This window comes from Chiloscyllium plagiosum, unplaced genomic scaffold (genome assembly GCF_037043375.1).
Source record: "Chiloscyllium plagiosum isolate Xiang-an unplaced genomic scaffold, Cpla_swu_hap1 HiC_scaffold_33, whole genome shotgun sequence".
Lineage (NCBI taxonomy): Eukaryota > Metazoa > Chordata > Chondrichthyes > Orectolobiformes > Hemiscylliidae > Chiloscyllium > Chiloscyllium plagiosum.
The window spans coordinates 49,375,084-49,447,172 of record NW_028270171.1 but is presented as its reverse complement, the minus strand read 5'-3'; positions in this window follow the sequence as shown (position 1 = coordinate 49,447,172).

Here is a 72,089-nt window from a genome sequence, read left to right as displayed (position 1 = left end):
TCACACTCACTACATCACTGTCACCCTGACCCCCTCACACTCACTCCATCACTGTCACCCTGACCCCCTCACACTCAATGCATCACTGTCACCCAGACACCCTCACACTCACTCCATCACTGTCACCCTGACCCCCTCACACTCACAAATCACTGTCACACTGACCCCCTCACTCACTCCCTCACGGTCACACTGATCCTTTCACACCCACTCCGTCACAGTCACCCGGACCCCCTTACATGTACACTGTCAACATTACCCTCATCCCCTCACACTCACTCCATCACCGTGATCCTGATCCCCTCACACTCACTCTATCCCCGTCACCTCACACCCCTCACACTCACTCAACCACCATCACCCTGACCCCCTCACACTCTCTCGGTCACTGTCACCCTGACCCCCTCACACTCCCTCCAATACAGTCGCCCTGACACGCTGAGCATCACGCCATCACGTCACACTGATCCCCTCAGACTCACTCAATTTCCGTCGCACTGACCCCATGACACTCACTCCATCACTGTCATCCTTACCCCCTTACACTCATTCCATCACCGTCACCCCGAACCCCCCACACTCACTCCATCACCGTCACATTCATCTTCTCACACTCCCTCCGTGACTGTCACCCTGAGCCCCTCACACTGACTCCATCACAGGTCACCCTGACCCCTTACATTCACTCCAACACTGTCACCCTGACCTCCTCACACTCACTACATCACCGTCACGCTTGCTCACTCACACTCATTCCATCACCGTCACGCTGATCCTCTCACACCCCCTCAGTCACTGTCACCCTGACCCCCTCAGACTCACTCCATCACCGTCACCTTGTCCCCTCACACTCACTCCATCACCGTCACACTGGGCCCTCACACTCACTCCATTTCTGTTACCCTGACTCCCTCTCACTCACTCAATCACCATCACACTGGCCCCTCACACTCACTCCATTTCCGTTACCCTGACCCCCCTCACTCACTCCATCATCGTCACACTGGCCCTTCACACTCACTCCATTTCCGTTACCCTGACTCCCTCACACTCACTCCATCACAGTCATCCTGAACCCGTCAAACTCACTCTGTCACTTTCACCCTGACCCTCTCACGCTCACACCATCACCATCACACAGACCGCCCCACACCACTCCCACCGTCACACTCACCCCCACACACTCGACCATCCTCACACACACTGCCCCACAAAATCCCCACTATCACGCTCACCCCCACACACTCCACCACCATCACACACACTGCCCAACACCACCCCCACTGTCCCGCTCACCCCCCACGCACTCCACCTCCATCACACACACTGCACCACACCACCCCCACCATCACGCTCACCCCCACACAGTTCACCAACCTCACACACATTGCCCCACACCACCGTCACCATCACGCTCACGCCCACACACTCCACAACTATCACAAACACTGCCCCACATCATCCCCACCATCACACTCACCACCACATACACAACCACGCTCGCACGCACTGCCCCACACCACCCCACCATCACGCTCATCCCCACACACTCCACCACCCTCCAACACACTGCCCCACATCACCCCCACCGCCACGCTCACCCCTTCACATTCCACCACCATCACACACACTGCCCCATACCACTCCAACCGTCACCCCCAACCCCACCCCCACACACTACACCTCCATCACACACACTGCCCCACATCACCCCCATCGCCACGCTCACCCCCACACACTCCACTACCATCACACACACTGCCCCACACCACCGTCACCGTCATGCTCAACCCCACACACTCCACCATCATCACAAACACTGCCCGACACCACCCCCAACATCACACTCATCCCCACACACTCCACCACCCTCAAACACACTGCACCACTCCACCTCCACCTTCACGCTCAACCCCACAAACTGCACCACCATCACACACACTGCCCCATACCACCCACACCATCACGCTCATCCCCACACACTCCATCACCATCACACTTACTGCCCAACACCACCCTCACCGTCACACTCATCCCCACACACTCCACCACCCTCACACACACTGCCCAATACCATCCCCACAGTAACGCGCACACCCTCACACTCCACTAACATCACATAGACTGGTCCACACTAACCCCACCGTCATGCCCACCCCCACACAATCCACAACCATCACACAGACTGCCTCACACCACTCTCACCATCAAACTCACCCCACACATTCCACCACCATCACACAGACTGCCCCACACCAGCCCACACCGTCACGCTCACCCCCATACAATCCAACACCATCATACAGACTGCCCCACATCACGCTCACCGTCACACTCACCGCCCACACAATCCTCCACCATCACAGACACTGCCCCACACCACCCCCACCATCACGCTCACCTCCACACACTCCACCATCCATGCACACACTGCCCCACACCACCCCCACCATCACGCTCACCTTCCACACACTCCACCACCCTCACACACACTGCCCCTCACCATCCCCAAAGTCACACTCACACCCACTCTCATGATCACGCTCACACCACACACTCCCCCACCCTCACACACAGTGCCCCACTCTACCCTCACCGTCACACCCACCCCCACACACTCCATCACCATCACACACACTGCCCCACATCACCCCTACCGTCACGCTCACCACCACACACTCCACCACCCTCACACACACTCCCCCACACCACCCCAACTGTGACGCTCACACCCACACACTCCACCATCCTCACACACACTCCCCACACTACCCTCACCATCACGCTCACACACATACACTCCACCACCATCACACACACTGCCCCACATCACCCCTACCGTCACGCTCGCCACCACACACTCCACCACACTCACAGACACTCCCCCACACCACCCCAACTGTGACGCTCACACCCACACACTCCACCATCCTCACACACACTCCCCACACTACCCTCACCATCACGCTCACACCCATACACTCCACCACCCTCACACACACTGCCCCACAAAATCCCCACTATAACGCTCACCCCCACACACTCCACCACCATCACACACGCTGCCCAACACCACCCCCACTGTCCCGCTCACCCCCACGCACTCCACCTCCATCACACACACTGCACCACACCACCCCCACCATCACGCTCACCCCCACACAGTCCACCAACCTCACACATTTTGCTCCACACCACCGTCACCATCACGCTCACCGCCACACACTCCACCATTATCTCAAACACTGCCCCACACCATCCCCACCATCACACTCACCACCACATACTCCATCACGCTCAAACGCACTGCCCCACACCACCCCCACCGTCACGCTCATCCCCACACACTCCACCACCCTCACACACACTGCCCCACACCACACACTCCACCACCATCACACACACTGCCCCATACAACTCCCACCGTCACCCCCACCCCCACACATTCCACCACCTTCACACACACTGCCCCACACCACCCCCACCGCCATGCTCACCCCACACACTCCACCACCATCACACACACTGCCCCATACCACTCCCACCGTCACGCTCATCCCCACACACTCCACCACCCTCACACACACTGCCCCACTCCACACACTCCACCACCATCACACACACTGCCCCATACCACTCCCACCGTCACCCCCACCCCCACACACTCCACCAACCTCACACACACTGCCCCAGACCACCCCCCACCGCCACGCTCACCCCACACACTCCACTACACCCCCACACACAGCCCCACATCACCCTCAACGTCACACTCAGCCCCACACACTCCGACACCCGCACACACTGCCCCACACAACCAACACACTGTCACACTCACCCCCACCCACTCCACCATCATCACACACACTGCCCGAGACCACCCCCACCGTCACGCTCACACACAAACCTTCCACCACCATCACACACACTACCCCACACCACACTCACCGTCGCGCTCACCCACAAACACTCCACCACCATCATACAAACTGCCTCACACCACCCTCACTGTCACACTCACCTCCACACACTCCAGCACCCATGCACACACTGCCTCACACCACTCCCACCGTCACGCTCACCCCCCACACACTCCACCACACTCACACACACTGCCCCACACCACTCTCAGGATCACGCTCACCCCCACACACTCCTCCACCCTCACACACAGTGCCCCACATTACCCTCACCGTCATGCTCACACCCACACACTCCACCACCATCACACACACTGCCCCACACGACCCTCACCGTCACACCCACCCCCACGCACTCCACCACCATCACACACACTGCCCCAGACCATCCCTACTGTCACGCTCACACCCACACACTCCACCACCCTCACACACACTCCCCGACACTACCCTCCCCATCACGCTCACACCCACACACTCCACCACTATCACACACACTGCCCCACACCACCCACACCGTCACGCTCACCCCCACACACTCCACCACCATCACACACACTCCACCACAACACCCCCATCGTCACGCTCACCCCCACACACTCTACCACCCTCACATCTGGAGTATTGTGTGCAGTTTTGGTCGCCATACTTTAGGAAGGATGTGGAGGCACTGGAACGGCTGCAGAGGAGGTTTACCAGGATGTTGGCTGTTATGGTAGGAAGATCGTATGAGGAAAGGCTGAGGCTTTTGGGGCTGTTTTCATTGGAGAAAAGAAAGTTTATGGGTGACTTGATAGAGGTGTACAAGATGATTAGGGGTTTAGAGCATGACCATGAGAACCTTTTTCCACGAAAGCAGTCAGCTATTACGTGGGGGCATAGCTTTAAATTAAAAAGTGGTATGTATAGGACAGATGTTAGGGGTAGATTCTTTACTCAGCAACCCTGCCAGTAGCAGTGGTGGACTCTCCCTCGTTACGGGCATTTAAGGGGCATTGGATAGGCATATGGAGGATATTGGACTCGTGTAGGTTAGGTGGGCTTGGATCGGCGCAACATCCAGGGCCAAAGGGCTTGTACTGCGCTGTATTTTTCTATGTTCTATGTTCTATGTTCACACACACACTGCCCCACACCATCCCCACCATCATGCTCACCCGCACACACTCCACTGCCATCACACACACTGTCCTACACCACTCTCACTGTCACGATCACCCCCACACACTCCACCACCCTCATACACACTGCCCCATACCACCCTCACCGTCACGCTCACTCCCACAGACTCCACCACCATCACACACACTACCCCACACCATCCCCCACCGTCACGTTCACCCCCACATTCTCCACCACCCTCACAGACACTGCCCCACACCATCCCCACCGTCACGCTCACCTGCACACACTCCACCACCATTACACACACTGCCCCACACCACCCCCACCATCACGCTCACCCCCACACACTCAACCACCATCACCTACATTGCCCCACACCACCCCCACCATCACGCTCACCCACATACACTCCACCACCATCACACACACTGCCCCCCACCACTCCTACCATCACACCCATACACACTTCACCACCATTACACACAATGCCCCACACCACCCTCACTGACACGCTCACCCGCACACACTCCACCATTCTCCCACACTCTCCCCTACCGTCATGTGACTCTCCCGCATAGTCGCCCACAATCAAACTCACTCCACCACACAATGCCCTGCTGTCATGCTCACTCACCCTGCACAAAGCCTCACCATAGGACTCACTCAAACACACTTTCCCCCCACTGTATCGTTCACTCCCCCACACACAGCCCCACCCTGACTCTCAGACCCCGTGCACTCTCCTACCATCCCACACATTCACCCACACACTTCCCCACCATCATGCTCACTCTCTCGCACACTTCCATTGTCCCGTTCACTCCCCTGTACACGCCCCCACTGTCACTCTCTCTCCCATACATTTCCCTACCATCAGGCTCACTCCCTCGCACACTCCACTACCATCACGCTCACTCTCCCGCGCACTCCCATTGTCCCGTTCACTCCCCTGCACACGCCCCCACTGTCACTCTCACTTCCCCACACTCTCCCACTTCGTCACTCTCTCTCCCCGTACACTTCCCTACCATCAGGCTCACTACCCTGCGCACTCCCCCACCATCGCACACACTTACCCACACTCTCCCCCACCATCACGTTCTCTCCCTCGCACACACCCCCAGCATCACGATCACACGCCCACGCAGTCTCCCAACATCACAGCCCTCACACACCTTAAACTCAGCTCCTGCCTGTGAACACCGGCCCAGTTGATTCCCTCTAAATGGCCTTTGAAACCCATCCCCATTCTATTCCCTGAGGAACAGACAGTGGGTCCCACACAATATGTTCTGTTTGTGATATCCTTTTGTACCTGTCTCAGCCACAGCCTACGGTGCCACTCTACCTGTTACACCCGAGTAACGGCTGCTGTTCTCACACTATGTCCCCGAGCAATGGCGTTTGGCCCAAGCTCCATACAGTTGCCCGGGCAATGGCCTGACATGTCGTCCCAATCTCTGTTCCCTAACATCGGTCTGAAGATCGACAACCCTCTTCTGTTCCCCCAGCACCGAAGGATTCGAGGATAACAGTGACATTGGGAGGTTATGATCGCAAGATGGAGAGAGAATGAATGAGATTGGGGAATGCAAGGACAGTGGAATTGAGTGTGTAAATGGGAAAAGGGGAGAGGAACAGTGCCGCAATATGAGAGTTATCGGGATATACGGAGGGAGAGGGACAAAGGGAGCAAGGTGCATTCTGCTGAGAGCCACGTTGGAGTGAGAGACCCAGAGGTGAAAGTTCGGATAGAGGGAGTTAAACCCAGCTCTTGAGCTCAGGGCGCGGTGCCCTCCCCGCCCCTGAGTACCAGGACTTGGTGCTGAGTCTGTCTCTCTCCAGCTCAGCTTCTCCAACACAAAAGACACACAACAACATCGGTCACTCTGCTGCTTGGCACGCTTTAATGAACATTTTTATTGTCTACAAATGGAAGTGATGGATACAGTTAGTGGGATGGTGCCTTTTCTCACTGGCCCCTGAGTTGTGAGAAACATTTAAATGTTTCCCTGTAACCCCCCTGTGGGATAAGGATGGACAAAGCAGCGCTACACTCAGCCCGTTACCATAGCGACAGGCTGCTCCATCGCTGAAACACTGAACTGAAATGAGAAATTCCCGGATTGATTGATTAATGAGGGAATATGATTGATGGATGCATTTGGGTGAAGGGATATTTCACCACATTCTTCAGCTGCTGCCTGAACTTAGTCTGGGTCACGGCATAAATCGCGGTGTTGGTGCAGCAACTGAGGAGCTGCAGCATGAAGCCCAATTCCATCACAAACCAATCGAGATACACAGACCGATACCCAATATACCAAATCCGGGTCCATATAGAATACAGCATTAACGTTGACCATAACAGGATGAAATTGGCCGAGATCACAAACAGGAAAATGATGGATTTTTTTCGGCTTCTCATTTCAGTGTCAGACTGAGCGTCCCCATTGGTGTGAGCGCGGAGTCTCCTGCGGGCTCTGCTGGTCACTAAAATGTGTCTGACGGTGAGAACATTGAGCAGCATAATCAGGAGAAATGGGACACACGGGTTTAGAATGTGGTGGAGGAGCTCGATTGTGCCCCAGACCCTGGAGGTTCGAACAGAGCCTGGTACATCACAAAACCAGGGGCGTTTCACCAGCCAATACCGAGCCGTGAGCATAAAATACCAGGAAATGTTCTTTAAACAGCTCAGCACAGTCACTGCTCCCAGAACCACAGCCGCCGTTTTCTCACTGCAATATTTACTTTTCAGCTTCTGGCAACAAATGGCCACAAACCGATCAAAGGTGAAAGTGACAGTGAACCAGACAGAGCAGTCAGTGGCTGCATAAAGCAGGACGGCGTGGATATTGCACACGTGGACGGAGTCCTTCAGGAAAAAAAACTGCCTCCGAAAAACAATTGGAATGTGCCTCAGTATCAGGTCGAGGATAATGACCAGGAGATCCGCCGCTGCCATGGCCCCCAGGTAACATAGAACATAGAACATAGAACATAGAAGAATACAGCGCAGTACAGGCCCTTGGGCCCTCGATGTTGCGCCGATCCAAGCCCACCTAAACTACACTAACCCACTATCCTCCATATACCTATCCAATGCCCTCTTAAATGCCCATAAAGAGGGAGAGTCCACCACTGTTACTGGCAGGGCATTCCATGAACTAACGACTCGCTGAGTGAAGAACCTACCCCTAACATCAGTCCTATATCTACCCCCCCTTAATTTAAAGCTATGCCCCCTTGTAATACCCGACTCAATACGCGGGAAAAGGTTCATACTGTCGACCCTATCTAACCCCCTAATCATCTTGTACACCTCAATCAAGTCACCCCTAAACCTTCTTTTCTCTAGTGAAAACAGCCCCAAGTGCCTCAGTCTTTCCTCATACGATTTTCCTTCCATACCAGGCAACATCCTGGTAAACCTCCTCTGCACCCGTTCCAATGCCTCCACATCCTTCCTATAGTATGGCGACCAAAACTGCACACAATATTCCAGATGCGGCCGTACCAGAGTCTTATACAACTGCATCATGACCTCAGGACTCCGGAACTCAATTCCTCTACCAATAAAAGCCAGTACGCCATATGCCTTCCTCACCGCACTATTTACCTGGGTGGCAACTTTCAGAGATCTGTGTACATGGACACCAAGATCCCTCTGCTCATCCACACTACCAAGTATCCGACCATTAGCCCAGTACCCCATCTTTTTGTTATTCTTCCCAAAGTGAATCACCTCGCACTTAGCTACATTGAATTCCATCTGCCACCTTTCTGCCCAGCTCTGCAGCTTCTCTATATCCTGCTGTAACCTGCCACATGCTTCCTCACTGTCAACAACTCCTCCGACTTTCGTGTCATCCGCAAACTTGCTCACCCAACCTTCTAACCCCTCTTCCAGGTCATTTATAAAAATGACAAACAGCAATGGTCCCAAAACAGATCCTTGCGGAACACCGCTAGTGACGGCACTCCATGAAGAAACTTTGCCATCAACTACTACCCTCTGTCTTCTTCCATCCAGCCAATTCCTAATCCAAACCTCCAACTCACCCTCAATGCCATATCTCCGTATTTTCTGCAGTAGCCTACCATGGGGAACCTTATCAAACGCCTTACTAAAATCCATATATACCACATCTACCGCTTTCCCCTCATCAACCTCCTTCGTCACCTTTTCAAAGAATTCAATAAGGTTTGTGAGGCACGACTTGCCCTTCACAAAACCATGCTGACTATCCTTGATCACATTATTCCTATCCAGATGTGCATAAATCCTATCCCTTACAATTCTCTCTAAGACTTTGCCCACAACAGAAGTGAGACTCACCGGCCTATAGTTACTAGGGCTATCCCTACTCCCCTTTTTGAACAAGGGAACCACATTTGCTATCCTCCAGTCTTCTGGGACTACTCCTGTAGACAAAGAGGACATAAAAATCAAGGCCAATGGCTCTGCAATCTCCTCCCTTGCTTCCCAGAGAATCCTAGGATAAATGCCATCAGGCCCAGGGGACTTATCTATTTTCACCTTTTCCAGGATTTCCAACACCTCTTCTCTACATACCTCAAAGCCATCCATTCTACTTATTTGTGCCTCAGTATTCTCATCGACAACAATGCCCTGTTCCTGAGTGAATACTGAAGAAAAGTATTCATTCAGTGTCTCCCCAATCTCTTCCGCCTCCACACGCAACTTCCCCCTACTATCCTTGACTGGACCTATTCCTACCCTAGTCATTCTTTTATTCCTAACATACCTATAGAAAGCCTTAGGGTTTTCCCTAATCCTATCTACTAAGGACCTTTCATGTCCCCTCCTTGCTGCTTTTAGCTCTCTCTTCAGGTCCTTCCTGGCTACCCTATAACTCTCAATCGCCCCAATTGAACCTTCACGTCTCATCTTGAGATAGGCCGCCCTCTTCCATTTAACAAGGGATTCCAATTCCTTATTAAACCACGGCTCCCTCGCACGACCCTTTCCTACCTGCCTGACAGGTACATAATTATCAAGGACACTCAATAGTTGCCCCTTGAACAAGTTCCACATATCATTTACACTCTTGCCTTGGAGTCTACTTTTCCAAGCCACACATCCTAAGTCATGCCTCACCGCATCATAATTTCCCTTACCCCAGCTATAATTCTTGCCCTGTAGTACACACTTATCCCTCTCCATCACGAGTGTAAAAATCACCGAATTATGGTCACTATCCCCAAAGTGCTCACCTACCTCTAATTCTAACACCTGGCCTGGTTCGTTACCCAGAACCAAATCCAGTATGGCCTCACCTCTTGTTGGCCTGTCTACATATTGTGTCAGGAAACTCTCCTGCACACATTGAACAAACACTGACCCATCTAACGAACTTGAGCTATAGCTTTCCCAATCAATATCAGGAAAGTTAAAGTCCCCCATAACAACCACCCTATTACTGTCACTCATCTCCTGAATCACCTTCCCAATCCTTTCTTCAATGATTCTAGGACTATTCGGAGGCCTGTAAAAGACTCCTAACAGGGTGACCTCACCTTTCCTATTCCTAACCTCAGCCCAAACTACCTCAGATGGCAAGTCCTCATCCATCGTCCTTTCCACCGCTGTAATACTATCTTTGACAAGCAATGCCACACCTCCCCCTCTTTTACCCCCACCTCTAAACCTACTAAAACATTTAAATCCCGGAACCTGCAACAGCCAATCCTGTCCCTGTTCTAGCCATGTCTCCGTAATAGCCACAACATCGAAGTCCCAGGTACCAACCAACGCTGCAAGTTCACCTACCTTATTTCGTATACTTCTTGCATTGAAGTATACACACTTCAAGCCACTTCCCTGTTTACAGGCACCCTCCTTGGAAATTGATGCCATGTTCCTCACCTCCCTACACTCCAGGCCCTGCACCCTGAAGCTACAATCTGGGTTCCCATGCCCCTGCCGAGTTAGTTTAAACCCCCCCCAAGAGCACTAGCAAACCTCCCCCCAAGGATACTGGTTCCCCTCAGGTTCAGGTGTAGACCATCCTGTTTATAGAGGTCCCACCGTCCCCAGAAAGAACCCCAGTTATCCAAAAACTGGAACCCCTCCCTCCTGCACCATCCCTGAAGCCACGCATTTAATTGTTCTCTCTCCCTATTCCTCGAATCTCTATCACGTGGCACGGGTAACAAACCAGAGACAACAACTCTGTTTGTTCTAACTCCAAGCTTCCAACCTAGCTCCCTGAAAGCCTGTCTAACATCCTCAGCACTCCTCCTACCTATGTCGTTGGTGCCAATGTGGACCACGACTTCGGGTTGCTCCCCCTCCCCCTCCAGGGCCCGGAAAACACGATCAGAGACATCACGTACCCTTGCACCTGGGAGGCAACATACCAAACGTGAGTCTCTCTCGTTCCCACAAAACCGCCTATCTGTGCCACGAACTATCGAGTCCCCAATTACGACTGCTCTGCTCTTCTTCACCCTTCCCTTCTGAGTAACGGGGACAGGCTCCGTGCCAGAGACCTGAGCCCCGTTACTTACCCCTGGTAAGTCATCCCCCCCACAAGTATCCAAAACGGTATACTTGTTCTTGAGGGGAATGGCCGCAGGAGGTCCCTGCACTGGCTGCTTCCTCCCAGTCCCCCTCACTGTAACCCATCTATCTGCCATCTTTGGAGTTACTACTTCCCTATAACTCTGATCTATGACCCCCTCTGCCTCCCGAATGATCCGAAGTTCATCCAACTCCAGCTCCAGTTCCCTAACACGGTCTTGGAGGAGCTGGAGATGGGTGCACTTCCTGCAAGTGTAATCGGCAGGGACGTCGATGGCATCCCTCACCTCATACATGTTGCAGGAGGAACATTGCACTGCCTTCACTGCCATCCCTCTAAAGCTAACTGTTTAAACAAAAACTGTCTAAATAATACAAGCAAAATTCAGCACTTACCTGCTTGCCACAACAGATGTTATTATTAGGTTAGAGGAGGAGGGCGGGTGGGAGGCACTACCCGTGTAGTGCCTCGGGTTCCTCTCCTTCACGCTTTTAAAGGGGGAAAAAACTAACCCAGCTAAGCTTACACTAACTGCTTCCGGGTCTCGGCTGCCCCTCTGCTTGCCGTCACTTCCTCTGCTGCTCCCGCTCTTTCTGTGAAGGAGAGAGAAAACAAAACACCGATGCCCGCTACAGGTAAGTAATTTTGAAAAAAACTCTTACCTTAGCTGTAGTCTCCCGGGTTCACCTCAACTCGGCCGCTGCTCCCACTCAAATGACCGTTGGTGGTGAAACAGTGAGTATTTATACTCACAGTTCTCCTTCCCGGCTGCCCCTCTGCTTGCCGTCACTTCCTCTGCTGCTCCCGCTCTTTCTGTGAAGGAGAGAGAAAACAAAACACCGATGCCCGCTACAGGTAAGTAATTTTGAAAAAAAACTCTTACCTTAGCTGTAGTCTCCCGGGTTCACCTCAACTCGGCCGCTGCTCCCACTCAAATGACCGTTGGTGGTGAAACAGTGAGTATTTATACTCACAGTTCTCCTTCCCGGCTGCCCCTCTGCTTGCCGTCACTTCCTCTGCTGCTCCCGCTCTTTCTGTGAAGGAGAGAGAAAACAAAACACCGATGCCCGCTACAGGTAAGTAATTTTGAAAAAAACTCTTACCTTAGCTGTAGTCTCCCGGGTTCACCTCAACTCGGCCGCTGCTCCCACTCAAATGACCGTTGGTGGTGAAACAGTGAGTATTTATACTCACAGTTCTCCTTCCCGGCTGCCCCTCTGCTTGCCGTCACTTCCTCTGCTGCTCCCGCTCTTTCTGTGAAGGAGAGAGAAAACAAAACACCGATGCCCGCTACAGGTAAGTAATTTTGAAAAAAACTCTTACCTTAGCTGTAGTCTCCCGGGTTCACCTCAACTCGGCCGCTGCTCCCACTCAAATGGATTGTCTCCATGTAACGTCTGACACATGGAGACAATCCACAATCTTTATAAAGCAGGACGTAGATGGTCACTACGTTAACTGTGAGGAAGGAAAACAAACCCATTATCCATCAGCCTGGAGGCGAAGGGCCCCGTTTGATTGGGGACCCAGTGAGATTTTCAAATGTGTCCCTGTATTCAGGGATTTAATAAAATAATTGGAGCTGGAATAACAAATGGAAAGGTCGGAATTACTGAGAAAAATGTGTCATAAACCACAAGAAACCCTCCCTCCCCAAACACACAGAGACACATCCATAAGGACAGATGGTTTCTAGAACATTCCCACACACTCGATCACTCTAGAGCAGACACAGGTCACTCCTTCCCAGTTCCTAATACGGAGGGTGGAAACGTTGCTGTCCTGAAGGAATCTCTCCCAGTTTCCTGAAGACAAACGGAGTTTGGGAATTCCTGTACTTTGCTCTAACTTGTGGTCGATCCTGTGTCGTGAAGAAATGTAAATGCAGGGAAAATGTATTCACCCCTTTAACTGCCTGAGGAGCCTTCGGAACAGAGTCTCCTTCTCCCTGCAACGGGATCTCTTCCCTCGGGATCTTATCGTTTGTTCAATTCACTGACGTCCGTCCGTTCGCAGGCAATGTCAGCGACAGAACGTTCCGGGGAATGGCAGTTATAGAACATTGGGGATAGAATGGACCGGGGAATATCGATTATAGAATGTTGGGGAGAGAACGTTCCGGGGAATGTCAGTTATAGAATGTCAGGGACAGATCATTCCGGGAAATGTCAGTTATCGAATGTTGGGGACAGAACGTTCCGGGGAATGTCAGTTATAGAATGTTGGGGACAGAACGTTCCGGGGAATGGCAGTTATAGAATGTCAGGGACAGATCATTCCGGGAAATGTCAGTTATAGAATGTTGGGGACAGAACGTTCCGGGGAATGTCAGTTATAGAATGTCGGGGACAGAACGTTCCGGGGAATGGCAGTTATAGAAAGTCAGAGACAGAATGTTCCGGAGAATGGCAGTTATAGAATGTTGGGGGTAGAATGTTCCAGGGAATGGCAGTTATAGAAAGTCAGAGACAGAACATTCCGGCGAATGTTAGTTATAGAATGTCGGGGTCAGAACGTTCCAGGGACACCAACCCAGTGCATTGATCTGTAAACCAGGAGCAGTTATCCTCCCTGCATGCAGGACTGTGTACTCCATCCCAGTGCATTGCTCAGTAACACTGTGTAAGATCCCTGCCCAGCGTGGGGAAACTTGCAGCCCATGCTGGAAGTGTCAGGATGTGCAGTTCCCACCCATTTACAGCTCCATATCTCCATTGTGCTGGAACATCACTGCCAGAGAGAGATAGCGCGGGAATCTGTTTAAATACCACCACATGGGAGGGGTTGGGAATATAGACATATAGAGGGGGAGACTGAGAGACCGTGTCATGAAAGGATGTGTTCCCAGGTTTCAGAATGATGAAACGTAGATACTTCGAATACATCCTGTTACATGAGCCTGTCTTCCCAGGAAAGATGGGAAAAAGGAATATCGATGTGAAGTCAGATGATCATTTGTTCTGCATCATTGTAACTGGAATTAGTTTCAACAGAATCTACGTCTCATTGGGCAGATTCCAACAATAATTTATCTTTGTTTGATTTTCCTTGAGTGTGACAGAGCAATTGTCCTCACGAGGTTGAGCTAGTTTCCTGGTGCTATCGTATCGGAATCACCTTATTAACTACACACCCCACCCCATGGTGTCCCCCTCATTCAATACCAGCCCGATTCTCCCACCCATCTTGATTGGAGTAGCTCACCATCGCCCGAGTGTCCCTGGATATTCCCTGATCCCTGTTGCCATCTTTAAAAGGCCAATGGGCACATGTTTGAGCTTTCTCCGTTAGAAGCTGCCCTGCACAGTTTACCCCTAGCATGGCAGATAAGGGGCAATTAAACCACAATTTGCCGACAGGCGCACGGAGGTCCTGGTGGATGGGCTAGTACAGAGCGGGACCATTCTCTTCCCAGAGGGGGAGACACCACCAGAACCCCCGAGCTTGGTCTGAGCTCACAAGCCAGATCAGTGCAGTATCTGTGGTCTGAAGAAATATCCAGCAAAACAGGACAAACATCAATAATCTTCCCCGTGCTGTCAGGATAAGGTTCACTGTATTCTCTCTGCTCCCTCACACTCACTGTATATCTGATTTTCCACCGACCCCCGAACAAGGCTCATGGTCCACCACTCTCACTGCCGCATGCAGCACCTTCTCTCTCTGTCTCTGTCTCTCTCTCTCTCTCTCCCTCTCTCTCTCTCTCTCTCCCTCTCTCTCCCCCTCCTCCCTCCACTTCACCTCCACACTAATAAAACTGCACGGATACAACACTGTGGACTGACCCCCTCCGGACCCCTCACCATGACCCCCTCCCCACCTACACTAACACTAACAGCAGGACCACCACTCCCACCCACACTCACTCCCTCCCCTTCTCCCATTCCAGGAGAAACAGCCTGGAATATGACAGAAATGGCCAAGCCTGGTGGTGGAGTGCCCGATATTCATTCCCTCACCCCCTGCCCCCGCCATGCCTGGAGGACCCTGGTACGAGCCGGAGAGGACAGGGACACGTCGTGTGGAGATTCAGAAACATCCACGTCCCACCGACCGAGTAAGGAGCAATGTTCAGTGAAGGGCAATTCTCACTTTAAACCCACTGGCAGCTCCGTTTCCCCCCGGCACAACTTAGTAGCCCTGGCCCTGATGCCATCTCCATTTTGTGTCGAGCTGGTACAAATGGAATCCCCACGGTCTCGGTGGACAGGAGTGTGGACTCACAACACATCGTCACCACCACCGATACTCCCTCCTACACATCCCCCTGCAAACAGCTCAGATACTGAAACTAATATGTGATAGTTACTGCTCTCCCCACTTGTCCTGACAGTTTCAACAATCTGTGCTCATATTCAACCAGAGCCCTCTGTTCCTGCAGCCCCTTTATAATGGCACAGCCTGTTTTAAACTGTCTTTCATTGTCTTTCCTACCAAAGTGCATCACATCACACAGCTGTGAAGTGATCCCCATCTGCCATAAACCTGAACACTACACCCAAGTGTTATTGTCCTGTCAGAGTTCCACACTGTCCCCCACAGACTTTACAATTCTTTCAGGTTCGGTGCCATCTACAAACATTGAGATTGTCATAGCGTCACAGTCCCCATGAAACAACTGAAATCCTGCCCCGCTTACACAATTGTGAGCAAGTGAAATACTGCTATATTCCCACGGACAGAGTCGAATAATGACATGCTGTCAATGGAGCAACAAACATCCTGACACATACGAGATGGAGTAGATGAAATATTGACAAACCAATATTGTGATCCAACACAGTGTTACTGAGCAATACCTGGGGTGGGGTACACAGTTCTACATTCTGGGAGGGAAACTGCTCCTGGTTCAGAGATCAATGCACTGGGGTGGGGTACACAGTCCTGCATGCAGGAAGGGTAACTGCTCCTGGTTTACAGATCAATGCACTGGGGTGGTGTACACAGTCCCACACGTTGGAAGGGTAACTGCTCCTGGTTTGCAGATCAATGCACTGGGGTGGTGTATACTGTCCAACATGCTGGGAGGGTAACTGCTCCTGGTTTACAGTTCAATGCACAGGGGTGCTGTACACAGTCCTACATAATGGGAGGGTAACTGATCCTGGTTTACAGATCCAATGCACTGGGGTGGTGTAAGCAAACCTACATGTGGGAGGGCAACTGCTACTGGTCTGTAAATAAATGCCCTGCTGGGGTCTGCACAGCTCCCCGTGCTGGACAGATATCTAGTCCGGCTTGAAAGATCAATGCACTACTGTTTTCTGCATAGCTCCCCGTGCTGGACAGATATCTCGTCTTGGTTTACAGATCAATGCCCTGAACCAATCTGTGCGTTTGAAGTTCGGTGCTCTGATATGAGCTGTGCAGTGTTTCAATCTGAACAGATTGCTGGGTTGTCTTGCCCAGTGCAAAGATGAATCTGCACACAGTGTTCCACTCTTGCCAGATTGCTGGATTGTATTGACCAGTGCAATGGATAAATCTGGACAGATTGCTGGGTTGTACTGAGCAGTACACTGGCCTGGTCTGCACAGTGTTCCACGGTGAACAGATATCTCCTCTGGGCTTATGGTGTCTGGGCTGGTTCAGTGAGGTGGATTGAGAATGTGGTATATCTAACCATTTCAGCTGATCTGGCAATGCCTTTAGTTCCCATTCCTGTGATTGGACCCTCTGTCTCTCACTCCATTAATGTTACAATGTGCCCATGCCCAGTCCATCACGTTGGTGGCCTGAGAAGGGGGGAAAGGTGATGGAGGAGTTCCCCGGAACGTTCTGCCCACAACATTCTGTAAGTGACATTCCCCGGAACGTTCTGTCCCTGACATTGTTTGTGAACGGCCGGACGTCCGTGAATTGAACATACGATAAGATCCCAAGGGAAGTGATCCTGTTCCAGGGAGAAGGAGACACTGTTCCGAAGGCCCCTCAGGCAGTTAAAGGGGTGAATACGTTTTCACTGCGTTTACCTTTCTTTCAGACACAGGATCGACCACAATTTAGACTAAAATACAGGAATTCAAAAACTCCGTTTTTCTTCAGGAAACTGTGAGAGAATCCTTCAGGACAGCAACATTTCCACCCTCCGTATTAGGAACTGGGAAGGAGTGACCTGTGTCTGCTCTCGAGTGATCGAGTGCGTGGGAATGTTCTAGAATCCATCTGTCCTTATGGATGTGTCTCTGTGTGTTTGGAGATGGGAGGGTTTCTTGTGGTTTATGTCACATTTTTGTCATGAATTCAGACCTTCCCATTTGTTATTCCAGCTCCAATTATTTTAATAAATCCCTGAATACAGGGACACATTCAAAGTTTGTGAGAAGATTTGTAGTTCGGGTGCTCGTTGTTGTGGTTCTGTTCGCCGAGCTGGGAATTTGTGTTGCAGACGTTTCGTCCCCTGTCTAGGTGACATCCGAGAAGCTCTTCACAGGAGGCTCCCAAACAGAGGATGTCACCTAGACAGGGGATGAAACGTCTGCAACACATATTCCCAGCTCGGCGAACAGAAAAACAACACAGGGGAACAGTTGAAAATCTCACTGGGTCCCCGATCAAACGGGTCCCTTTGCCTCCAGGCTGATGGATAATGGGTTTATTTTCCTTCCTCACAGTTAACGTAGTGACCATCTACGTCCTGCTTTATAAAGATTGTGGATTGTCTCCATGTGTCAGACGTTACCTGGGGGCCATGGCAGCGGCGGATCTCCTGGTCATTATCCTAGACCTGATACTGAGACACATTCCCATTGTTTATCGGGAACAGTTTTATTTCCTGAGGGACTCCGTCCCCGTGTGTAATATCCACGCCGTCCTGCTTTATGCAGCCACTGACTGCTCTGTCTGGTTCACCGTCACTTTCACTTTTGATCGGTTTGTGGCTATTTGTTGCCAGAAGCTGAAAAGTAAAAATTGCAGTGAGAAAACGGCGTCTGTGGTTCTGGGAGCAGTGACTGTGCTGAGCTGTTTAAAGAACATTTTCTGGTATTTTATGTTCATGGCTCGGTATTCGCTGTGGAACTACCCCTGGTTTTGTGAGGTAACAGACGCTGGTCTATTCTCCAGTGTCTGGGTCACAATCGAGTTCCTCCATCACATTCAAACCCCGTGTGTCCCATTTTTCCTGATTCTGCAGCTCAATATTCTCAGCGTCAGACACATTTTAGTGACCAGCAGAGCCCGCAGGAGACTCCGCGCTCAAACCAATGGGGACGCTCAGTCTGACACAGAAATGAGAAACCGAAAAAACTCCATCATTTTACTGTGTGTGATCTCGGCCAATTTCATCCTGTTGTGGTCAACGTTCATGCTGTATTCTATATGGAGCCGGACGTGGGATATTGGGTATAAGTCTGTGTTTCTCCATGACTTTGTGTGGGAATTGGGCTTTATGCTGCAGCTCCTCAGTTGTTGTACAAATACTGCGATTTACGCTGTGACCCAGAATTAGTTCAGGCAGCAGCTGAAGAATGTGCTGAAATATCCCTTCAACCAAATCCATCCATCAATCAAATTCCCTCATTAATGAATATATCTGGGATTTTCTCATTTCAGTTCAGTGTTTCAGCGATGGAGCAGCCTGTTTGTCCATCCTTATCCCGCAGGGTGGTTACAGGGAAACATTTCAATTTTTCTCACAACTCAGGGCTGGTGAGAAAAGGTACCATCCCACTGACTATATCCATCACTTCCATTTGTAAACACTAAAAAATGTTGATTAAAGCGTGCCGAGCAGCAGAGTGAACGATGTTGTTGTGTGTCTTTGTGTTGGAGATGCTGAGCTGGAGAGAGACAGACTCAGCCCCAAGTCCTGGTCCTCAGGGAAGGGGAGAGCATCGCGCCCTGAGCTCAAGAGCTGGGTTTAACTCCCTCTGTCCCCCCTCTCTAATCTGACCTCTCCATTTCCTCTCCCCAATCTTTCTCCTCATTTCACTCCCTCTCTCTACACGCTCACTCTTTCTCACCACCTCTCCCTTTCACTCTCCCTCGTCCCCTCTCTCTCTCTCTCACACACACACCCAACCCTGGTTTCTCCACCTGCCTCTACTTTTTCCTCTCCCCCTCCTGCTCACGCTCACTCTCCTGCCGTTGCTGTCTCCCTCCCACAATTCAGTCTCTACCCCATTTTCCCTTTCTCCAACATCTCACCCCAAACCCTCCCCCCCAACATGCAGCCTCACCACCAACCCCCCAGTCTCTGGGTCAGAGGGAGAGGGAAGGATCAGGGAGACAGAGTGTGTCAGAGAGAGAGGGAGGGAGGCACAGGAGGGAGAGAGATTCAGTCAGAGATAAATCCTCAGATTTACTCCTTCACTATCAATAGCACCCCCCTCACAAAAACTATGTCACTATCAGCCTGGCCCCATCACACTTAATGCGTCACTATCAGCCTGATCCCTCAGAGTTACTGCATCACTATCAACCGGGCCCCCACAAACTTACTGCGTCACTATCAGCCTGAACCCCACATCGTCACTATCAACCTGACCCATTACAATTACTGTGTTACTATCAGCCGGACCCTTTGGCACTTACTGCATCACGACCAGCCTCTTCTCCTCACACTGACTGCGTCACTCACACCCGGACACCCTCACATGTCCTGCGTCGCTGTCACCCTAACCCCCTTACTCTTACTGCTGCACTATCACCCTGACCCCTTCACACTTATTGAATCAATATCATCCTTCCCCATCAAAATTACTACGTCACTCTCACCCTTACACACACACTGACTGCGTCACTAACATACTAACATCCCTACACTTACTACGTCACTATCACTCTGATCCCCTCACAATTACTGCATCACTGTCACACTGAACCCCTCACATTTACTGCATCACTAACACCCTGACCCCCTCACACTTACTGCATCAATACCATCCTGACCCCCTCACACTTACTGCGTCACTATCACGCTGACCCCCTCACACTTACTGCGTCACTGTCATCCTGACCCCCTCACACTTACTGCATCCTTGTCACACTGACCCGCTCACACTTACTGCATCACTATCACCCTGACCCCCTCACACTTACAGCCTCACTACGAGCTGGACACACTCACTCCTACTGCGTCACTATCAGACTGAGCCCCTCACACTTTCTGCATCACTACCAGACTCTCCTCCTCACACTTACTGTGTCACTATCACCCTGGCACAATCGCACGTACTGCATCACTATCACCCTGACCCCATCACACTTACTGCGTCACTGCCACCTTGATCCCCGACAGTTGCTGCGTTACTATCACCCTGACCCCTCACACTGACTGCGTCACTGACACCCTAAAACCTTCACACTGACTGCGTCACTGCAACACTGACACCTCACACTTACAGTTTCACGATCACCCTGACCCCGTCACGCTGACTGCGTCACTATCACCCTGACCCCCTCACATTTACAGCATCAATAGCACCCTGATCCCTTCACACTGTCTGCGTCACTGTCACCCTGAGCCTCTCACACTTACTGTGTCACTGTCACCCTGAACCCCTCAGAATGACTACGTCACTATCACCCTGACCCCCTCACACTTGCTGCGTCACAATCACCCTGAACCCCTCACAGTTATTGTGTCACTGTCACCCTGACCTCCTCACACTTACTGCGTCACTCTCACCCTGACCACCTCACACCTACAGCGTCACTACCAGCCTCTCCCCTCACAATATCTGCATCAGTGTCATCCTGAAACCCAACTCACTTGCTGTGTCACTACCAGTCTCTCCCTCTCACACTTACTGCGTCATTGACACTCTGAGCCCTCACATTTAGTCTGTCACTATCACCCTGACCCCCTCACAATTACTGCATCACTGTCACACTGTACCCCTCACATTTACTGCGTCACTATCACTTTGACCCCCTCACACTTACTGCATCAATACCATCCTGACCCCCTCACACTTACTGCGTCACTATCACACTGACCCCCTCACACTTACTGCGTCACTGTCACCCTGACCCCCTCACACTTACAGCCTCACTACGAGCTGGACACACTCACACCTACTGCGTCACTATCACCCTGGCACAATCGCACTTACTGCATCACTATCAACCTGACCCCATCACACTGACTGCGTCACTTCCACCTTGATCCCCCCATAGTTACTGCGTTACTATCACCCTGACCCCTCACACTGACTGCGTCACTGACACTCTAAGACCTTCACACTGGCTGCATTACTGCAACACTGACACCTCACACTTACAGTTTCACGATCACCCTGACCCCCTCACGCTGACTGCGTCACCATCACCCTGACCCCCTCACATTTACAACATCAATAGCACCCTGATCCCTTCACACTGTCTGCGTCACTGTCACCCTGAGCCTCTCACACTTACTGTGTCACTGTCACCCTGAACCCCTCAGAATGACTACGTCATTATCACCCTGACCCCCTCACACTTGCTGCGTCACAATCACCCTGAACCCCTCACACTTATTGTGTCACTATCACCCTGACCTCCTCACACATACTGCGTCACTCTCACCCTGACCACCTCACACCTACAGCGTCACTACCAGCCTCTCCCCCTCACAATAAGTGCATCAGTGTCACCCTGAAACCCAACTCACTTACCGTGTCACTACCAGTCTCTCCCTCTCACACTTACTGCGTCATTGACACTCTGAGCCCTCACATTTAGTCTGTCACTATCACCCTGACCCCCTCACACTCACTGCTTCACTCTCACCCTGACCCTTCACATTTAGTCTGTCACTATCACCCTGACCCTCTCACACTTACTACTTCACTGACAGCCTGACTCCCTCATACTTACTGCGTCAGTGTCACCCTGACCCCCTCACACTTATTGGGCCACTATAGACTGACCCCTCACACTTACTGCATCATTGTCACGCTGACCCTCTCACACTTACTGCGGCACTATCGACTGACCCCTCAGACAGACTGCGTCACTGTCAGTCTGATCAAGCTAACACCATCATAGCATCACAGTTATTGTGTCACGACCAGCCTTTCCCCTCACACTTACTGCATCACTGTCAGTCTTAGCCTTCACACTTACTGCGTCACTGTCACCCCGACCCCCATCACATTGACTGCGTCACTGTCACCCTGACACCTCACACTTACTGCATCATTGTCACCCTGACCCCCTCACACTGACTGCATCACTATCACCCTACCGCCCCCACACTGACTGCGTGACAATCACCCTGACCCCCTCACACTTACTGTGTCACAGTCAACCTGACCCCCTCACACTTACGGTATCATGATCAAACTGACACCATCACAGCATGACAGTTATTGTGTCACTACCAGCCTTTCCTCCTCACACTTACGGCATCACTGTCAGTCTTACCCATCACACTTACTGTGCCACTGTCACCCTGCCCCCCTCAGAATTACTGTGTCAGTGTCAGTCTGACCCCTCACACTTTCTGCATCACTGTCACCCTGACCCCCTCACGCTGGCTGCATCACTATCACCCTAACACCACCACAATTATTGCGTCACTATCACCCGAACACCCTGACACTTATCGTGTCACTATCAGCCTGGCCCCCTCACACTTACTGCATCAATGTCACCCTGAAACTTTCACACTTACTGCGACACTATAGACTGATCCCCTCACACTTACTGCATTACGATCAACCGAAGACCATCACAGTTACTGTGTCACTACCAGCCTCTCTCCCTCGCACTAACTGCATCACTGTCAGTCTGACCCCTCACACTAAGTGCATCACTGTCATCCTGACCCCCTCAGACTTACTGCGTCACTGTCAGTCTGACCCTTCACAGTCACTGCATCACTATCACCCAGACTCCTTCACACTTACTGCGTCACCATCATCCTGACCCCCTCACACTAACTGCGTCACTGTCACCCTGTGCCCCTTACTGATTGCGACACTGTCACCCTAACACCCCCACATTGACTGTGTCACTATCAGCCTGACCCCCTCACACTTGCTGCGTCACTGCCAGCCTCTCTCTCTCACACTTACTGCGTCACTGTCACCCTGACACCTCACACATACTGCATCACTATCACACTGACGCCGTAACTGTCACCTTGACCCCTCACACTTACTGCGTCACTATCACCCTGACCCCCTCACATTTACTGCGTCACTATCACCCTGACCCCGACATTTACTGTGTCACTGTCAACCTGACCCCCCTCACACTTACTGCGTCACTGTCACCCTGACTCTGTCACACTTACTGTGACACTATCACCCTGACCCCATCACATTACTGCGACACTATCACCCTCACCCCCTCACACTTACTGCCTCATTGCCAGCCTCTCTCTCTCTCACTTACTATGTCACTGTCACCCTGACACCCTCACTCTTACTGCATCACTATCACCCTGACCCCCTCACTCTTGCTGCATCACTATAGACTGACAACTTACACTTATTGCATCACTATCAGACTGACTCCTTACACTTACTGCATCACGTTCAACCTTACCCTCTCACACTAACTGCGTCACTATCATCCTGACCCCCTCACACTTACTGTGTCACTGTCACCATGACCCCCACACGCTCACTGTGTCACTATCACTCTGACACCTCACACTGACTGTTTCACTATCACCCTGCACCTTCATACTTACTCTGTCACTATCATCCTGACCCCTCAGTCTTGCTGCATCACTATTAGCCTGACCGCTTTACACTTACTGCGTCACCATCACCCTGACCCTCACACTTACTCTGTCATTATCACCCTAAACCCCTCACACTCTCACACTGACTGTGTCACTGTCACCCTGACCCCCTCACACTGACTGCGTCACTATTACCCTTACCCCCACATGCTTACTGTGTCACTTCACCCTTACTCACACACGTTTACTGTGTCACTGTCACCCTGACTCCCTCACACTGACTGTGTCACTATCAGCCTGACCCCCTCACACAGACTGTGTCACTGTCACCCTGACCCCATCAGACTGACTGAATCACTATCACCCTGACCCCCTCACACTTACTGGGTCACTGTCACCCTGAGCCCCTCACACTCACGCCATCACCTTCACCCTGACTCCCGCACACTCACTCCATCACCCTCACACTGACCCCCTCACACACACTCTATCACCATCAACCAAACCAACTCACACTAACTCCATCACCGTCACCCTGACCCCCTCACACTCACTCCATCACCATCACCCTGACCACCTCACACTCACTCCATCACCGTCAACCTGACCCCCTCACACTCACTCTATCACCGTCACCCTGACCCACTCACACTAACTCCGTCACAGTCATCATGACACCCTCACACTCACTCCGTCAACCTGTCTCCTCACACTCACTCCATCACCGTCACACTGACCCACTCACACTCACTCCATCACCGTCAACCTGACCCCCTCACACTCACTTCAGTACCATCACGCTTACCCGCTCACACTCACTCCATCATTGTCAATCGGACCCTCTCACACTCACTCCACCACCGTCACCCTGACCCCCTCACACTCACTCCATCACTGTCACCCTGACCCACTCACACTCACTCCATCACCATCACCCTGACCCCCTCACCCTGACTGTGTCACTGTCACCGTGACCCCCTCAGACTGACTTGTCACTATCACCTTTAACCCCGCAGGCTTACTGTGTCACTGTCACCCTGGCACCTCACACTTACTGCGTCACTGTCAGCCTGATTCCCTCACTCTCACTCCATCACGGTCACACTGACTCCCTCCCACTCACTCCATCGCCATCACACTGATCCTCTCACACTCACTCCATCACCGTCACTCTGACCCACTCAGACTCACTCCATCATCATCACCCTGACCTCCTCATAGTCACTCCATTACCAAAACGCTAATCCCTCACACTCAATCCATCGCTGTCAACCTGACCTTCTCACACTCACTCTGTCACCATCACACTGATCCAATCACACTCACTCAATCACCATCACACTGACCCCCTCACACTCACTCCATCACGGTCACCCTGACGCCCTCACACTCACTCCATCACTGTCAACCTGAGCCTCTCACACTCACTCTGTCACTGTCACCTGAACCCCTCACACAGACTGTGTCACTGTCACCCTGACCCCCTCAGACTGACTTGTTACTATCACCATTACCCCCACATGCTTACTGTGTCACTGTCATCCTGACACCTCATACTTACTGGGTCACTGTCAGCCTTATTCACTCACACTCACTCCATCACGGTCACACTGAACCTCTCACACGCACTCCATCACCGTCACCCTGACAATCTCACACTCACTTCATCACCGTCACCCTGGCCACAGAACACATAGTCCATCACCATCACCTAGAACCCCCCCTCACACTCACTCCATCACCGGCACACTGCACCCCTCACACTCACTCCATCAACGTCACCCTGACCCCCTCACACTCACTCCATCACCGTCACCCTGGCCACAGAACACATAGTCCATCACCATCACCTAGACCCCCCTCACACTCACTCCATCACCGTCACACTGAAACCCTCACACTCACTCCATCACCATCACCCTGACCCCCTCACACTCACGCCATCACCGTCAGCCTGACCCCCTCACACTCACGCCATCATCGTCACCCTGACCCACTCACACTCACTCCATCACTGTCACACTGATCCACTCACACTCACTCCATCACCGTCACCATGGCACCCTCACTCTCACTCCGTCGCCCTGTCCACTCACACTCACCCCATCACCGTCACACTGACCCCCTCACATTCACTCTACCACTGTCTTCCTGACACACTCACACTCACTCCATCACCATCCCCTACCCCATCACACTCTCGCCATCATCGTCACACTGATCCCCTCACACTCACTCCATCACCGTCACCCTGATCCCCTCACACTCACTCTATCACCGTCACCCTGACCCCTCACACTCACTCCTTCACTCTCACACTGATCACCTCACACTCACTCCATCGCCGTCACACTTATCCCCTCACACTCACTCCGTTTCCATCACCCTGAATCCCTCATTCTCACTCTATTCACCGTCACAGTGATTCACTCAGACTCACTCCATCACCGTCAACCTGATCCTCGCACACTCACTCCATTCGTCACCGAGACCTTAAAACTCACTCCATCACTGTCACTCTGACGCCCTCACTCTAACGCCATCACTGTCACCCTGACCCTATCACACTCACTACACCACCGTCACCCTGACCACTCACATTCACTCCATCACTCTCACACTTATCCCCGCACACTCACTCCATCTCCGTCAACCTGAGCCTCTCATTCTCACTCCATTACCGTCAGAGTGATCCCCCACACTCACTCCATCTCTGCCAATCTGAACCCCGCATTCTTACTCCATCACTGCCACAGTGATCTCATCACACTCACTCCATCACTGTCAAACTGACCCTCTCACACTCACTCAATCACCGCCACCCTAACCCTCACACTCGCTACATCACTGTCACCCTGACCCCCTCATACCCACTGCATCACCGTCACCCTGACCGCCTCACACTCACTCCATCACCGTCACACTGACCCTCTCATACTCACACCATCACTCTCACACTGATCCCCTCACACTCACTCTAACACCGTCATCCTGACCTCCTCACACTCACACCATCACTCACACTGATCCCCTCCCACTCACTCCATCACCAACACACGTATCCCCTCACACTCACTCCATGCCCGTCACACTGAACACCTCATTCTCACTCCATCACCAACACAGTTGTGCCCTCACAGTCAGTCCATCACCATCACACATGACCCTCTCACACTCACTCCATTACCATCACACATGACCCTCTCACACTCACTCCATCACCGTCACACATGACCATCACACTCACTCCATCACTGTCAACCTGACCCCCCACTCTCACGCCGTCACCATCACCCTGACTCCCTCATATTTACTCCAACACCGTCACCCTGACCCTCTCACACTCACTCCATCACCGTCACCCTGACACCCACACACTCAGTCCATCACAGTCACCCTGACCCCCTCACACTCACTCCATCACCGTCACCCTGACCCCCTCACACTCACTCCGTCACCGTCACCATGACACCCTCACACTCACTCCGTCACCCTGTCCCCTGACACGCACTCCATCAGCATTACAATGACCCCCACACACTACCTAAATCACCGTCAACGTGAACCCCTCACACTCACTCCATCACCGTCAACCTGACAGACTTACACTCACTCCATCACCAAAGACCTACTCTATCACACTCACTCCATCACCATCATACTGATTCCTTCATATCTCACTCCATCACCGTCACTCTGACCCACTCACACTCACTCCATCACCATAACCCTGACCCCCTCATTCTCACTCCATCACGGTCACCCTGACCCCCTCACACTCACTCCATCATTGTCACACTGTTCCTCTCACACTCACTCCATCACTGTCACCCTGAACCCTTCAGACTCACTCAAGAACCATTACACTGACACCCTTACACTCACTCCATCACTGTCACCCTGACCCCGTCACACTCACTCCATCAATGCCACCCTGACCACCTCACAACCACTCCAACACCGTCACGCTGACCCTCACTCTCACACTCCATCACAGTCTCCCTGACTCCTCACACTCACTCCATCACTGTCACCCTGAACCCTTCAGACTCACTCAAGAACCATTACACTGACACCCTTACACTCACTCCATCATTGTCACCCTGAACCCGTCACACTCATTCCATCACTGCCACCCTGACCACCTCACAACCACTCCATCAGCGTCACGCTGACCCTCACTCTCACACTCCATCACTGTCACCCTGACACCATCACACTCACTCCATCATGGTCACCATGACCCCCTCACAATCACTCGATCCCCCTCATGCTTACCCCCTCACACTCACTCCATCACGGTCACTCTGACCCTCAAACACACACTCCATCACGATTCGGAGATTCCGGTGTTGGACTGGGGTGTACAAATTTAAAACTCACACAACACCAGGTTATCGTCCAACAGTTTTAATTGAAAGCACACTCGCTTTCGGAGCGACACTCCTTCATCAGGTAATAGTGGAGGCTCGATCGTAACACAGAATTTATAGCAAAAACTTGCAGTGTGATGTAACTGAAATTATACATTGAAGAATTGATTTTCTGTTAAGCCTTTCATCTGTTAGAATACAGTGATAGTTTCACTTCTTTCATGTGTAAATCACAAAACCCTTTTTGTAAAGTTGCATTCTCGGGTTAGCTGTTAACAATGGTGATAGCTAGACAATATGTTGAAGGTGTTAGCCCCCTGTGTTCTCTGTCTATGACCTGATGTTTAGGTTGCTTCCAATGTAAAAAGTGAGATAACAGAGTTTTACATAAATTCATGCAGTTTTTGAGCTCAGAGTTCTACATGAATGTATGTAGTTTTTGAGCAAAGTGCAATGTAACTCTGCAAGTACAAAAAAATTCACCACTCAAAATATATGTGTGCATGTAGGTCTTTGTCTGTCTGTGTGTGTGTCTGTCTGGGGTAGGGGTTGTGAGTGTGAGAAAGTGTGTGTGTGTGTGTGTGTAGTGAGGGCAGAGTGTCTTAGGTCTGTGAGGGGGTGCATGTGTGGGAGTGTGTGTGTCTATAAGGGTGTGTGTGGGTGTCTGTGTGCGCGTCTGTGTGTACCTGTGTGCGTGGGTATGTGAGAGAGTGTGTGTGCGTGTGTAGGAATATCTGTGTGTGTGTGTGTGAAGTGCAATGGTGATCACCTGTAATGTGACATGAACCCAAGGTCCCGGTTGAGGCCCCGCTATGGGTACAGAACTTAAATATCAGCTTAGCTATCACCTGATGAAGGAGCGTCGCTCCGAAAGCTAGTGTGCTTCCAATTAAACCTGTTGGACTATAACCTGGTGTTGTGTGATTTTCAACTGTGTACACTCCATCACAGTCACCCTGACCCCTCACACTCACTCAATCACCCTCACCTTGTTCCCCTAATACTCACTCCATTAACGTCATACTGGCCACTTCAACTCACTCCATCATCTTCACCATGACTCCCTCACACTTATTCCATCACCGTCACTATGACCACCTCACACTCACTCCATCACAGTCACTGTGACTACCTCACACTCACTCCATCAAAGTCACCCTGACCCCCCACACTCACTCCATCATTGAACCCCTCATTCTCACTCCATCACCATCACAGTGATCCCCTCACGGTGATTCCATCACCTTCAACCTGACCCTCGCACACTCACACCATCACCGTCACGCTGCCCCATCACACTCTCTCCATCACCGTCGCCCTGATCCCCTCACACTCACTCCAACACCGTCACCCTGACCCACTCACACTCATCCCATCACCTTCACCTTGCCCCTTCACACTCACTCCATCATTGACAACCTGACCCTCTTACACTCACGCCATCACAGTCACCCTGACCCACTCACACTCACGCTAACAGCGTCACCCTGACCCACTCACAACCGCTCAATCACAGTCACCCTGACCCCCTCACTCTCTCTCCATCACTGTCACCCTGACCCACTCACACTCACTCCATCACCGTCACTCTGTCCCCTCCCACTCACTCCATCACCGTCACCCAGACCATGTGACACTCACTCCATCTCCGTCACACTGACCTCCTCACATTCACTCCATCACCGTCACCCTGACCCCCTCACACTCATTCCGTCACCATCACCCTGACCCCCTCACACTCACTCCATCACTGTCACCCTGACCCCCACATATTAACTCTGTCACCATCACCCTGACCACCTCACATTCACTCCGTCAACGTCACCACCAACACTCACACTCACTCCATCACCGTCACACTGATTCCCTCACACTCGCTTCATCACCATCACATTTACCCCCTCACAGTCACTCCGTCACTGTCACACTGACCCACTCGCATTCACTCAATCACTGTCACCCTGCCACTCTCACACTCACTCCATCAACGTCTCCCTGACTGCCTCACACTCACTCAGTCAACGTCACCCTGGCCCCATCACACTCACTCCATCACTGTCACCCTGCCCTCTCATACTCACTCCATCACAGTCACCCTGACCCCCTCACACTCACTCCATCGCAGTCACACTTACTCCCTCACACTCACTCCACCACCGTCACCCAGACACCCTCACACTCCTGTGTGTGTGGTGGAGTGCGTGGGGTTCAGTGTGAAGTGTGGCAGTGTGTGTGATGGCGGTGGAGTGTGTGGTTGTGAGCGTGACGGTGGGGGTGTTGTGTGGCAGTGTATGTGATGGTGGTAGAGTGTGTGGGCGTGATTATGACATTGAGTGTGTGTGGGGCAGTGTGCGTGAGGGTGGTGGAGTGTGTGTGAGCGTGACGGTGCGGGTGATGTGCGGCACTGTGTGTGATGGTGGTGGAGTGTGTGGGGATGAGCGTGACGGTGAAGGGGGTGTGAGGCAGTGTTTGTGAATGTGGTACAGTGTATGGGGTGAGAGTGACGGTGGTGTGGTGTGGATGTGGTTTAGGGCAATGTGTGTCTGAGGGTTGTGGAGTGTGTCGGTTTAAGCTGATGGTGGGGGTGGTGTGGATACTGTGTGTGATGGTTGTAGTGTTTGGGGGGTGAGCGTGACAGTGGGGGTGGTCTGGGGCAGTGTGTGTGATAGTGGTGGAGTGTGTGGGGGTGAGCGTGAGATGAGGGTGGTGTGGGGCAGTGTGTGTGATGGTGCTGAAGTGTGAGGGGGTGAGCTTGATGGTGGGGTGCTGTGGGGCAGTGTGTGTGCGGGTGGTGTGGGTGTGTATGTGACGGTGAGGGTTGTGTGGGGCAGTGTGCGTGATGGTGGTAGAGTGTGTGGGGGTGAGCATGACGGTGAGGGTGGTGTGGGTCCGTGTGGTTTGATGTGGTAGAGTGTGTGGGTGTGAGCGTGATGATGAGGCTGGTGTGGAGCCGTGTGTGTGATGGTGGATGAGTGTGTGGAGGTGAGCGTGACGGTGAGGGTGGTGTAAGGCAGTGTGTGGGATGGTGGTTGAGTGTGTGAGGATGAGCGTGATGGTGAGGGTGGTTTGGGGCAGTGTGTGTGATTGTGGTGAAATGTGTGGGGGTGAGCGTGACGGTGGGGAAGGTGTGTCGCAGTGAGTGTGATGCAGGTGGTGTGTGTGGCGGGGAGCATGAGATGAGGGTGTTGTGGGGCAGTGTGTGTGATGGTGCTGAAGTGTGTGGGGGTGAGCTTGATGGTGGGGTGCTATGCGGCAGTGTGTGTGCGGGTGGTGGAGTGTGTGGGGGTGAGCGTTACGGTGATGGTGGTGTGGGGCAGTGTGTGTGATGGTGGTGGAGTATGTGGGGGTGAGCATGACGGTGAGGGTGGTGTGGGGCCGTGTGGTGTGATGTGGTAGAGTGTGTGGGTGTGAGCGTGATGATGAGGCTGATGTGGGGCTGTGTGTGTGATGGTGGAGGAGTGTGTGGAGGTGAGCGTGACGGTGGGGGTGGTGTAAGGCAGTGTGTGGGATGGTGGTTGAGAGTGTGAGGATGAGCGTGATGGTGAGGGTGGTTTGGGGCAGTGTGTGTGATTGTGGTGAAATGTGTGGAAGTGAGCGCGACGGTGGGGAAGGTGTGTCGCAGTGAGTGTGATGGTGGTGGAGTGTGTGGGGGTGAGCATGACTGTGAGGGAGGTGTGAGGCAGTGTGTGTGATTGTGGTGGAGTGTGTGGGTGTGAGTGTGATTTTTGGGTGCTGTGGGCAAGTGTGTGTGATGGTGGTGGTGTGTGTGGGTGTGTAAGTGACGGTGAGGGTTGTGTGGGGCAGTGTGCGTGATGGTGGTAGAGTGTGTGGGGGTGAGCTTAACGGTGAGGGTGGTGTGGGTCCGTGTGGTTTGATGTGGTAGAGTGTGTGGGTGTGAGCGTGATGATGAGGCTGGTGTGGAGCCGTGTGTGTGATGGTGGATGAGTGTGTGGAGGTGAGCGTGACGGTGAGGGTGGTGTAAGGCAGTGTGTGGGATGGTGGTTGAGCGTGTGAGGATGAGCGTGATGGTGAGGGTGGTTTGGGGCAGTGTGTGTGATTGTGGTGAAATGTGTGGGGGTGAGCGTGACGGTGGGGAAGGTGTGTCGCAGTGAGTGTGATGCAGGTGGTGTGTGTGGCGGGGAGCATGAGATGAGGGTGTTGTGGGGCAGTGTGTGTGATGGTGCTGAAGTGTGTGGGGGTGAGCTTGATGGTGGGGTGCTATGCGGCAGTGTGTGTGCGGGTGGTGGAGTGTGTGGGGGTGAGCGTTACGGTGATGGTGGTGTGGGGCAGTGTGTGTGATGGTGGTGGAGTATGTGGGGGTGAGCATGACGGTGAGGGTGGTGTGGGGCCGTGTGGTGTGATGTGGTAGAGTGTGTGGGTGTGAGCGTGATGATGAGGCTGATGTGGGGCTGTGTGTGTGATGGTGGCGGAGTGTGTGGAGGTGAGCGTGACGGTGGGGGTGGTGTAAGGCAGTGTGTGGGATGGTGGTTGAGAGTGTGAGGATGAGCGTGATGGTGAGGGTGGTTTGGGGCAGAGTGTGTGATTGTGGTGAAATGTGTGGGAGTCAGCGCGACGGTGGGGAAGGTGTGTCGCAGTGAGTGTGATGGTGGTGGAGTGTGTGGGGGTGAGCATGACTGTGAGGGAGGTGTGAGGCAGTTTGTGTGATTGTGGTGGGGTGTGTGGGTGTGAGTGTGATTTTTGGGTGCTGTGGGCAAGTGTGTGTGATGGTGGTGGTGTGTGTGGGTGTGTGAGTGACGGTGAGGCTAGTGTGGGGTAGCATGTGTGGGTGGTGGATTGTGTGGGGGTGAGCTTAACGGTGGGGGTGGTGTGGGGCAGTGTATGTGTTTGTGGTGGAATGTGTGGTGGTTGGCGTAACGCTGGGGGTGGTATGGGGTAGTCTGTAATGGTGGTGGATTGTGTGGGGGTGAGCGTGACAGTGGGAGTGGTGTGGGGCAGTGTGTGTGATGATGGTGCAGTGTTTGGGGGTGAGCACGACGGTGAAAGAGGTCGAGGGCAGTGGGCGTGATGGTGGTGGAGTATGTAGGGGTGAGCGTGACGGTGGGGGTGGTGTGGGCAGTGTGTGTGGTGGTGGGGGGTGTGTGTGGGGGTGGGTGTGACGGTGGGAGTGGATTGGGGCAGCGTGTCCGATGGTGTTGGAGTGTGAGGTGGAGAGCGTGACGGGGAGGGTGGTGTGGGGCAGTGTGTGTAAGGGTGGTGGAGTGTGTGGGGGTGAGAGTGACGGTGAAAGTGGTCTGGGGCAGTATGTGTAATGGCGGTGGAGTGTGTGGGTGTTAGTGTGATGTTGGGGTTGGTATGGGGCAGTGTGTGTGAGTGTGGTGGATTGTGTACGTGCGAGCATGATGGTGAAAGTGGTGTGGGGCAGTGTGTGTGAGGGTGGTGGAGTGTGTGGGGGTGAGCATGACTGTGAGGGAGGTGTGAGGCAGTGTGTGTGATAGTGGTGGAGTGTGTGGTGGTGAGCGTGACAGCGGGGGTGGTGTGGGGTAGTGTGTGTGTGGGTGGTGGAGTGTTCGGGTGAGCGTGACTGTGGGGTGGTGTGGGGCAGTGTGTGTGTTGGTGGTGGAGTGTATGGAGGTGAGCGTGACATTGGGAGTGGTGTGGGGCAGTGTGTGTGATGATGGTGGAGTGTGAGGGGGTGAGCATGACAGTTAGGATTGTGTGGGGCCCTGTGGTGTGATGGTCGTGGAGTGTGTCGAGGTGAGCGTGATGTTGGGGGTGGTGTGAAGCCGTGTGTGTGATGGTGGTGGAGTGTGTGGAGGTGAGCGTGACGGTGGGGATAGTGTAGAGCAGTGTGTGTGATGGTGGTTGAGTGCGTGAGGATAAGCGTGATGGTGAGGATGGTTTGGGGCAGTGTGTGTGATGGTGGTGAAGTGTGTGGGGGTGAGCGCGACGGTGGGGGTGGTGTGTGGCAGTGAGTGTGATGATGGTGGAATGTGTAGCGGTGAGCGTGATGGTGAGGGTGGTGTGGGGCAGTGTGTGCAATGGTGGTGGAGTGTGTGGGTGTGAGTGTGATGTTGGGGTGGTTTGGGTTAGTGTGTGTGAGGGTGGTTGAGTGTGTGGGAGTGTGGGTGACGGTGAGGGTGGTGTGGGTCAGTGGGTGTGATGGTTGTGGAGCGTGTGTGTGAGCGTGACAGTGCAAGTGGTCTGGGGCAGTGTGTGTGATGATGGTGTAGTGTGGGGGTGAGCGTGACGGTTGTGGTGGTGTGGTGCAGTGCGGGTGATGGTCGTGGAGTGTGGGGGTGAGCGTGACATTGGGGGTGGTGTCAGGCAGTGTGTGTGATTGTGGTGGAGTGTTTGGGGGTGCTCTTGAAAGTGAGGGTGGTGTGGGGCAGCGTGTGTGATGGTGGTGGGGTGTGTCAGTGTGGGCGTGAGGTGAGGGTGGTTTGGAGCACTGTGTGTGATGGAGGTGGAGTGTGTGGGGTGAGCGAGAGGTGAGGATGTTGTGGGGCAATGCGTGTGAGGGAGGTGGAGTGTGTGGGCGAGTGTGACAGTGATGGTGGTTTGAAGCAGTGTGTGTGATGGTGGTGGAGTGTGTGTGGGTTGGAGTGACGGTGGGGGTGGTGTGAGGCAGTGTGTGTGATGGTGGTGGAGTGTGTGTGGTTGAGTGTGAAGGTGGGGATGATGTTGGTCAGTGTGTGTGAGGTTGGTGGAGTGTGTAGGGGTAAGCGTGACGGTGAAAGTCGTCTGGGGCAGTATGTGTGATGGCGGTGGAGTGTGTGGGGATGAGTGTGATGGTGGGGATGGTGTGCGGCAGTGTTTGCGATGGTGGTGGAGTGTGACGGGGTGAGCGTGCCTGTAGCGTTGGTGGAGTGTGTGGGGGTGAGCGTGACGGTGGGGATGATATGGGACAGTGTGTGTGATGGTGGTGGAGTGTGTGGGGGTGAGCGGGATGGTGAGGATGGTATGGGGCAGAGTGTGTGAGTGTGGTGGATTTTGTCGGGGCGAGCATGATGATGAAAGTGGTGTGAGGCAGTATGTGTGAGGGTGGTGGCGTGTGTGGGCGAGTTTGGCAGTGAGGGTGGTTTGAAGCAGTGTGTGTGATGGTGGTGGACTGTGTGGGGGTTGGCGTGACGGTGGGGGTGGTGTGGGGCAGTGTGTGTGATGGTGGTGGAGTGTGTGTGGTTGAGCGTGAAGGTGGGGATGATGTTGGTCAGTGTGTGTGAGGTTGGTGGGATGTGTGGGGGTGAGCGAGAGGTGAGGATGTTGTGGGGCAATGCGAGTGAGGGACGTGGAGTGTGTGGGCGAGCGTGACAGTGAGGGTGGTTTGAAGCAGTGTGTGTGATGGCGGTGGAGTGTGTGTGGGGATGAGTGTGACGGTGGGGATGGTATGCGGCAGTGTTTGTGATGGTGGTGGAGTGTGAGGGGGTGAGCGTGCCCGTAGCGTTAGTGGAGTGTGTGGGGGTGAGCGTGACGGTGGGGTTCGTGTGGGACAGGTTGTGCGATGGTGGTGGAGTTTGTTGGGGTGAGGGGGATGGTGAGGGTGGTGTGGGGCAGTGTGTGTGAATGTGGTGGATTCTGCAGGGGCGAGCATGATGTTGAAAGTGGTGTGGGGCAGTGTGTGTGAGGGTGGTGGAGTGTGTGGGAGTGAGTGTGATGGTGGGGGTGGTGTGGGTCAGTTTGTGTGAGGGTGCTGGAATGTGTGGGGGTGAGCATGACGGTGAAAGTGGTGTGGGGCAGTGTGTGTGATGGGTAGTGGAGTGCATGGGGGTGAGCGTGACGGTGTGGATGGTGTGGGACAGTGTGTGTGAGGGTAGTGGAGTGTATGGGGGTGAGCGTGACGGTGTGGATGGTGTGGGACAGGGTGTGTGGTTGTGGTGGAGTGTGTGGGGGTGAGCGTGATGGGGAGGATGATGTGGAGCAATGTGTGTGAGGGAGCTGGAGTGTGTGGTGGTGAGCATGACGGTGAGGGTAGTGTGAGGCAGTGTATGTGATTGTGGTGGAGTGTGTGGGGTGAGCGTGAAGGTGGGGGTGGTGTGGTGCAGTGTGTGTGATGGTGGTGGAGTGTGTGGGTGAGTGCGTGACAGCGGGGGTGTTGTGGGGCAGTGTGTGTGTGGGTGGTGGAGTGTTCGGGTGAGCGTGACGGTAGGGGTGGTGTGGGCAGTGTGTCTGATTGTGGTGGAGTGTATGGGGATGAGCGTGACGGTGGGGGTGGTGTGGGCCAATTTGTTTAAGGGTGGTAGAGTGTGTCGGGGTGAGCGTGGTGGTGCGCTGGTCTGTGGCAGTGTGTGTGAGTGTGGTGGAGTGTGTGGGGGTGAGCGTGACGGTGGGGTTGGTGTGCGGCAGTGTGCGTGATGGTGGTGGAGTATATGACCGTGAGCGTGACGGTGGGGATGGTGTGGGGCAGTGTTTGTGAGGGTTGTGGAGTGTGTGTGGGTGAGCATGATGGTGGGGGTGGTGTGGTGCAATGTGTGCGATGTTGGTGGAATGTGTGGGGGTGAGCATGACAGTGGGGGTGGTGTGGGGCAGGGTGTGTGATGGTGATGGAGTGTGTGGGGGTGAGCATTACAATGGGGGTGGTTTGGGGCAGTGTGTGTGATGTTGGTGAAGTGTGTGGTGGTGAGATTGACAGTGATGGGTCAGTACGTGCGATGGTGGTGAAATTTGTCAGGGAATCAATACAGTAAGGGTGGTGTGTGGGAGTTTGTGTGGGGGTGGTGGAGTGTGTGAGGGTGGTGGTATGGGGCAATGTGTGTGATGGTGGTGGAGTGTGTGAGGGTGGGCGTGACGTTGGGGCTGTGTGGGGCAGGGATGTGATGGTGGTGGAGCGTGTGGGTTTGAGCGTGCCTGTGAAAGTGGTCTGGGGCAGTCTTTGTGAGGGTGGTGGAAGGTGTGGTTTTGATCGTGATGGTGAGTGTGGTGTGGGGCTGTGTGTGTGATGGTGGAGGAGTGTGTGGGGGTGAGGATGACAGTGAGGGTAGTGTGGGGCAGTGTGTGTGATGGTGGTGCAGTGTGTGGTGGTGAGCATTATGGTCGGTATGGTGTGGGGCAGTGTGTGCGATGGTGGTGGAGTGCGACGGTGTGCGTGACAGTGGGGGTGGTGTTGGCCGTGTGTGTGATGGTGATGGAGTATGTGAGGGTGAGCGTGACGGTGGGGGTGGAGTGGGACAGTGTGTGTGAGGGTGGTCGAGTGTGTGGGTGTGAGGTTGACGGTGGCGGTGCTGTAGGGCAGTGTGTGTGATGGTGGTGGAGTGTGTGGGGGTGAGCATGACGGTGGAGGTGGTGTGGGGCAGTGTGTGTGAGGGTGGAGGATTGTGTGTGTGTGAACTTGACGGTGAGTGTTGTGGGGCAGTGTGTGTGCGTGGTGGTTTTTGTTAGCGGGACTTTGTCGGTGACGGTGGTGTGGGGCAGCGTGTGATGGTGGTGGATTGTGTGGAGGAGAGCGTGACGGTAAGGATGGTGTGAAGCACTGTGTGTGATGGTGGTGGAGTGTGTGGGGGTGAGAGTGAGGTGAGGGTGGTGTGGGACAGTGTGTATGAGGGAGGTGGAGTGTGTCGGGGTGAGCGTGACGGTGGGGGTAGTGTGGGGCAGTGTGTGTGATGGTGGTGGAGTGTGTGGGGGTGAGCATGACGGTAGAGGTGGTGTGGGGCAGTGTGTGTGAGGGTGGTGGATTGTGTGTTTGTGAGCTTGACGGTGAGTGTTGTGGGGCAGTGTGTGTGCGTGGTGGTTTTTGTTAGCGGGACTTTGTCGGTGACGGTGGTGTGGGGCAGTGTGTGCGAGCGAGATGGAGTGTGTTGGAGTGTACGTGATGGTCAGGACGGTGTGAGTCAGTATGTGTGAGGGTGGTGAAGTGTGTGTGTGAGCGTGACAGTGAAAGTAGTCTGGAACAGTGTGTGTGATGGTGTTAGAATGTGTGGGGGTGAGAGTGACGGTGGGGGTGGTGTTGGGCAGCGTGTGATGGTGGTGGATTGTGTGGAGGAGAGCGTGACGGTAAGGAGGGTGTGAAGCACTGTGTGTGATGGTGGTGGGATGTGTGGGGGTGAGAGTGAGGTGAGGGTGGTGTGGGACAGTGTGTATGAGGGAGGTGGAGTGTGTCGGGGTGAGCGTGACGGTGGAGGTAGTGTGGGGCAGTGTGTGTGATGGTAGTGGAGTGTGTGGGGTTGAACGTGGCGGTGGGGTGGTTTGGGGAAGTGTGTGTCATGGTGGTGGAGTATGAGGGGGTGAGTGTGACGATGGGGTGGTGTGGGGCAGTGTGTGAGAGGGTGGTGGAGTGTGGGCGTGAGAGTGACGTTGGTGGAGGTGTGGGGCAGTGTGCGTGATGGTATTGGAGTGTGTGGAGGAGAGCGTGACAGTGATGGTGGTTTGGGGCAGAGGGTGTGATGGTGGTGATGTGTGTGAGTGCGTGCGTGACTGTGGGGGTGGTGTGAGGCACAGTGTGTGTGACGGTGATGGAGTGAGCGTGAGAGGGCATGGTGATGGAGTGAGTGTGAGTGATTCAGCGTGACATTGATGGAGTGAGTGTTAGGCGGTCAGGGTGACGGTGATGGAGTGAGTGTGTGAGGGACATGGTGATGGTATTGTAGTGAGTGTAAGGGGTCTGGGTGACGGTGATGGAGTGAGTGTGAGGGGGTCAGGGTGACTATGATGGAGTGAGATGGAGGGGGACAGGATGACAGTGATGGAGTGTTAGTGAGGCGGCAGGGTGATGATGATGGAGTGGGTTTGAGGCGGTCTGGATGACTGTGATGGAGGGAGTGTAAGGGGGTCAGGGTGACTGTGATGTAGTGAGTGTGAGGGGGTCAGTGTGAGGATGATAGAGTGTGTGTGAGTTGTCAGGGTGATTGTAATGGAATGAGAGTGAGGCGGTCAGGTTTACGTTGATGGAGTGAGTGTGAGGGGGTCAGGGTGAGGGTGATGGAATGATGGTGAGGGATCAGGATGACGGTGATGGGGTGAGTGTGAGGGAGTTGGGTGATGACGATGGAGTGAATGTGAGTGCGTCAGGGTGAAAGTGATGGAGTGATTCTGAGGGGTTCAGGATGAGGGTGATGGAGTGAGTGTGAGGGTGTCGGAGTGATGGTGATGGGGTGAGTGTGAGGCGGTCAGGGTAACGGTGATGGAGTGAGTGTGAGAGGGTCAGGTTGAGGGTGATGGAGTGAGTGTGAGTGGTCTGTGTGACGGTGATGGAGTGAGTGTGAGGGGTTAAGTGTGACGGTGATGGAGTGAGTGTGAGGGGTCACTGTTACTGTGATGGAGTGACTGCGAGAGGTACAGTGTGACGGTGATGGAGTGAGTGTCAGGGGCTCATGCTGACTGTGATGTAGTGAGTGTTGGGGACAGGGTGACGGTGATGGAGTGAGTGTGGGGGGTCAGGGTGACAGTCAAGGATTCAGTGTGAGGTATTCCGGGTGACAGTGATGGAGTGAGAATGAGGGGAAGGGTGATGATGATGGAATGAGTGTGAGTGCTTCAGGGTGACGGTGATGGAGTGAGTGTGAGACGGTCTAGGTGACTGTGATGGAGGGAGTGTAAGGGGGTCAAGGTGACTGTGATGGAGTGAGTGTGAGTGCGGTAGGCTGACGGGAATGGAGTGAGTGTGAGGCGGTCAGGGTGACTGTGATGGAGTGAGATTGAGGGGGGTCAGGATGACGGTGATGGAGTGAATGTAAGGAGGACAGTGTGAGGATGATGGAGTGAGTGTGAGAAGGTCAGAGCGACAGTATTGGAGTACGAGTGAGTGGGTGAGTGTGACGGTGATGGAGTGAGTGTGAGTTGGTCAGTGTGACGGTGATGGAGTGAGTGTGAAGTGGTCAGGGCGACGGCGATGGAGTGAGTGTGAGGGGTCAAGGCGACGGTGATGGAATGAGTGTGAGGGGGTCAGTGTGAGGGTGATGGAGTGAGTGTGACGGGGTCATGACGACCGAGATGGAGTGAGTGTGATGTTGTCATGGTGACGGTGAGGGAATGAGTGTGAGGGGGTCAGTGTGACATTGATGTAGTGAGTGTGAGGGTTCAGTGTGAGAGTGACGCAGTAAGTGTGAGGAGGTCAAGGTGATCATGACACAGTAAGTGTGAGGGGGTCAGGATTACAATGACACAGCCTGTGTGAGGGTATTAGGGTGATTGTGATGCAGTGAATGTGAGGGGTCAGGGTGAGAGCGACACATTAAGTGTGAGCGGGTCAGGGTGAGAGTGTTGCAGTAAGTGTGAGGGGTCAGGCCGATAGTGACACAATAAGTGTGAGGGGGTCAGGGTGATAGTGACGAAGTCAGTGCGGTGGTGTCAGTGTGATAGTGTCGCAGTCAATGTAAGCGGTTCGGGGTGACAGTAACGCAGTAAGGATGAGGGGTCAGGGTGAGAGTGACGCAGTAAGTGTGAGGGGGCAGGGTGATAGTGAAACAGTAACCGTGTGGGGGTCCGGGTGATAGTGACACAGTAAGTATGGGGCGTCAGGGTGATAATTACGCAGTCAGTGTGAGTGGGTCAGGGTGATAGTGATGCAGTCGGTGTGAGGGGGTCAGGGTGATAGTGACGCAGTCAGTGTGAGGGAGTCAGGGTGATAGTGACGCAGTCAGTGTGGGGGTGTTAGTGTGATAGTGTCGCAGTCAATGTAAGGGGGTCGGGGTGACAGTGACGCAGTAAGCATGATGGGGTGAGGGTATAGTGACGCAGTAAGTGTGAGGTGGTAAGGTTGACCGTGATGGAGTGAGTGTCAGGGGGTCAAGGTGATGGTGATGGAGCGAGAGTGAGGGGTCAGGGAGACCGTGATAGAGTGAGTGTGAGGGGTTCAGGTTGAAGGTGATGGAGTGATTGTGAGTGGGTCATGGTGACAGTAATGGAGTGAGTGTGAGAGGGTCAGGGTGAGGGTGATGGAGTGAGTATGAGTGGGGTCAGGGTGAAGGTGATGGAGTGTGTGTGAGGGTGTCATGGTGACAGTGATGGAGTGAGTGTGAGGGGGTCAGGGTGAGGGAGATTGAGTGAGTGTGAGGGGATCAGGGTGACTGTAATGGAGTGAGGGTGAGATAGACATGTTGAGGGTGATGGATTCAGTTTGAGGGGGTCAGGGTGACAGTGACGCAGTAAGTGTGAGTGGGTCAGTGTGATATTGATGCTGTAAGTGTGATGGGTGAATGTGATAGTGACGAAGCACGTCGAAAATTAAGCACAGAACAGGACCTTCTGCCCATGATTTGAAGCCGAGTTTAATCCTAATATAAAATATAGTCACTTAACCTGCACACCCCACAATGGACTGCTCTCAATGTACCTGTCCAGCAGTCGCTTAAATATTCCTGATGACTCTGCGCATACCACCACCACCGCTGGCAACGCATTCCATGCATTCACAACTCTATGTATAAAGAACCTGCCGCTGACATCACCTCTATACCTTTCCCCTAATATCATAAAACTATGACCCCTTGTTACCGTCAATCCAGCCCTGCGAAAGAGTCTCTAACTACTGACGAGTGATGCAGTGACGCAGAAAGACTGAATGCATCAGCGTGATAGTGACGAGGTAAGTGTGAGGGAGTCAGAGAGATAGTGACATGGTAATTGTGAGGGGTCAGGGTGTCAGTGACGCAGTAAGTGTGAGGGGATTAGGGTGATTGTGACGCAGTTAGTGTGAGAGGGTCAGGATTATAGTGACGCAGTGAGTGTGAGGTGTCAAACTTAAAATAATGCAGTAAATATGATTGGTCAGTGTGAGAGCAATGCATTAAGTGTGAGAGTGTCAGGGTGACAGTGACGCAGTAAATGTGGGGTGTCATGCTGTTAGTGACACAGTCACTGTGGGGGTCAGGGTGATAGTGTCGCAGTCAGTGTAAGGGGGTCAGGGTGACAGTGACGCAGTAAGCGTGAGGGAGTCAGGCTGATAGTGACGCAGTTAGTGTGGGGATGTTAGGGTGACAGTGATGGAGTGAGTGTGAGGGGATGGGGGTGACAGTGACGCAGTAAGCATGATGGGGTCAGGGTGATAGGGACGCAGTAAGTGTGAGGTGGTCAGGGTGATAGTGACGCAGTCAGTGCGATGGGTCAGGGTGACAGTGACACAGTCAGTGTGAGGGGGTCAGGCTGATTGTGACACAGTCAGTGTAGGGGTGTTAGGGTGACAGTGACTCAGTCAGTGTGAGGGGGTCAGGGTGATAGTGACGCAGCAACGTGAGGGGATCAGAGAGATAGTGACGTGGTAATTGTGAAGGGTCAGGGTGATAGTGACACTGTAAGTGTGAGGATGTAATGGTGAAAGTGACGCAGTAGGTGTGAGGTGTCAGGGTGATAGTGACTCTGTAAGTGTGTGGGGGTCAGGGTGACAGTGACGCAGTCTGTGTGAAGGGTCAGGGTGACAGTGACACATTAAGTGTGAGGGGGCAGGGTGACAGTGATGCAGTCGGTGTGAAGGGGTCAGGGTGATAGTGACACAGTGTGAGGGTTTCAGGGTGATATTGCCTCAATACGTGTGAGGGAGTCTGGCTGGTAGTGACGCAGTAAGTGTGAGGAGTAAGGTTGATCGTGATGCAGTAAGCGTGTGGGGTCAGTCTGATAGTGACGCCGTAACTGTGAATGGATTAGGGTGGTAGTGATGCAATAACTTTGAGAGGGTCAGGGTGTCAGTGAAGTAGTAAGTATGGGGTGTCAGGCTGATAGTGACGCAGTATGTCTGAGGCGTCTGGATGATAGTGATGCAGTAAGTGTGAGGGGGTCAGGGTGATAGTGATGCAGTAACTGTGATGGGATCAGGGTGATAGTGTCGCAGTAAGTGTGAGGGATCAGGGCGATAGTGACACAGTAAGTGTGAGGGGGTCAGGGTGACAATGACGTAGTCTGTGTGAGGGTGTTAGGGTGTCAGTGATGCAGTCAGCGTGAGGGGTCGGGGTGACAGTGACGCAGTGATCGTGAGGCGTTCAGGGTGATAGTGACGCAGTCAGTGTGAGGGTGATAGCATGTCAGTGACGCAGTCTGTGTGAGGGGGTCAAGGTGATAGTGATGCAGTCAGTGTAAGGGGGTCATTGTGATAGTGACGCAGTCAGTGTGACGGTGTCAGGGCAATAGTGACGCAGTAAGTGTGAGTGGGTCAGCGTGACAGTGACACATAAAGTGTGAGGGTGTCAGGGCGATAGTGATGAAGTAATTGTGAGGGGGTTAGAGAGATAGCGGTGTACTAATTGTGAGGGGTCAGGGTGATAGTGACACAGTAAGCGTATGAGGGTCAGGGTGATAGTGACACATTAAATGTGAGAAGGTCATGGTGATAGTGACACAGTCAGTGTGAGGGTAAAGGATGATAGTGACGCAGTAAGTGTGAGGGGTCAGGCTGATTGTGACGCAGTAAGTGTGAGGGGGTAAGGTTGATCGTGATGCCGTAAGTGTGAGTGGTCAGTCTATAGTAATGCAGTAAGAGTCAGCGGTTCAGGGTGACCGTGACACAGTAAGTGTGTGAGAGAGAGGCTGGCAGTGACGCATAAAATGTGAGGGGGTCAGTCTGATAGTGACAGAGTCAGTGTGGGGGTGTTAGGGTTATAGTGTCGCAGTAAGTGTGAGAGGATGTGAGTGATAGTGTCGCAGTAAGTGTGACAGGGTGAGGGTGACAGTGACGCAGTAAGTGTGAGGGGGGTCATATTGATACTGACGCAGTAAGTGTGAGGGGGTCAGGGTGATAGTGACACAGTAAGTGTGAGGGGGTCAGGGTGACTGTGACGCAGTCGGTGTGAGGGGACCAGTGTGACAGTGACACAGTGTGAGGGGGTCAGGCTGATAGTGACGCAGTAAGTGTATGGGGTCAGTCTGATAGTGACGCAGTAAGTGTGTGCGGTCAGTCTATAGTGATGCAGGAGAAAGTGAGGTCTGCAGATGCTGGAGATCAAAGCTGAAACTTTATTGCTGGAACAGCACAGCAGGTCAGGCAGCATCCAGGGAACAGGAGATTCGACGTTTCGGGCACAGGCCCTTCTTCAGGAATGAGCAGAGAGTGTTCAGCAGGAGAAGATAAAAGGTAGGGAGGAGGGACTTGGAGGAGGGGAGTTGGAAATGTGATAGGTGGAAAGAGGTCAAGGTGAGGGTGATAGGTCGGAGTAGGGTGGAGGCGGAGAGGTCAAGAAGAAGACTGCAGGTCAGGAAGGCGGTGCCGGGCTGGAAGGATCCGGCTGAGACAAGGTGGGGGGAGGGGGGATGAAGAAACTGGTGAAGTCCAAGTTCATCCCCTGCGGTTGGAGGGTTCCCAGTCGGAAGATAAGACGCTCCTCCTCCGACCGTCGGGTTGTTGTGGTTTGGCGGTGGATGAGTCCAATGACCTGCATATCCTCGGTGGAGTGGGAGGGGGAGTTGAAATGCTGTGCCACAGGTTGGTTGGGTTGGTTCGTCCGGGTGGCCCAGAGGTGCTCCCTGAATCGCTCCGCAAGTAGGCGGCCTGTCTCCCCAATATAGAGGAGGCCACACCGGCTGCAGCGGATGCAGTAGATGATGTGGGTGGAGGTGCAGGTGAATCTGTGGCGGATATGGAAGTTTCCTCTGGGGCCTTGGAGAGAAGTGAGGGGGGATGTGTGGGCGCAAGTGTTGCACCTCCTGCGGTTGCAAGGGAAGGTGCCGGGAGTGGTGGTTGGGTCGGTGGGGGGTGTGGATCTGACAAGGGAGTCGCGGAGGGAGTGGTCTCTACGGAAAGCTGATAGGGGAGGGGAGGGAAATATATCCTTGGTGCTGGGGTCTGTTTGGAGGTGGCGGAAGTGACGGCGGATGATGCGCTGTACATGGAGATTGGTGGGGTGGTAGGTGAGGACCAGTGGGGTTCTGTCCTGGTGGCGGTTGGAGGGGCGGGGCTCAAGGGCGGAGGAGCGGGAGAAATTCACCTGGAAACACCTTCCACCCCGACCTCAAATTCACCTGGACAGTCTCGGACTCCTCCCTCCCCTTCCTAGACCTTTCTGTTTCTATCTCAGGCGACCGAATCAACACGGACATCTACTACAAACCTACCGACTCCCACAGCGACCTGGACTACACCTCCTCCCATCCTGCCCCCTGTAAAAACGCCATCCCATTCTCCCAATTCCTTCGTCTCCGCCGCATCTGCTCCCAGGAGGACCAGTTCAAAATACGTACAACACAGATGGCCTCCTTCTTCAAGGACCGCAATTTCCCCCCCGACGTGGTCGACGGTGCCCTCCACCGCATCTCCTCCACTTCCCGCTCCTCCGCCCTTGAGCCCCGCCCCTCCAACCACCACCAGGACAGAACCCCACTGGTCCTCACCTACCACCCCACCAATCTCCATGTACAGCGCATCATCCGCCGTCACTTCCGCCACCTCCAAACAGACCCCAGCACCAAGGATATATTTCCCTCCCCTCCCCTATCAGCTTTCCGTAGAGACCACTCCCTCCGCGACTCCCTTGTCAGATCCACACCCCCCACCGACCCAACCACCACTCCCGGCACCTTCCCTTGCAACCGCAGGAGGTGCAACACTTGCGCCCACACATCCCCCCTCACTTCTCTCCAAGGCCCCAGAGGAAACTTCCATATCCGCCACAGATTCACCTGCACCTCCACCCACATCATCTACTGCATCCGCTGCAGCCGGTGTGGCCTCCTCTATATTGGGGAGACAGGCCGCCTACTTGCGGAGCGATTCAGGGAGCACCTCTGGGCCACCCGGACGAACCAACCCAACCAACCTGTGGCACAGCATTTCAACTCCCCCTCCCACTCCACCGAGGATATGCAGGTCATTGGACTCATCCACCGCCAAACCACAACAACCCGACGGTCGGAGGAGGAGCGTCTTATCTTCCGACTGGGAACCCTCCAACCGCAGGGGATGAACTTGGACTTCACCAGTTTCTTCATCCCCCCTCCCCCCACCTTGTCTCAGCCGGATCCTTCCAGCCCGGCACCGCCTTCCTGACCTGCAGTCTTCTTCTTGACCTCTCCGCCTCCACCCTACTCCGACCTATCACCCTCACCTTGACCTCTTTCCACCTATCACATTTCCAACTCCCCTCCTCCAAGTCCCTCCTCCCTACCTTTTATCTTCTCCTGCTGAACACTCTCTGCTCATTCCTGAAGAAGGGCCTGTGCCCGAAACGTCGAATCTCCTGTTCCCTGGATGCTGCCTGACCTGCTGTGCTGTTCCAGCAATAAAGTTTCAACTATAGTGATGCAGGAAATGTGAGGGATCAGGCTGATAGTGATGCAGTAAGTGTGAGGGGGTAAGGTTGATCGTGATGCAGTAAGTGTGAGTGGTCAGTCTCTCGCGATGCAGTAAGAGTGAGGGGTTCAGGGTGACCATGACACAGTAAGTGTGATAGAGAGAGGCTGGCAGTGACGCAGTAAGTGTGAGGGGGTCAGGCTGATCGTGACACAGTCAGTGTGGGGGTGTTAGGGTGATAGTGTCGCAGTAAGTGTGAGGGGTCAGGGTGATAGTGACGCAGTAAGTGTGAGGTGGTCAGAATGAAAGTGATACAGTAAGTGTGAGGGGGTCGGTGTGACAGTGACACAGTAACTGTGGGGGGATCAGGGTAATAGAGTCGCAGTAAGTTTTAGGGAGCAAGGTGACAGTAATGCAGTCGGTGTGAGGGAGTCAGGGTGATAGTGACACAGTGTGAGGGTCTCAGGGTGATATTGACGCAATAAGTGTGAGGGAGTTTGGCTTATAGTGACGCAGTAAGTGTGAGGGGTAAGGTTGATCGTGATGCAGTAAGGTGGGGGTCAGTCTGATAGTGACGCCGTAACTGTGAATGGATTAGGGTGATAGTGACGCAGTAAGTTTGAGAGGGTCAGGGTGACAGTGAAACAGTAAGTGTTGGGTGTCAGGCTGATAGTGACGCAGTATGTGTGAGGGGTCATGGTGATAGTGTTGCAGTAAGTGTGACAGGGCCAGGGTGATAGTGATGCAGTAAGTGTGAGGGGTCAGGGGATTGTGACGCAGTAAGTATGAGTTGGTCAGAGAGATACTGACGTAGTAGTTGTGTGGGGTCACGGTGATAGTGACACAGTAAGCGTGTAGGGGTCAGGGAGATAGTGACGCAGTAAGTGTGAGGGTGTCAGGGTGATAGTGACACAGTAAGTATGTTGTGCTCAGGGTGATAATGACGCAGTAAGTCTGAGGGAGCTCAGGGTGATAGTAACGCAGTCAGCGTGAGGGGGTCAGGGTGATAGTGACACCGTAAGCGTAGGGGGGTCAGGGTGACAAGGATGCAGTAAGTGTGAGGGGGATTGGTGCGATAGTAATGCAGTCAGCGTGGGGGGGGGGCGGGGGGCAGTGTGATAGTGACGCAGTAAGCGTATTGGGTAAGGGTGATTGTGATGCAGAAAGTATCAGGGGGCTCAAGGTAATAGTGACGCAGTAACTGTGAGGGGGTCAGTGTGATAGTGACACAGTAAGTGTAAGGGGGTCAGGGTGACAAGGATGCAATAAGTGTGAGGGGGTCAGGGCGATAGTGACGCAGTAAGTGTGAGGGGATCAGGGAGACAGTGACGCAGTAAGTGTGTGGGGGTCATGGTGAGAGTGATGCAGTCAGTGTGAGGGGGTCAGGGTGATAGCGACGCAGTAAGTGTGAGGGGTCAGGGCGATAGTGACATAGTAAGTGTGAGGGGTCAGGGTGACAGTGATGCAGTAAGTGTGAGGGGTCAGGGCGATAGTGACACAGTAAGTGTGAGAGAGAGAGGCTGGCAGTGACGCAGTAAGTGTGAGGGGTTCAGGGTGAGAGCGACGCAGGAAGTGTGAGGGGATCATGTTGATAGTAATGCAGTAAGTGTGAGGCGTCAGGCTGATAGTGACGCAATAAGTGTGAGGAGGTAAGTTTGATCGTGATGCAGTAAATGTGAAGGGCCAGTATGATTGTGACGCAGTAAGTGTGAGTGGTCAGTCGAGAGTGATGTAGTAAGAATGAGGTGTTCAGGGTGACCGTGACACATTAAGTGTGTGAGAGAGAGAGGCTGGCAGTGACGCAGTAAGTCTGAGCGCGTCAGGCTGATAGTGACAGAGTGAGTGTGGGGGTGTTAGGGTGATAGTGTTGCAGGAAGTGTGAGGGGGTCAGCGTGATAGTGACGCAGTAAGTGTGAGGTGGTCAGGGTGATAGTGACATAGTAAGTGTGAGAGGGTCAGGGTGACAGTGACGCAGTCGGTGTGAGAGGGTCATGGTGATAGTGACATAGTGTGAGGGTGTCAGGGTGATAGTGACGCTGTAAATGTGAGGAAGTCAGATTGATAGTTACGCAGTAAGTGTGTGAGGGGTCAGGCTGAGAGTGACGCAGTAAGTGTAATGGGTGTTTTAAACAAAGTTAATAAAATTTAGACGAGACCCCCAAATCAATTTCAAACTTTTCAATACTTGCCCTATTAACCCTTCATGTTCTAATTCCCTTCCCGGACTATTGATTAGTCCCCGTTCTTGCCATATCTTTCATAAGGTATGGACTACCCCTTAGGCATACTTAGAGTCAGTGTAAATTGTCCCATCCCGTTTCTCTAAGTGCTTTAAAGCTTGGTTTAATGCGTACAATTCACAGGTCTGAGCTGACCATGTGTTAGGCAGCCGGTTGGCCTCCACTGTTCGGTTTTTGTTACCGTCCACTACTGCATATCCATAATGTCTTTTTCCTTCCACGACTCTCGATGACCCATCTATAAACATTCTATCTCCGTCATGTAAAGGCAGATCTCTCAGGTCCTGTCTAATTTTGGTTTGATATTCTATGATATCTAAACAGTCATGTACTAATTCTCGTTTGTCCAGAGGTTCTCCCTTCCAAGGAAAGCTAGCTGGGTTTAGACAGGTGTCTGTTGCTAACACAAGGTCATCTTTCTCCATCAGGATGGCCTTGTATTTTAGAATTCGTGAATCTGTCAACCATCTTCCTGCCTTTTGGTTTAACACAGTTCTCACTTGATGGGGTGTGTTAACTTCTAGCGCTCCTCCAAAAGTAAGTTTCCGGCATTCTTCTACCAATATGGCAGTTGCTGCAACTGCCTCTATACATTCAGGCCATCCCCTTGAAACAGGGTCCAGGATTTTGGACAAGAAGGATATGGGCTATTTCTTTCCCCTCCTTTCTGTGTTAACAATCCTAAGGCTGCTCCATCGTTTATTGTCGCAGAAAGGAGAAATGGTTTCTCTCGGGAAGGAAGGGCCAATACTGGAGCTTGTGTTAGACTACGCTTCAACTCACGTAACCCTTCCTTTTCCTTTTCTGTCCAATACAGTGTTTCGTGTTCTGATTCTGTCAGTTTGTAAAATAACCCCTTCGTTTTTTGGGCATAGACTTCTATACATAATCTGCAAAAACCCATCAGCCCCAGGAACTTTCGTAATTCAGATTTGGTGTTCTGGAGAGACAGTTCTACTATCCCTCGAATTCTTTCGGAGTTAATGCGTCTCGTTCCCTCGCTAATAAGGTGTCTTAAGTATTTCACCTCTTTTTCTGCATATTGCAATTTATTCCTAGATACTCTTCAACCCTGTTGCTCTAGGAAATTCAACAATCCATTGGTGGCCGAACTTACATTATTTATCTTTTGTCCTGCTACAAGTAGATTATCCACATGTTGCGACAATGCGGTCTCCCGGCGCATTTTATATTGTTCTAGAACTTGTTCCAGTCCTTAGGTGAATACGTTAGGTGATTCTGTGAATCCCTGGGGAAGAACCGTCCATTGGAACTGTTGTTTTCTGCCAGTGTATGGGTTTTCCCATTCAAAAGCAAACATGTCGCGGCTCTCTGGGGCGAAAGGACAAGCCCAGAATACATCTTTTAAATCTATTACACTAAACCAGCGGTGGTTACACGGTATCTTACTAAAAATGGTGTATGGATTGGGCAACACTGCGTGCTGTGTCCGGACCAGTCGGTTCACTGATCTGAGATCTTGTACCAGTCGGGAAGTTCCATCTGGTTTCCGACAGGTAGTATTGGGGTTTTAAAGGGTGACATGCATGGTTCTAATAGCCCTTCTTTTAATAGAGAATCTATTACTGGTTGTAAACCCTTGCGCCCCTCTAATGAAACTGGATATTGTTTAAGCCTTACTGTTTTTTTTCTCTTGTGACAGTTTAATTACGATGGGATTAACGTTTAAATGACCCATGTTCCCGGTTCTCGCCCACACGTTAGGATTTATCTGTACTTCATCACTAGTCGTGAGTTTATTTATTGTTACAGTTATTGAACGATTCTCAACTCCAATCTTCAAGCTTAACAAAATTATTAAATCCCTGCCCAAGAGATTGCTTCCAATATCAGGAATATATAATCGTTGTCCCGTCACTTCTTCGTTATTTCCCCTTATTCGAGTCGGCTCGAAAATGGGCACGAAGAATCTTTCGCCTTTTACTCCAGAAACTCTGAGACTCTTATTAGTTAATTTAACACCGCAAGGTCTAAAACTTAGGGATGACCGTGCCGCTCCCGTATCCACCAAAAACACTGCCTCCTCTCCTTCAGGTCCCACCTTTATATTCATCAAGGGTTTCAGGTGGGTCTCAGGAGGAAGGAACCCCTGACTCTCCTCTTCTTCATTAAAAGTCATCAATGATACTGCTTCTCTTTGTCGTCCTAACTTTGGACATTCCCTTTTAAAATGTCCTGTTTTTCCGCAGTAATACAATCCTGCCTGTTGCCTTCTTCCCCTACCATCTGTTCTCTGTCACTCTTGTCCTCCCCTGTTGTTCTCTGATTCTAACTTTCGCGTCGTAATTTCCTCAACCGCTGCAACCATGATTTGAGATTTCTGTTTTTGTTTCTCGACTTCTCTTTTCACATACACGTTCTGTGCGTCATGTAACAAATCTTCCACCTGTTTTTCACTCCACCCTTCTAATTTTTGTAACTTCTTTTGTATGTCCGGCCATGATTTAGCCACAAACTGGACCTTTAAGAGTCCCTGTGCTACTGTATCATCGGGATTCATTCCCGAATATTTTCTAGTGGCCTCTTTTACTCTCTGTAAAAAGGCTGATGGGGCTTCCTTCTTCTCATCTCTTACTTCAAAGGCTTTTAAAAATTCTGAGATTTAGGTACTGCTTCTCTAATACCCAAAATAACCATTTCTCGAAAGTCTCTCATTTCTCCTCCATCGTGTTCATCCATGCCCTGCCAACAGGAATCCACATTGGGGAATTTGTTTTCGGCTGGTATTACTCCTTCACCCACCGGGTGTCTCTTTTCCCATTCCTTCAGGGCAGCTCTTCTGATCATACCCCTTTCTTTCCCTGAAAATATCGTCCCCAGAATGCTCATTAGTTCATCCCATGTGTACAAATTCGGCCCCCAAAATTGGTCCAAATGTTCCGCCAATCCTACTAGGTCTTCAATCAAACTTTTGTAAAGGATCTAACTTCACTGGTATTTAGTGGTGCAATGACGTATCCGATTTCGCCGTTACCAATGTGTACTACTCTAACGGGATATATTTGTGCCGCTGCCCCGCCTATGTCACCCTCTTCCATTCTTTTCACTGCTGATCTCGTCTTAATCGGACTCGGGGGGAGGTCTTCCCCCAAACCTTTTTCAAGTTCTGGTACTGGGGAGGGTGCTGCGGGAGAGGGAAAAGACGACAACGGACCATATCTGTTGTTGTCCTGGGGGGGGGGGGGTGGGGGTGGGGCGGGGGGGGTGGTAAACTTGTCAAGGTGCCCAACGGGAAACCTTCATTTCCTCATCATCCTCTTCTGTCTTTTTCAAAACAAGGGTTTTCGGACTCCCTATCCAAAAGGCAGCATAGTCAGATTCTTTACGGGAGTATTTTTGTTTACATATATATTTAAATCTTGACATAGCCAATCTTCGTCTGACCCACATTTTGTCAAAATATGCTTGGAGTTTTAATGCTTTCCTTCGTCCAGACAAAACAAAATAATTTTATCATTTCTTTTTTATCCTTTACTTGCGTCCGATTGAACTTCCAATTTCTTAACATTTTTGCTAAAGGACTGTCCGTTGGGATGTGGTCCTCGGACGTCCTTCTAATGTATCCTTCTAAACTTAAATAGCTATTTTTCCCCATTTTAATATTCAGCCGTTTCTTTATGTAATTTAATTAACCTTACTGAGGTCCGGTGTCACCTTTTTCCACATCCACTTCAGGGTCCGGACCTTCACGTGGGGGATTTCCCCTCTTAACAACCGGTCTCAGGCTGGGTGACTCGTCAGATTAATCTAGCCAATTAAATACTTTATTTTATATGTTGACAATTCCGCGTACTTCTGGTACGTCCCCGACCACCAAGGCAATACTTAAATGTTAATTTTCTTACCTTGGTCTGTGCATATGAGTTACCTGGTCGAATCAACGCGCCCCGTCCCGTGGCAATATCTGGCAACCACTACCGTTGTTTATCCCGGTCGCTTACCCGACCAAATCTCCCGCTGCGCGTCAGCACGCCCTATCACACGGCAATACCTGGCAACCACGATCGTTGCCTATATCCAGTTCTTATGTACAAACGAGTTACCTGACTGAACTCGCCACGTATCAGCACTCCCTGTCCCGCGGCAATTCCCGGATATATCCACCTGGCAGCAACTACCGCTGCCTACCCCGGTCGTCCAGAACCCTGGTTCCCCAGTTTCCCGGATATATACAACTGGCAGCAAATACCACTGCCAACCCCGGTCGCTCGGATAAATCTTTTAAGACCTTTCTTACCCAGGTCTTGTGCACAAGAGTCACCCAACCGAACCTGCCGCGTCTGCCCATCTTGTTTCCAGAGTCTCTCAGTCCGGATCTCGTTTCCCCGAGCCGCTGCGGCAATGGGGGAAACTGGAGACCGCCGAAATTGGCGAGGTGCACCGTCTCCGTATTGTTCCCAAAAATGCCGACCGACAGAGCTTGGGATCCCAGGATGAGCACACAAATCTGTTAGAAACAAAATCAATAAAAATTCGAGGAGACCACCAAAACTGGAAACAAAACAATTTATTATGAACTTGCAAGTAAGGGCATCAATTGCAGAAGCAAATGACCAAAGAGAATTCAAATTGTTACACATCCATACCTTTGAGTTGCATGAGGTCATCTCTCCCGATTCCTACATTACCCAATCTTTCTTCGTATTCTGCCACTGCCCAGCTATGCTCCACCCTTATTGCCCCCTTTTCTTTCAGTTGGCAACCTTTCCCTCTGGAAGTGCTGACACAAGGCTAAACTTGTATCTTGATGTTCCTTCTTCACTTTACGTGTAACATCTTCTATTGTCCATAGGTACATTCCATTCCTGAACATACGTATTAACAAAATATATTTTAGTGTTTAGTCTTTGTGTTTCAGCTAGCTCAACTATTTTTTTGAGACTATTATTTCAAATGTTATGAAGAAATTATTTGCTTAAAAAATTCTGCAGTAAAGTTAGTATTCAATTATCCACAATTATACATTGAGGATTCCTTAATGCTTGCTTAGCTGATATATTTTTGTACCCTTTTTCTGCACATACACACTCTTGTTTTTTCTATATCTGCAAAAACAACGCACTTCCCAATTTCTTACAGAGGTAACTTTTTTCATCCAGAGGGTGATGCATGAACGGAAAGTGCCGTCAAAGAAAGTGATGGAAACGGGTACAGTTACATGTTTAAATGTATATGGACAGGTACATTAATAGGAAGGGTTCAGAGTGATGTGACCTAAATGCTGGCAAATGGGACCAGATCAGATTGTGATATCTGCTCAGCACGGACAAGCTGGAATAAAAGATCTGTTTCCACGCTGTATGACTCACTGATTGAATTAGATGGATGAGGAAAATTTCTAAAAAGGGCCTTTAAAGTGAAAATGCTCTTCCCCAGAAGTGCGAGGTGCCTCTCTGATTACAAGAATTCAAAGCTGAGTTAGTTAAAGATTTGACAGAGAAGTGAGTCACGGACAATGGGATACAGACATGAAAGTCGGGCTGACAATACAACTTCATCAGCCACAATCTTAGTGCCTGGTGGAAATAGCTCGAAGTATCCCAGGATCCAGTCCTGCTCCTCAGTACCATGTTTCTGTGTTCAATTCAGCCCCTAAAACCTGCTAGACAAGAGCAGTTGGAGACCACTTGCTGCGATAAACTGGTGCCAGAAACAGAGGCTACCATTCAGTCCCTTAATGCTGTCACATTCAGTTTGGGGTGATTTGGAAAATGTAATTGGAAATCCCAGGATGATTATGAAAGAGAACCTCCATCTCTCCTTACAGAGCTCATGCTGCAGACCCAGATTCATTGTGAATACAGTCCCAATACCTCACCCAGAGATGGTTCACAAAATTCTCTGGTCTCCCAGGCCTCAACATTGAAACAGATCTTCCAGGAAAATAACACCCACGAACTTTCCAATAACATAATGTGAGAACATCAGAAACAAGAGCATGTTGTTCACCCACCAAGCATGCCTTGCCCTTCACTAAGATCGTGGCTGATCTGCTCTTAGTCTCAAATCTTCTTTAAAGTCCAAATCTTCATAACTCTCAACTCTCTGACAGGTCAAAATCCATCTCCAGCTTCTACAAACACTTTCATCAAACACAGAACATTGAACAGTACAGCACAGTAGAGGCCGTCAATCCTTGATGTTGTGACATCCGTTTATCCTACTCTAAGATCAGACTCACCTAATTCTTTCGTGCACTTTCTTCCATGTGCCTATCCAAGTGTCTCCCAAGTTACCCTCACGTATTTGACTCTACACCCACCACTCTCTGTGTGAAAACACCTACCGCTGACATCTCCACTAAACCTTCCTTTAATTACCTTAAAATTATGACACGTGGTGATAGACATTTCTGCCCTGGTGAAAGGTCTCAGGCTACTCACTCTCTCGTTGCCTCTCATCACCTTTTATAACTCTATCAAGTCACCTCTCATTGTGGTAAATTTACTCTGCACCCTTTCTAAAGCTTCCTCAGCCTTCCTATAATGGGGTGACTAGAAGTGAACAAAATACTCCAGGTGCGGTCTAATCAGGGCTCTACAGAGCTGCAGCATAACCACAGGGCTCTTCAACTCAATCTCCCTTCTAATGAAAGCTAACACACCATTCGCCTCCTTAACAACCCTATCAATTTAGGTAGCATCTTTGAGGTATCTATGGACATGGACCCCAAAATCCCTCTGTTCTTCCACACTGCCAAGAACCCTGCCTATAACCCTATATTCTGCAAATTTGAGCTTTCAAATGGAATTACTTCACGCTTTTCCAGACTTGAATTCCATCTGCCACTTTTTAGCAGGGCACTGCATTATCTCAATGTCCTGTTGCAACCTACAAAAGCCCTGCAAACACCCATGTACCACTTTACAAACCTTTGTGTCATCGGCAAACTTACTAACCCACCTTTCCACTTCCTCATCCAAGTCAGTTGTAAAAATGACAAAGAGGAGAGGTTCCAGAACTGATTCCTGTGGGAAGCCACTGGTCGCTTTCAGTGTTCTAGCTCCCCTAACTCTCTGTGTAAGGGAATTCCTGGCATTCACTATCCTCTGTTTGAAGAAAACTTTCTCTGCTTCTACACCATGACCTATTGATATGAACAAAATAGGAAACACGTGGGATTAGACAGAGAGACTGACCCTGAACTCAAGGCAGTATTAAACTGAGGTTGACATCAAGGAGTCGGAGGAACAACGCACTTAATGCGAATTGATTACGGCCTCTATACTGCTTGAAATCATTCACAGCACAAGTGAAGTTGTTTATCATCTGTGGACACCAAACATCTCAGCCGTGGTGCATCACTGCAAGAGATTCTCAGGGTAGCTCCTTCGGCCCAGGCATTCCCATCATCATAGAATCCTTACAGCGTGGAAGGAGGCCATTCAGCCCATTGAGTCCATACTGAGCAGAATTGGGGATATTCACTGACGTTTACATAGTTTTCTGAATAAGGCGACCCTCCTCAGTTCTTGAAGCAGTGTGTGTCCATGTGCAACAAGAACTGGACACCATTCAAAGGCGTGCTGTTAAAGTCTGGGTAACATTCATGTCACCACATTGATAGACGCGGTACATTTCCACAGTAAAAGGTGCAGCTCATTTGGCACCTCAATCTGTGTTCATAGGAATATGTGGAAGTCATTCAACCCATCAAACTATTGGACAAGATGTGTGATAGCTCATTCAGTCCCTCCAGCCAAATACACAGTAAGAGAAGGAATCAGCTCACTCCCTCATTTACACGGGATCAGAAAGAGAGTGTTTTGTATCTGGAGTTAATAACTGAGGGACAAAAAGCGACCATTCAGTCTCTCAATCAAGAACCCAGGAACAGAAAGTGACAGAGATGCTCCAACTTCACAAACAAATGGCGCAGGGACTAAACTAATATACTGCACCATCTTGTTCCTCGTGGCTTAATTACTCATAGTACATATGTGAAATTTAACATGGTTTTCTGGAAATCGGAATGAAGAAAACTTTTTTTAACCATTCACCAAGATGTCTTGCACCTCCAAGATAATAGACCCATGGTCTCCATGGAGGTCAGAAGGTAGTGCGGAATTGTTAACTCTTTAAGATTGATGACTGCTGACAGGATTATGTCCAAAGTGACATTCAATTCAGTGTCACACAGTAACTGTGCATTAAAATGTCAGAGTTCATTCAGAGCCCGTATCTCTCTGTCAATGGACATGAGGGTTCTGCACAGGCATGTAAACTATCGGGAATCAATCATCCAGTTAAAAATACGGAATTTTCACCCTATTCAGCTGTTTGGGATGTAATGAGTATTCGTCTATAGCCATCAAGTTTCGACTCCTCATTCTCTCACAGTGCTACAGATTAAACACAGAGTAATGCCCTCTCTGCTCATGGAGCCATCATGCCAGAGTTTAGTCCGTTGAAACTGCTTTGCATTGCGTTGGTGATAAAGAGATCATTATTGATAAAGCTGACCAAATCTGCACGCAATGCAATAAAATACTCTCTCAACAAAAACACGCCATTAGGGAAAGATATACTAAGTCAGGTACTACAATCATTTTGTACGAAGAGCCACATATCATTTACTTCCTGCCCCGTATGAATTCTGTTACTGATTTATAACCAAGGACGTTCAGGTCCCTTTCAACAACAGAACTTCCCAACCTCTCACCATTTAATAAATATAAATGAGAATCATAATATTTGTTGTACCCATCTGAATCATTTTATACGAAGCGAACAGCTATTTCCCGAGCACTGATCCTGCTGATACCCCACAAGTCGTCCACCCAGAGAAACACGCTACTCTCTTCATTTTGCCCATTATTCAATTTTTGATCTATTTGGTGTATTCCATTCCCCACTCACTAGTATTCAACCGTGCCAAACCTTTTGTGAAAATTCAAATACTCTACTCCATTGATTCTCAGTTGTCGATGTCACAACGGACAATCTCCACCAACTCCAGCAGGTTTATCAAAGATAATTTCCCTTTTCTGGAATATAGTCTGACTACCAAGTCATATCATTATTCTCGAAGCGTCTAGTTGTCACGTTCCTTATAAAATGTTACAATGTGTTTCTCACAGCTGATGTTGAGCTATTTAGTTTCCTGTTTGCCCTTGCCATCTTGTTTTAAATATTTAGCTAAAAACCACACAACACCAGGTTATAGTCCAATAGGTTTAATTAGAAGAACACTAGCTTTCGGAGCGGCGCTCCTTCATCAGGTAGTAGTGGAGTGCTCATTCCTAACACACAGACTTTTTAACAAAAATGTACAGTCTGATCGAACTGACATTCTCCATTGCAAACTTGATTGTCTGTTAAGCCTTTCATCTGTTAGAATACCGTGATAGTATCACTTCTTTCATGCGTAAATCACAAATCTTTTTTTTTTAAAAACTGCATTCTCGGGTTAGCTGTTAACAACGGTGATAGCTAGACAATATATTGAAGGTTTTGGACCCCTGTGTTCTCTCTCTATGCCATGATGTTTAGGGGATCACCATACGTTTGGGTCTCTCTGAATGGACCCAGCAGCTGAAAACACAAACCCGACAAAAGCGTCAATAGAACCTCTCTTTTCTCTGTAATGACAGGAGCAAGTCAAATCTCCACACACGCGGTGCACGCACTAAGTGTTGAAAATGTTTCTCTTCTTAGCGGAAAAAAAGCCGTTATATCTCTGCACAGTCCCACACTCACAGTTCCTCTCTCCAAAAAAGCAGTTGACAATGTAACATTACGTTTCTCTGTATCTCAGTGACTATACTGGCAGCACTTGTATTGCAGATGGAGTAGATCACCACACTTAGAGAAGGACAGAGGGAATATAACTCATTTTAAACAGGGACACATCAAAATTAACATGATATTCAGGAATATGGGAAAAGGGTAAATTTTAGAATAAGCTCTCAATTTATTTTCCTTCTGGTTCAACATCAGCAGTCCCTTTGTTCGCTTTTCATTTTTGTCTCTCTCTCTCTCTCTCTCTCTGGACATTTCTCCATCCATTCAACTAACCTCCCCATCACACATCCGGCCATCCCTGATAGAAATAATATTATTTCCCAGTTGTTTTCAGTTGTGATGTACGGTCACTAGATTCGACACTTTATTTGTTTTCCTCCTGACTGACGCTGCCATACTTGCTGAGATTCTCCAACATTTTCAGACACTGGATAATTTTATTTCAGATGTCCATCATTTACAGTTCCTTGGTTTATTTCACCTTTAATGCTGTTGCTTTACAGAATGTCAGCATCACTGGCAAGGGCAGCATTTGTCATCCATCACTAATTGTCGTTGACTGCGAGACCATTTGTCAATACAATATGGTGCTGATCCTTTTGTCACAGTTAGTTTCTTTACCAAAGGCTGTCAGTGAAAGAATAAAAGAAATGCTGATTTTTTTATGGTTTCCGTTTGTAAAATGAGGGTTCATTCCAATTGTTGCCAATCAAATTTAAGTTCTAACATCGGCTGTGGTAGGATTTGAAACAATGTTTTTAAAGTCATAACTTGTGCCTGTGAATCGCATCTGAATTACACGCCCAGTGACATTATTACTCTGATATGAGGTCCCTATTATGAAATAACTGGAGAGACAAGAAAAAGTCTGTGGTCAAAATATTTGTAACTGAAATAGTGGTCAGAAAAGAACTGGAGCCGTAAAATATGAAGTTCTGAAGGAGGCAGATGATGGCTAATTCAGCAACAGCACTGAGGCAGAGTTGGAGACTGCGGATTTTAGATTAGATTAGATTACTTACAGTGTGGAAACAGGCCCTTCGACCCAACAAGTCCACACCGACCCGCCGAAGCGTATACCACCCAGACCCATACTCCTACATTTACCCCTTCACCTAACACTACGGGCAATTTACACTATGGCCAATTCACCTGACCTGCACATTTTTTTTTGGATTGTGGGAGGAAACCGGAGCACCCGGAGGAAACCCACGCAGACACGGGGAGAATGTGCAAACTCCACACAGAGAGTCGCCTGAGGCGGGAATTGAACCCGGGTCTCTGGCGCTGTGAGGCAGCAGTGCTAACCACTGTGTCACCGTGCCGCCCACCATTGGAGTTGTTGGAGGGAATCATGAGGGACAGGATGTATATGTATTTATAAAAGTAGGTGCAGGCAGATTTGATGACAGAGAGAATACAGAGACATAAAACAGTTCAGGGCAAAAGGGAGACTGAAGATAAAAGTTTATGCATTTTTAAAATATAAATAAACAAAATAGCAATAACTTTCACCATCGTTTATAGAATGGGCGGAGATTGGCTTACGAGGAACACCAATAATAGCGAGGATGGGATAGTACCCAGATTGAATAATTCTCAGTACGGCTTCTATCCGCAAGTCTAACCATGCCCAATCCTGAGAATTTTGGATAAGCATTTGTTCTGCAGCTTTGTAACTGGGAGTGAGGTGCAGAGTGTATGCCTCATTGGGCTGAATCTAACAATAGTTTGTCTCAGTGCCATTTTCATTGAATGCAACAGAGGGAATGTACGAAGGTGAGCTAGTTTCCTGGTCCATCTTATCGAACTCACCTCATTACCTACCCGCCCCACCTCATGGTGTCCCTCTCATTCAATACTAGCCCTATTCACCCACCCATCATGGCTGGAAGTAATCACCATCGCCCGGATGTCCCTGGATATTCCATGATCCCTGGCATCTTTTAAAGGCCAACGAGCACACGGTTGAGCATTCTCAATTTGGAGTTGCCCTGCACAGTTTACCCCGAGCATGGAATAAGGGACAATTTCACTACAGTTTGTCGAAGGGGCAAGGAGGTTCTGGTGGATGGGCTAGTACAGAGAGGGGCCATTCTCTTCCCAGAGGAGGACAAAGCACCAGACCCACCGAGAATGATCTGAGCTCATCACCCAGCTCAGTGCAATATCTGTGATCCAGAAATACAGGAAAAAACATCAATACCCTACCCTACTCTGTCAGGGTAAGGGTCCCCGTATTCTCTCTGCTCCCTCATACTCAATGCATATCTCTTGTAGGACCCCGAACAAGGCTCATGCTGCACCACTCCCTCTCCTGCATGCAGCACCTTCTCTCTCTCTCTCTCTCTCTCTCTCTCTCTCTCTCCCCCTCACCTTTGCAATAACCCCACACGGCTATAGAATGTTCTGGAGAATGCCAATTATGGAAAGTTCCATACAACGTTCGAAGTAATTCCAATTTTCAGAAAAATGTCAGTGCCCCAGTATGTAATAAGTAAGGGGAAGGAGTAGAGATGTATATTTTTAAAATCACATGCTATTCAAATCCGTCATTATACCATTTAAACGTGCTCTCGTATTAATAAGATCAGGGGTGATCTGATTGTGCCCTGAGCTCCATGTTAGAGGAGCTTCAGACATCCAAAACCCTGGGTTTATGTCACTGACAAGACGACACTCATGAACTTTTACACCGGTTTTCTTCAAGCACCTATTCGAGGCCATTTCAAATGGGGAACGGACTCTCCTAATAATATATTCCACCAGCTTTATACGTCTATGTAATGGTAAGCCTATTTTACAAAGACCAATCAAAAATATACTCTTATTTTATGGTTATCAATATCAAATTACAATTAATAATTCTGGCTATTTCACTTGTCTCACCTTATTGTATTCAGCTAAAGACAGCTTCTAAACACTTTTCTCATTATAACATACAAATCATAGCAAAGAACATTTTTATCCTCAGCCATTATCTTGACAGCTCTTTGAATTGTACCGTTTTCCTTATTATGAACATTTCAATTGCCCTTTGTCTGTGACATTTTCTGTATGTAGCAGTTACACGGTCTCCCACGCAGTTGGCTGGACGGCTGGTTTGTGATGCACAGGGAAACCAACAGCCCAAGTTCAATTCCCCACACTGACAGAGGTTACCATGAAGGGGATGCTTTCTCATCCTCACCCCATCACCCGAGGTGTGGTGACACTCAGCGTAAACTACCACGAATGGTCTCTCTATCTCTATTGTCAGAGCAGCCCCGTGGTCATTTGGAACTGCATTCTATCACTGTTAACATTTTGAAATGTTATCTATGTCATTATTTCGTTTTGCCTTATATTCCTGGATGTTCTGGAGCAATCATTTTGTACCACTGTCACACTGTCAGCATTACCCCCACACTGTACATTCCTGCCCATTCCCCAAAAATCCATGACTCCGTCGTTTTTTATGAACCTTGCGGTCTATGTCTCAAAAAATATTCAACATCTCTGCCTCCAATGATCTGCAAAAAAAATAGCAAATTAACAAAAACAAAATTAACCTCATGAGTGTGTGTCAGATTTTTTTCTTTCCTTACCTGAGAAAGGATATAATTACATTGGAATCAGTTCAGAGATGTTTCACTTCACTGCACTGAAGAGCTTATATTTTAGAGGCGTTAACGTGGCACACGTTTCCGCTGGCGACATCTGCGGGAAGTGCACCCACCTCCAGCTCCTTGAAAACCGTGTTTGGGAATTGGAGCTGGAGCTGGATAAACTACGGATCATTCGGGAGGCAGATGGGGTCATTGAGAGGAGTTACAGGAGGTTGGTCACTCCTAAGGCTCAGGACAAGGATAGATGGGTTACAGCTAGGGGGAGGAAAGGGAACAGACAGACAGTGCAGAGATCCCCTATGGACATTCCCCTCAGCAATAAGTATACTGTTTTGGATACTGCTGGTGGGGGGGGGGGGGGGGGAGGTGGGGTGGCCTAGCAGTGGAAAGCTATAGTAGTCAGTTCTCTGGCACTGAGCCTCACACTGTGGCAAAGAAGGGAAGGGGGTAGAAAAAAAAAAGATCTCGTGGTAGGGGACTCGATAGTTAGGGGAATCGACAGGAGATTTTGTGGTCAGGATCGGGATTCCCGGAAGGTATGTTGCCTCCCTGGCGCCAGGGTCCGGGACGTCTCCGATCCGGTGTACAAGGTTCTAAAAGGGAAGGGCGAACAGCCAGAAATCGTGTACTGGTACCAATGATATAGCCATAACAAGGGTTGAGGATATAAAAAGTGATTTCAGGGCGTTAGGATGAAAGCTGCAAAGCAGGACGAACAGAGTAGTGTTCTCTAGTTTACTACCGGTGCCACTAGATAGCGAGGCGAGGAACAGGGAGCGGACGCAGCTTAACATGTGGCTGCGCAGCTGGTGTAGGAGGGAGGGCTTCAGATATGTAGATAATTGGGATATCTTCTGGGGAAGGTGGGACCTGTACAAGAAGGAGGGGTTGCATCTGAACTGGAAGGAGACCAATGTCCTGGGTGAAAGGTTTGCTCGATTAGTTCGAGAGGGTTTAAACTAGTATGGCGGGGGTCTGGGAACCTGAGCTGTATACGGGAAGTGACAGTTGATGCAGTGGAGGCAATAGCAAGAGGTATACCGCTAGTGGGAAGATTTTCCTGGTAAGGAACCAAAGGATCAGTTAAAGTGTGTTTGCTTTAACGCAAAGAGTGTCAGGAACAAAAGTGATGAACTTAGAGCATGGGTCAATATCTGGTGCTACGATGTTGTGGCCATAAGAGAGACATGGGTTTGTCAGGGGCAGGAATGGTTGCTGGATGTTCCAGGGTTTAGAGCATTTAAAAAGAATATGGAGGGGGGAAAGGAGGGGGTGTAGCACGACTAATCAGAGAGTGTCTCACAGCTACAGAAGCTTCCATTGTCGAGGAAAATCTGCCTACCGAGTCAGTATGGGTGGAAATTAGGAACAGCAAGGGAGTAGTCACCTCGTTAGGGGTTTACTGAAAGCCCCCGAATAGCAGCAGGGAGATGGAAGAAAGCATAGGTCGGCAGATTGTGGAAAAGTGTGGAAGTAGTAGGGTTGTTGCAATGGGTGACTTTAACTTTCCCAATATTGATTGGAACCTCCATCGAACAGAAGATTTGAATGGAGCTGTTTTTGTAAGGTGTGTTCAGGCGGGTTTCCTAACTCGGTCCGTCGACAGGCCGACGAGGGGAGAGGCCATTCTCGACTTGGTGCTCGGAAACGAGCCGGTGCAGTTATCAGATCTTCTGGTGGGAGAGCATTTTGATGACGGTGACCATAACTGCCTCACATTCTGCATAGCTATGGAGAAGGAGGGGATTAGGCAAAATGGGAGGATATTCAATTGGGGAAGAGGAAACTATGATGCGATTAGACATGAGTTAGGAAGCAATTGTTCCATGGAAAGGGCACTATAGACATGTGGAGACTGTTTAAGGAACAGTTGTTGCGAGTGATGAATAAATATGTCCCTCTGAGACAGGCAAGAAGGGGTAAGATAAAGGAACCTTGGATGACGAGAGCGGTGGAGCTTCTCGTCAAAAGGAAGAAGGCAGCTTACATAAGGTGGAGGAAGCTAGGGTCAAGCTCTTCTCGAGAGGATTACAGGCAGGCGAGGAAGGAGCACAAAAATGGACTGAGGAGAGCCAGGAGGGGGCACGAGAAAGGCTTGCAGAACGGATTAGGGAGAACACAAAGGCATTTTACACTGATGTGAGGAATAAGAGAATGGTCAAAGAAAGAGTAGGGCCGATCAGGGAGAGCATAGGGAACTTGTGTATAGAGTCTGAGGAGGTAGGGGAAGCCCTAAATGAGAATTTTTTTTGCTTCTGTCTTTACGAAGGAAATAAACTTTGTAGTGAATGGAACCTTTGAAGAGCAGGTGTGCATGCTGGAATGGATAGAGATAGAGGAAGCCGATGTGCTGAAAATTTTGTCAAACATTAAGATTGACAAGTCGCCAGGCCCGGACCAGATTTGTCCACGGCTTCTTTGGGTTACGAGAAATGCAATTGCTTCGCCACTTGCGAAGATCTTTGCATCCTCGCTCTCCACTGGACTCGTACCTGAGGACTGGAGAGAGGCAAATGTAATTCCTCTCTTCAAGAAAGGGAATAGGGAAATCCCCGGCAATTACAGACAAGTAAGTCTCACGTCTGTCGTCGGCAAGGTGTTAGAAAGGATTCTGAGGGATAGGATTTATGACCATCTGAAAGAGCATGGCTTGATTAAATGCAGTCAACACGGCTTTGTGAGGGGCAGGTCATGCCTCACAAACCTTATCGAGTTCTTTGAGGATGTGACTAGAAAGGTTGATGAGGGTTGACTGTGGATGTGGTGTATATAGACTTCAGCAATGCATTTGATAAGTTTCCCCATGGTAGGCTTATTCAGAAGGTCAGGAGGAATGGGATACAGGGGAACTTAGTTGTCTGAATACAGAATTGGATGACCAGCAGAAGACAGCTCGTGGTAGGAGAAGGAAAATATTCTGCCTGGAAGTATGTGGTGAGTGGTGTTCCACAGGGCTCTGTCCTTGGGCCTCTATCGTTAGTATTTTTTATTAATGACTTGGATGCGAGGATTGAAGGATGTGTCAGCAAGTTTGCAGACGACACAAAGGTTGGAGGTGTCGTTGACAGTATAGACGGCTGTTGTAGGTTGCAGCGGGACATTGACAGGATGCAGAGATGGGCTGAGCGGTGGCAGATGGAGTTCAAACTGAATAAATGCGAGGTGATGCATTTTGGAAGGTCGAATTTGAAAACTGAGTACAGGATTAAGGATAGGATTCTTGGCAGTGTGGAGGAACAGAGGGATCTTGGTGTGCAGGTACATAGATGTCTTAAAATGGCCCCACAAGGGGACAGGGTTGTTAAGAAAGCATATGGTGTTTTGACTTTCATTAAGAGGGGCATTGCGTTTAAGAGTCGTGAGATCTTGTTGCAGCTCTATAAAATTTTTTTCGACCGCACTTGGAATACAGCGTCCAGTTCTGGTCGCCTTATTATAGGAAAGATATAGATGCTTTCGAGAGGTTTCAGAGGAGGTTTTCCAGGATGCTTCCTGGACTGGAGGGCTTATCTTATGAAGAGAGGTTGACTGAGCTCGGAACTTTTTAATTGGAGGGGACCTAATTGAGGTATTCAAGATAATGAGAGGCATAGATAGAGGTCATAGGCTGAGACTATTTCCCAGGGCAGAAATGGCTAACACGAGGGATCATAGATTTAAGCTGCTTGGAGGAAAGTATAGAGGGGATCTCAGAGGCGGGTTCTTTACACAGAGAGTTGTGAGAGCATGGAATGCGTTGCCAGCAGCAGTTATGGAGGCAGGGTCATTAGGAACATTTAAGAGACTGCTGGACATGCATATGGTCACAGAAATATGAGGGTGCATACATGAGGATCAGTGGTCTGCACAACATCGTGGGCTGAAGGGCCTGTTCTGTGCTGTACTGTTCTGTGTTATATGTTCTATGTTAACAGGTTAACCTTGGAATGAGACATGATTTGATTTAAACATACAAAACCTTGAGAACAGTGGATCAGGTAAATACACACTGGGAGTTTTTATAGTCCAAACTTGTGTCATTTTGATTGAAATTCGACAATGTTAAAGCACGACATTCTGCCCATCGAGTCCAAACTGACCCACTTAAAAGCATCCCAGACAGCCCTGCCCCCTCCACGTAACCCAGCTTTTCCCATGACTAACCTACCTAACCTACACATCCCTGGGCACTATGGGCAATCTGGCCTGGCCGATCCACTCTAAGTTGCACATCTTTAGATTGTGGGGGGAAACTGGAGCACTGGGAGGAACCCCACAAAGACAAGGGGTGAATGTTTACACTCCACATAGAGGGTCGCCCGAGGTTGGAATTAAGGTCAGCTGCTTGGTGATGTGAGGCATCAGTGCTGAACACAGATCCACCATGCTCCTTGTGGATTAAGAAAAAAAACTGTCTGACTTGTTCCTGTCACTGAACCTGACCCAGTCTGAGACCTTTATCATCGGCCATATCACCAGCCTGGTTACATTTAAAGTTTGTTGTGAGTAATGGAGGAGTGGGACTAGAAAGGGAAACTGTTGACACTCTCCCAACCTCAGTCAGAACAAGAGTGAGGAGAAATTCACAAAGTGGGATTTCATTTAAGTGGGAATTCTCTTTCCCAGAAGTTTGGTGGCTGAATCCTTATATTATATCGATGCTGGAATCGTCTGCTTTTCCATAGACAAGTGAATCAGGAATAATGGTGCATGGAGAGAAAAGAGCAGCTGGGAACACAATGAGATGAGCCATGTCCTTATTTACTGGTGGAGTAGTGTCAAAGGGCCGAAAAGCCCAATCATGTTTGTCAGCCCTATGTTCTGATGTTCCATTCAGTCCTTTGGATCTGCTATACAGGGGCAGATCGAGGCCACTCCGATAGTTATGTGTAGAGTCAGAAATGCACTTGGAAAATCCAGGCTGAGTCAGTAAGTGACCCCCCACCCACAATCCCGCTTTCCAGGCCTCCCCTCTCTGTAACTTCTGATCCCCACTTGGGTTATGTTACAGACCCAGATTCGTTATGGATACAGCCCCCATACCCCACACAGAGTTTACTCAAACAAATCCTCTACTCTCCCAGAATGCAACATCGTACAACATGACTTCGAGGAAAATAACCAGTTACTTTCCAAGAGCATGACCTAAGAACGAAAGAAATAGGAACAGGAGCGGTCTATTCGGCCCCTCAAGCCTGCACTGTCATTCAATAAGTACATGGTTGATCTACTCCAAGGCTCAATACCACTTTCCTGATAACCCCTTGTGTCCTTCAATTCGCTGATATGTCAAAAACCATTCCACTCCGTCTGTAAATACATTCAGTGTCCCAGCCCCCACAACTCTCTGCGTTAGGGTATTCTAGATATTCACTACCTTCAGAAAGAAGACATTTTTTTGCATCTCAGTTTGAATTCGGTATCCCTTATTCTGTACCTATAATCCCGAATTCAAGACTCTGGCCAAGAGTGGACACATATTCTCTACATTTACCTTATATTTTGTAAGTTTCATTGATATCACCCTCATTCATTTCAGCCACAATGAATAATCACCTCACCAAATTAGATGTACTCAATAATTCAACCTTTTCATTCCAGGAACCCGCCTAATGAACCAACCTAGTTCCTTGCTTTATCAGCATGCTGACTTTATGTTTCATACACAGGAACACTCCAATCCCTTTGAACTGCTCCTTTTTTGGAAGTCATTTACATTAAATAACAGCCTGTCTTTTGGTTCTCAGTATCATCCACAAACTCGGATGTATACTGCACTCAGCTTCCACCATCAGGCTATCAGTATAGATGGTCAATAACTGATGCAATCGGACTGATATTTGTGGTACTCCAGGAGATATATTTTATCAAAAAGACCTATTAATCCTTACTTTCCAATTGCTATGTGTTAATCAATCGTCATTTCATGCAAATATATTATCCGTCATATTATGAGCTCCTGTATTATGTAAGAACCTTTATTTTGTGATACCTTATGGAAAATCTCTGGAATGCCTCATGTCTACCAGTTTCCTTTCATCAAGTCCGCTTGTTACATTGTCAGGGCTATCCAGGTAAACTTTGCATATTTTTTTATAGATCCCCTTTCATAAAACCATACTGACTCTGCGTGAAGCATTTCTAAATGCCCTGCAATTTCCTCCTTAATTACAAACTCTTGCAGAATCCCAGCATTAATGGTGAAGCTAAATGTTTCCTGTTTTCAGTCTCGCTCCTTTCTTGAAGACAGGCGCCACATTGGAGGTACTCCAGTTTCGCTGGAACACGCCTGTAATCCAGAGAGTTATGGAATATTTTACACAGTGCCACCAGTCACTCTGCAACAACTTCCTTTAAAACCAGCAATGAATTGCTGCAGACTTGTCCCCCCTTACACCTCTCTATTTGTTTAAAAAAACCTTGTTCCCTTTGTTAGAACTTGCCTACTAATACAATTTTGTTTGTAGCATTGAAATGTTTACAGTGCCTCACCTTGTGAGAACCAATGTAAAATATTGGTGTAAATTACTTGCAAATTCCCTCTGGGCAATTCCCCCGTCACACCCTCCAAATATCCTCACTATACTTTCCTGACTTCATTTCCACAAAATGTCACGCATTCATCCTGAACATTTTTTTGTTATAAACACAGAAAAGCTCATGCTGCTTGTTTTTTTTATATTTATTGCCAATTTACATACTTCATATCTTACATTTCATTCCCTCACTTTCTAGATTCATACAGCTATATCACCCACAAACAACCCCTTTGGTCCAACTTGTCCATTCTGACCAGGTTTTCCAAACTAAACTAGTTCCATCTGCTTGCACTTGGCCCAAATGCCTCTGTACGTTTCCCATTAATATGTCCAACTGTCTTTTCAATATTGTAGCTGTATCTACCACTTTTCCTCTGGCAGCTCATTCCATGCACACGTCACCCTCTGCATGAAAAAGTTGCTTCTTCGTCCCTTTTAAATCTTCCCCTTTCACCTTAAAGCTATGTACTCCATGTTTGAAATTCACTAACCTGACGAAAAGACGTTGGCTACGTAACCTATCCATGTCTCTCATGATTTTATACACTTCTATAATTTCACCCCTTAACCTCCTACACTCCATCTGATATTAACTTCAAGACCAAGCATTTAAAAATAATCACTGCAAATTTGAAACAATATTAAAAGCGAATGGTAAACAACATACTGTGATTTGTTTTTCTCCATATTACATTATTAAGTCAGCATGAAACTCTTACGTAGTGCCAATAAGAAGTCACACACCTGAATTTCTTTGTCTGAAGAGGGCGAAGAGCTCGACAGTGAAAACGTATCTCTGCCCAAATCTATGTAATTCCAAACAGTCAACATATTTCCTCCTGGTCTCCCTTTGTCGTTGTGTCTTCTTTAGCTTGCAATCAGTATAGAGAACTCCTTTCCCCAACTCACATCTTAATTTAAACCCATATTACATCATCTTCTCGTTCACCACTGATCGATGTTTGATTTATCTTTTGCCACACCCTCTTTCCACTGTCATCCATCCCCCACCTTTGACAAGGGAATAAAAAGCCAATTTTCCAATCATTTGCAATTCTGAACAAGTGTAACACTAGACTTGAAACACTAACTCTGTTTCCGTATCTCTGTAAATGCTGCCAGACCCGCTGAGTTTCTCCAGAATAGGCACAGGACAAATTTTCAATTAAATAAACAACTATGGATACTGGAAATAAAAGTATAAAAAATGCTGGAGGATCTGGGAGCTTTGTAGAAGGGTCACTTAGCAGAAGGATTATCTCTGCAATCACTCCAGAATATGCTGCCAGACCTGCATAGTTTGTTCAGCAATTTCTGTTTTTGAACAAGTTCCAAAATTGTGTGTCAAAGCTGTTCATACGCCCTGTTCATCATGGACTTCCATACACCAGGAGGTGAACGACAACACAAGGTGCACACATTCCTTGGTTCCATAAGTTTGGCATCACTGATACTTTAGAGCTCTTAATCATGGTGAGGGAGGGAAACAGAGGGAAACACATTCACTTCAAACACAGAAGATGGCATTGCGGGAAAGGAAAAGATTCAGATGAATATGTTAAAGTGTTTGAGTAATGTAACAAATTGGAGACGTGACACGCGGGAGAAACCCTCAACAGAATGAGGATATGAAAATGGAAGTGTTACCACATCAGAAACCAGGTTAGGTCACTGAGTGCAGGGCTGATGGGTGAATGGGTCTCGATGTGAACTGCGGGACGGTCAGGAGAATAGAACGCAGATATTGCAGTTCGAGTTGATTCTATCATGTGATGCTGTGGTCACCAGCAGCAGCAGAAGCAGCATTGTAATCAATCACAATCCGTAACTGTTTACCCAGGATAATCCACCCGTCTGCCATGAGCATCAAGCTGATCTATGGTTCTATGACAAATGTCGGGTGAATGCACCAGAGTCAGAATCATGTGTACCTAAACGTAATGATAACCCGTTAAAGCTACAGCACTTGACTGGTTGGATTCCAAACATCAGGGCTAATATCTGGGAGAGAGGGAGATATTATCCCAAGACTAACAGATCAGATCTACGATTTGCAGTCCTGCCACATCCAGTCATAAATATCAACGGACCATTAAAAAACTTACTGGAGGAGAGAACTCCAGATATATCACCATTCTAAATAATGGAACAACCCTGTACATAAGTGTAAAAGACAATAATGCAGTGTATGCACCATCCTCAGCCATAAGTGTTGCTTGGATGATGCAGATAACCTTCGCCATGATGCACATGTAATCACAGATGCCAGTCTTCTTTCAATTCGATTTGCTGCACGTGAGATGAAGAAACAGCTGGGCACAATAGATACGACAAAAGCAATGCGCCCTGGCACCATTCCTGCAATAGGACTGAACACTTGTGCTGCACAACAAGCCGTATCCCTGGGGAAGCTGTTTCATTCCAGCTCCAACTCTGACATCTCCCTGGCAATGCGGAAAATTACTAAAGTATGTCCAGTCCGCTCAGAGGAGAATACTTACAATCTGACAAATTACCACCCCATAAGTCCCATCTGGATACTCAAATTAGTGGGAGTTCTTTCTGACAGAGTTATCAAGCAGTACAGAAATAACCTGCTCAGTGCGGGTTCTGCTAGATCCCAATGTGGAAATGGTGCAGTTGTAGAAATGTCACTGGATGACTAATCCTAACCAGGCTAACGCTCTGTTAATTGGTGGAAGTTAAAAACAATTAATAACATATAAATATCTAAAATCTGGTGTCACTAATGGTGACCCTAAAACCATTGTCGATTGTAAACATCTACTTCCATCCCCAATGTACTTTCAGGAAGTAATTATACCGTGCTTTCTTGGTCTGGCCTAAAAGTGACTCCAGACACACAGGCATGTGATATACTCTTCAATGGTCTCTGAAACGGCCAAGCAAGGCACTCAATTGTATCAAACTGCTTCGAATACTTCAAGTGTAAAACCGGACCCAATATCCAGCACTAGACTCCGTATCGGAAAAGGGAACGGGAGACACAGTCCTGTCGACCCTGAAGAGATTTCCTTCCGAACATGTAACAGCTATTGACAACTTTTACAGAGCTTTCCCACAGACTGCACAGAAACATCAGGAAAGGAGTAGGGCATTCAACACATTGAGGCTTCCCATTCTAGCTAATGGAGAAAATTTCCTCACTCAGTTTTCTTCACACAGTGTTCGTATCCCTTAATATGCTTGAACATCGTGAAATATGTAAAAAAAAAAGCTGTCGTCCCTGTTGTCCATCAATTTTGC